General features: G+C 44.6%; 3 protein-coding genes, 1 long non-coding RNA gene and 2 pseudogenes across 6 annotated transcripts; 2 read left to right on the top strand and 4 right to left on the bottom strand.

Moving 5' to 3' along the window:
- Positions 1-25,722: 25,722 nt before the first annotated feature.
- Positions 25,723-26,332, top strand: LOC120673335 (annotated as a pseudogene).
- A 6,543-nt stretch (positions 26,333-32,875) lies between these two features.
- On the bottom strand, positions 32,876-33,385 carry LOC120674707 (annotated as a pseudogene).
- Positions 33,386-44,187: 10,802 nt separating this feature from the next.
- Positions 44,188-47,799, bottom strand: LOC120674706. Its single transcript, XM_039955849.1, has 3 exons — positions 47,268-47,799; positions 44,298-44,776; positions 44,188-44,208 (listed from the first exon to the last, which is right to left on the bottom strand). The coding sequence occupies exons 1-3, from the start codon at positions 47,797-47,799 to the stop codon at positions 44,188-44,190; spliced, it is 1,032 nt and encodes a 343-aa protein (XP_039811783.1).
- A 572-nt stretch (positions 47,800-48,371) lies between these two features.
- On the bottom strand, positions 48,372-49,967 carry LOC120673334. Of its 2 annotated transcripts, XR_005674617.1 has the most exons (3): positions 49,895-49,967; positions 49,666-49,805; positions 48,372-49,089 (listed from the first exon to the last, which is right to left on the bottom strand). It is a non-coding gene; the product is annotated as an uncharacterized LOC120673334 (long non-coding RNA). The 2 variants fall into 2 exon arrangements; XR_005674616.1 differs by lacking the exon at positions 49,895-49,967 and having other exon boundaries at positions 49,666-49,875.
- Positions 49,968-56,216: 6,249 nt separating this feature from the next.
- On the top strand, positions 56,217-60,307 carry LOC120673333. 2 transcript variants are annotated; one of them, XM_039954115.1, is made up of 4 exons: positions 56,248-56,459; positions 56,551-56,672; positions 59,740-59,787; positions 60,095-60,307. In XM_039954115.1, exons 1-3 carry the CDS (start codon positions 56,320-56,322, stop codon positions 59,757-59,759), a joined length of 282 nt encoding a protein of 93 aa, XP_039810049.1. In that variant the 5' UTR covers positions 56,248-56,319; the 3' UTR covers positions 59,760-59,787; positions 60,095-60,307. The 2 variants fall into 2 exon arrangements, with proteins under 2 accessions (XP_039810048.1, XP_039810049.1); XM_039954114.1 differs by lacking the exon at positions 59,740-59,787 and having other exon boundaries at positions 56,217-56,459.
- A 2,683-nt stretch (positions 60,308-62,990) lies between these two features.
- On the bottom strand, positions 62,991-65,080 carry LOC120675687 (ribosomal RNA small subunit methyltransferase-like). Its single transcript, XM_039956885.1, has 2 exons — positions 64,591-65,080; positions 62,991-63,991 (listed from the first exon to the last, which is right to left on the bottom strand). Exons 1-2 carry the CDS (start codon positions 64,915-64,917, stop codon positions 63,242-63,244), a joined length of 1,077 nt encoding a protein of 358 aa, XP_039812819.1. The 5' UTR covers positions 64,918-65,080; the 3' UTR covers positions 62,991-63,241.
- Positions 65,081-71,586: the final 6,506 nt, after the last annotated feature.

The following is a 71,586-nucleotide window of genomic DNA, read 5'->3' as shown; positions in this document are numbered from 1 at the left end:
TATGCCACCAAAGAAGACCAAGAATGTGTGGCGCAAAAGAACAAGACGTCATCGACCGCTACTACTTCTCTAGGTACGGACGAAATGACCTCAACCTGATCAGGTATGGAGAAAGGTCCTGCTTTTTTACCCTAAACTAAGAGCTAGCTTGGGGAGGTTCCCTCCCCTAAGTCAACTATATCCCTTTATTTGCTTTCAACAAAAAATTGATAAAAACTTTCAAAAACAAAATAAAAATTTACTGCTTTATTTCCCTTTTCCATGATGCGCGGTAAGAATGTTTTAACTCCCTTTTGATAAGTTGAAAGGATGAGTTTTGCTTTGCTCTATCATGTCTGCTGTGCCTAGTTTGAAAATAAGAGTTCTCTTGAGTTTATATTCGTTGGTTATACAAATATGTTGCCAATAAACCTGAAAGTTTCGTGGGTTGCATATGCTTGATCCGAGTCTAAGTTGTTGTGAATTTAGATATGGTAAATAAGGTTATGCAAGCTTGTTCTAGTGATGCTTGAAGTCTGGAGTTGTTTTCGAAAAAAAAAGAAAAAAAATTAAAAGGCAAGTTTCCCAGCGATATGCAATGTCCTACCAAAGCCATATGTCATATTCCTTGAAAAAACCCTTATACATATGCTGCTTGATATTCTGTTGAGTTTTGTCAAATTGGGTGACCCTAGCAAGATGCTCTTCATGCTTTCTCGATCATAAGCACGTACACGTCCCATCCATTTGTTATATTCCTACACTGGGAATTAGCACCACCATCCACTTCACATCTATAAATGCTCCATGTCTTGGTGATCTCTCTCGTAGTACATTCCTGAAATAAAATAAAGTCAGATTATGGTTGCCCTAAAAAGAAGAGAAAAGATGGCATGCCAAAGAAGCATGACCCAAAAAAAAGGAGAGAAAAAGAGGGTAACCATGTCTCAAAAAAAAAAGAAAAAGAGAGAGATAGGGATGATTCGAGAGAGAAAAACCATTACCTCAAGGAGTAAGCCATATTCATCCATCTATCCATCCATTCATACACTTGCACCTTTTGATCGAGATTGCATGACTTCTTTCTCTATGGACCCTCTCTTTGACTTTACAATAAATAGAATACAAGTGTGCTCTGTTCTTATCCTACCTTGAGCTCCAGAAAGGCTTGTAGTAGTAGGGAAGATCAAAGGCAAACACTGCCCTGGTAAGGAAATACAAGATGAGTACCTCGAGAGAGTTATCCAGGAGCTTTGCCATGTTTTCAAAAAATCTTTCAAAAAAAAGTGTCTCCATATGGATTGAGGATCTATGAACAAGTAAGTACTACTTTATGCATTATTCTAACTCTCAACAGCCCAAGACAAGGAGACAGCTAAAAAGCCCCATGAGGGAGTAAGATAATTGAGCAAAGGTATGCTAACCAACTTATTTAAGCTTATAGATGAATCTCTTTGCTTCAGACTATGACATGACAGGTAAGGTACGAGTCAAAGTGATTTTTTGATCAACAACCTAATTTGTCCTACTTTGCTCGGGACGAGCAAAGGATAGCTTGGGGGATCTTGTTGACGCTCACTAACGACCATTTCTAGGCGTCAACTTGATCAGAAAATCATGAGAGTTTGCATTTCTTACACGCATCCTTATCCAATAAAGTTCCTAAATCACACTTTAACTTGTAGAATATGCAAGTTGTGTTTTCAAGCTAATATGCAGGTTACAAGCACACTTTGGCCCGACACAAAAACACAGAAAATATCAGAGTACCGATTCAGGCTCAAATGGACCAAGTGAAGCCCAAGAACTGAAGCAAACCCAGTTGGGGCAGGCCGTGCCTTAACTTTAGGACAAGGGGAGACCAAGACAAGCCCACTCTAGGAAGTTAGGGGCGGTTGGCGGCCCGAGCAGGCCGACCAACCTACCTGGTCGGCCAGCCAGGCCCGTGGGCCCCACCGCCTCAACCAAGGCACGTGGCGCTTCCCGGTTGGCTCACAATGTCGGTTTGGGGTGCTGCGGCTGGTGGCTCCCTACTATAAATAGAAGGGGGTAGAGAATAGAACACACACACACACCACACACCTCTTCCTCTCTTGCATTCCTTGCATAGTCTTTAGGCTTAGTGGAGTTTAGGAGAAGTCTAGGAGTCATCGAGTCGCCGGAGTTCCTCGAGAGTCTGGTATGGGTTCATCTCTAGCTCTCTCTTGTAATATTCGGTCGTTTGTAATAGAATTAGACTATGGTTACCGATATCTGCTTGAAGTATATTCTGAGTTATTGAGTATCCTTCTTGTCATGGTTGCGTTATTATTCAATGCTTGCATTGCATGATCACCTGTGCTGGAGATGGTTAGTCTTTTGTTCCTAGAACTCTATCAACTACTCCAGTATTCATATGATTGCTCTAGTGCGATGTCTGTCCATCTGGAGGGTGGGGGCTCCGCGCGGGACACTAGAGTATCCCTTACTAGTGTAGACATGGTGTCTAGATCAGCTAAGAGTTGCTGGATGTCAACTATATCCACGGTTTGTAGAGGTAGCCGGCAGGTGGTGACAGCCCTGTCCGAGCCTTTTAGTAATCCTCCACGTTCGGTATGGGGGGTAGGAGGTACATAAAGTCGCCGGGGTGGAAAGGGTTCCTCCCGTTACTTCAATAGCGATCTCCCTGTTGTGTAGTTTAATCTTTGACGAGCTAACTAATGAGAAAGTGTAGATATAGCTAGCCTAGCACAGCTGACTCGAGCTCTGACTTTTACCTTGCTCCCGGCCTAAAGTAACCTTTATTCTTTTATCCAAGAGAGTAGTTTGTGTGTGTGTCACACTACCTCCTACCATGTTATTATCTTACCCCTGTTTATGCATGAGAATATCCAATCTAGATAGAGCTCACCAACTGATCTATATATTCTCTCACTCATCGCCTTTCCTGCGGAAATATAAATGACACCCCGATATACTCCCGGGTAAAATGCTATAGCGGTATTCCGTGCGCTTGCGGATCTATTCGTGGTTCATGAAATACTGCCGTCCCAAATTGGCATCTGCGGACGTCATCGCTAGGTGACATTGGTAGGCGCCAACACCCATGTTGGATTATCCTTCGACTAAGCAATACAGATAACCAAGGTATGCATACATCTTCCTACCCATAAACTCCACATATCAGCTGTAGAGATAGGAAGAACATGGTCAGACATCTCGACCATAGGTGAGAATCATACACTTTGAGTGATTCGAGAGTACCATTGGGAAACATGAACCTCTTTTGAAAATTCTTGCAAAAATCCGAGTTGGGAACCTGAACAGGTAGCAGGGAACATTCCGGTGAAGGTTGTTCAGTCCAACAACCGCTCAAGACCGAGGGATGAAAAACAAATACACCCCATCTTGCAAAACCTTACGTATGAGCCAACTTTTCATAAGTACAGACGGAAAGAGTAATATGTTGTGCACAAGGTACCTGCAAGAGGGTAAATATTGATGCAACTCCTGATCCACCGAGCCTCAGTTTGAGCTTTGCTGGAGGACGAGCAAAAGTTTAAGCTTTGGGGGGGGGGGGGGTTGACGTCCATAAATTCATATTCTATGCCATCAACTTCTTGGAAATAACATGAGCTTTACACTATATTCCATTCATATTATGTTTATTTCTAATGAGTTCCACAAGTTTTGGATGAGTTTTGATTGCAGGAACAAGTGTACCAAAAATGAGCATAAATGGGCAAAATCCTAGGCCGACCAGCCTGGCACCTTCAGAAGCACGGCCCCGGCTTCGATCCAGTGGCCATGAGACACACTCATAAGGCTCTGAGTCAAGGATTGAGCTCTGGTTCAATTGGATACACCGAAAGGCTTCAACATCCATCCAAAGATCCACAAGACAGCCCAAGATCAAATATATTTCGGCAAACCACTTCCCTGTAGAAGGCACAAGAGCAATGCAGAGTCTCGACAAAACTAGAGGCCGAGATGGGCCAGAGGGAGGCCGGCCGGCCCCACATGGAAGCCTCTCAAGCTGAGGTTTGGTGTGGAAGTTAAGCACAACGGTATTACCTGCTTTCAACCGATGCTACTTGCAGTAACCGCCAGAACCGACCTTGGGAGGGCTATAAATAGAGGTGCCATCCATCAATCAACACACACCATTGGAGCTCTTCTCTTCTACTTGTACTTTCTTGAGTAGGTTAGTAGCTTGGGAGTTAGAGTCGAGTTGAGCTTGCTCGGGACTCCGGAGTCGTCAGAAGTCTGGTATAGCTCTTGTATCTTTCTTTTAACTTTATTAATATAAGTTATCTTCTTTACTTTTTTGAGTCAGCTCTACTTTTTGTAGTCTTTCATTTACTCAAGTCTGAGGTTCATCTTGAGCAGGGAAGTTTTCCTTTAGCTTAGGCTAAGTTATCTCTCTTAGTGATCGGAAACTTCTCTTACGGGTTTTCTCGCCCGGACTAGAGTATCTCAAGTTAGTGCTCTAGGTTGAGAGGGATTTCTCTCGAAGGCCTCGAGAGAAATCCTAACATCGAGTGCAGATATGGTGTCTGACCTTAGTGTTAGCTAGAAAGTGTGTTCCACCCCACGGAACCGTTAGGTAGTCGGTAGGTGATGACAGCCCTATCCGTCCTTTGTAGTCCACCACATTCGGGTGTTTTCATAGCAGTAGTGCAGGTTGCCGTTGGACTCCCCTCTCATCCCTTTCTGAAGTCCTTCCTCTTCCAGCCGCCGAAGTAAGATCTGCTTTCCCGAGAACTAGTTAGGTGTTTAGTTTGATCTAGAGAGGCTAGCTCGATAGTTCAGAAGTGTATCAGGTGTCTTTTTTCGCTCATTGTTCTCCCAGTTGCTACCTCTCTAAGGGTTAGAATCTCTGTGTGTCACTCGGTCATTGCCTGGCCACTTATTTTATCTCACTACCTATCTGGCTTACCCCCCATCTAGTCAGTCGGTTGATCAAGCTAGTACGGTTATCATTCGGTTTACGATACTCTTTACCATATTGCTTCCCTGAGAAAAAATACAATACCCTGGAATACTCCAAGGTGAAGTGCTACAGCAGTGATTCTGTGCGCTTGCAGAATATCTATTCTAATCGGGCATAAGAAACGCCAACAGGCAGCGCGTCCCTCCATCTGTCGCGCCCCTGCTCCCAGCGGTCGGCGGCAGCCTCCCCGGATCCGACGGGGGCGAGACGAGGCTGGCTGCCTCCACATCGACGCCGACAGCAGGGCGAGGCCGGCGGATCCACTGGCGGCGGGTCAGGTGGCGGACACGACAGCGGTGAGATCCGGCGGCGGTGTTGGGATGCGGTGGCCTGCGCGAGGTGGCGGCCTCCGTTCGCATCAGATAGCGGTGCAGGGTGGCGGTGCTGGATCCGGTGGTGATGGGGCCAGATTTGGCGGTGGCGGGACACGGCTGCGGCGGGATCTGGTAGCGGCGGCTGATGGGCCCGGTGGGCTTTTCCCTTGTTTTTATTTTTTTTATTTGATTAACCAAGGCGGGCAGCACAACCGACTCGAAAAATAGGTCATGTACCGTGACCTTTGCTCCGAGACGGTTGGGGCTGCCCGCCTCAATTAATGGTTTTTTTGAACGAACAAGCACGAGATTGTGCTTATTTCATTGATAGAGAAGAGTGAATACAAAGCCGGCTAGCCGGCAATTACAGCACAAAGAGTTATTCTCTCAAAAGGAAGGACACAAAGCGGCTAGCCCTAGCTTGGGTCCAAGCAGTGGCTTCGTTTTTTAGTTTCGCGAACAGGGAAAGCGCGCTGGACTCCTGCTGCTGGAAAACTCTAGAGTTCCTCTCCATCCAAATCTCCCAAAGAATGAGCATGACCAGGGTGAGTACTGCCATACGCGGAGTGGCTGGCGTTGTCGTGATGTTGTTCCATCACTCCATGGTGGTGCTGCTCAGCCTCTAGTTGGAAGGTTGTAATCCCGGCTGTGCAGTCCAAATGGCGACTAGGTCCCAGATGCACCGTGTGTATCGGCACTCCGATGTTAGGTGAAGTGAAGTCTCGACTGTGGTTCTACAAAGTGGCAGGAGGGGTTGTGATCCCACCCACGACCGGCCAGTCTGTCCGAGGTCCAGACGCGGTCTTGCGTGATGAGCTAGGTGAAAAATTTGCATTTCGGTGGTGCCCAAGTCTTCCATATTGAGCCGATGCTTGGCGCTTTAATACATCCTCTCCACCTCGGTAAATGTTTATTGTTGCAGTGGAGAGGCTTACTATCTCAGGTGTGAACACGGAGCTCGTTGGGGGCGTCGTCCTGCAAGTGGCGCCTGCCCGCTGGACAGGGCCCTTGTCTCTGGGTCAAGACTGCCATGGTCGGGGGTTGCTCCTTGAGGGACTTCAGGATGCTCCGGTATCGCCTGGGTCCTTACGTCACCCCGGGGTCTTTTTGTCACCTTAGGGTCTTTCTCGTGCGCTGGTGGCCTGGCTGCTTGATGGGATTGTCAGACCTAGAGCAGCAGGATTGCTTAGAAACACAGAATGTTTTAGAATAAGAGAGAACACTTGGCATGTACCTTGTCCTATTGTAACTACCCGTACAAGAGTAGAACTAGTCGAATAGAGCGAAACTACCCGATAGGCATTGGGAAAGACTCCTTGTCTAGTATTCGGCTAGTAACCCTTTCCCCGACTATATAAGTGACTCCTTCAAAACATCAATCATCATAATGTTATCTAGGGCAATACAAACAACCAACAGGATATAGAGTATTACGCATCTCGCAGCCCGAACCTGTCCAAAGCTTTGTATTCTTTGCAACATCAGTTCCAGACCTCGGCGAAATCCTATCTACAAACCTACTACCTTGGGGTATCCCTAGGTAGGCTTGGCGGCTAAACATCGATAGGGGTGGTATTGGCAGGGGCCACCCTACCATCCAACGCCTGATGATGCGATGTGGGCTCGGAGGGGGCTCCTCCTAACCTTATCACAGAGTTGTCTGTAAGCACACCTCCCCCGTAATCATGTTGTTTTATAGGTGAGGGGCGCCGTCCTCGGGCCTCGCCCGACAGCAACAAGGTGAGCAAATTGAATGTGCCGTCAGACAAATCCTTCTTCACGAAGGGATTACCTCACTCGGGGAGCGCACATTGAATGTGCTGTTAGTCGAATCCTTCTCCATGAAAGGATTGCCTTTGCTCAGGGAGACGTGAGGCCTCCCCTTGTTTTCCCCTAGGAGGGGGCCTCGTGTTGGCATCGTAGTCTAGCCCATTGCTGATGTTTGAGCTAGGTGGGCCTCTTCGGTCCTTTTAGTCTTGATTTGTCCAGGGCTATGGGGACTCTGTTCCCGTGGCGATTGCATTGTCCTGGAAAAGGTCTCTTATATACTCGTCAAGCAAATTTGCAAGTTGAGTGTTATACGATGCTGATAGGACTGGTTCATTAGATGATAGACAATCAACCTCTAGGTATTGTACCTTTGTTGGGGGTAACTTGGTTTCTTGGTGCAGTAAAAAGCAAAGTGTTGTGGCATGTTCCACTTCTGAGGTAGAGTTTCGCTCAATGGCCTATGGTGTGTGTGTGTGTGAAGTGCTATGGCTGCATATATATCCTCCTTTCAGAGTTAAGGTTACTTAAATGTAAGCCCTTGATGTTGTATTGTGATGACAAAGCGGCTATAGATATAGCTAATAATCCAGTTCAACATGATCTAACCAAACACATAGAGATTAATCATCACTTCATTAAAGAAAAGCTAGACAAATGAGTGATTTGTCTACCATATATAGACTCTGCTAGCCAAATAGGTAGATGATGTTGTAATGAAAGGGGCAAATAGATGATGTTGAATCGAAAGGGTTGGCTGAGAAAACATTTTACGGCAAGATGGGTCTATATGATGTGTTTGCCCATCTTGAGAGGGTGGTGTGTTGTAAATATATATATAGTATAAGGACTCAAATGTAAATTATATAATAGAGTAAAAGATGAGAATAGAGAAGGGATCGAGAGAACGATCTAGAACTTTTCTCCAACCTCTTGAGTTTCATGGCTACTTTTCATCTCTACCCCTACTCCAAAAATAAAATATATAAATAGTTGGTTCCATGGTATGTTGAGACCATTGTATAGATTTTGATGATTTTTGTAAATATATAAATATTTCTATGTTTGTGTCACAGGAGATCAGACCTGGAGCATGCCACTGGGTGAGCACGTCTAGCTCTCAGGCTCGGGGGCTAAACATCAAAAATTACTCGATTTGGCTTCTATGGCTCGCATAGATAGCAAGCTCGGAGGCTGGACGCCGCAAAACTACTCGATGTTGTTTTATGTGAAGACCAAAAGGCTTATTAATTTATTTCTAATCAGTAATTTAGGGATTTTTATATCTTTATTTTTTAACCATTTGTTCCAGGATTATATTTCGAAAAAAAGAGTTCAGATATCAGATTCAATCTACACATCTATATCATCAGGATAAATTATCTGCCGCGACTTTGGATCATTAATTCCAAATCATAGGATTTTGATTTAAGGCTTGGAGGTTGCGGGACATATGTCAGCGATGACTTATTTTTCAATTTTTTTGGAAGATAAGGAGAAAAGACAGATTTAACCCTTAGCCTGATTCTTCGATTCAACCTATGGCTCGCGGGCTACTCCATATGGAGCGCGAGTTCATCACGCACCATATAAAAGGAAGATTTCGGGGCTTGAGCACCTCTCACCGTTGATGCAGCATAAAAGTACTCGGAAGACTACTGGAAGACTCGATGGGAAGCTCGGAAGTACTCGACAGAGCACTTGGAGCACTCGAAGCACTCGAAAGACGACTTCAGAAGTACTCGACGCCTACAATACTTGGCTACAAAGAGCTCAAGGACTTGTCAGACCCAGGGCAGCAGGACTATTCACAAGCATAGAATGTTCTAGAACAAGGGATAACACATGGCATGTATCTTGTCATATTATAACCATACATGAGTAGAACTAGACAAATAGAAGGAAACTACCCGATAGGCATTGGGAAGGACTCCTTGTCTTGTATTCGGCTAGGATTTCGATGTAACCATGTCCCCTAGACTATATAAGTGCGGGCAGGGACTCCCTCAAAACATCAATCATCATAGCGTCATCTAAAGCAATACAAACAACCAACAGGACATAGGGTACTATGCATCTCAAAGCCTAAACCTGTCTAAACCTCTGTATTCCTTGCACCAACGGTTCCAGACCTCGGTGGAAACCTATCTACAAACATACTACCTTGGGGTATCCAAAGGTAGGCTTGGCGGCTAAACACCGACAGGGGTGGTAGTGGCGGGGGCCATGTGACAGACCAGGTTTTATGGGCTAAAACTACCTAGTTAAAAATATAGCTTTTGTGTATGTTTAAAAATTTAAACCACGTTTATCCTAGCAAGGGTATTTTTGTAATTTTGGAAAAGTGCAAAGTTCTTTTTACAAAATAGTTTTTGCATAAGGCAAAATTTCAAATTTCATGAGGGGTTAAAATGCATATTTTGTTTTTCACTTTTTACCCTCATAAAAAGACATATTTATGTCTAGGGCTGCCCTTGCAATTTCAAAACCTAAGTTGTGTTCTTTTGCATTTAAAAGAATTGACGGATTTTAAAATAATTTCAAAACCTTTGACCTAGTGAAATTTTGCACAACATAAAAGTTGTAACTCTTGAAAAGTTACACAACTTTCATATTGAACACTTTTTCATTTGAGCCATAGATTAACGAGAAATTTTACTTTTCAGTTTAGCCCCTAAAATTCTGGAAATTGCAAAACCACCCCTGGGATCACCTTCTTGCTCTGTCCACCGAAAAATAGGAGCGCCGCCCCCTCGCTGCCGGTTTGCCGGCCGCCACCAGTTTTGCCCCCAGGAACGCCACGCCACCTCGGAGCGCCACCTTGGCCGCCTCCACGCGTCGCAAACTAGCCCCCGCCGCCATCGAATCACCTCTGCTGGCCTCCCGCATGCGCGCCACGCCGCCCGCTTGCACCATGACCGCCGGCCGCCCCCTAGATGACCAGCTCCGCCACAAGTAGCTCGTCCACAACTCGAAGGAGCTTATCCTCCTCCCTCTCTGCCTATAAATAGCCCCACTGTCCATCCCTTTTTCACACACCACCGCCGTCGACCCGCGATTGCCGCCGCCGAGGCTTGGCCTCGCCATGGAGGTCCCCTCTCCGGCCACCCTTCGCCCAGTCTGAGCCCGCAGTTAGCTTCCCCGAGCCCCCGTGCTGCTCAACGACCGCTTCCTCACCACCCAACGCCACCAAAGCTAGCTCGACGCCGCTCGACGCCGCTGCTAAGCCTCTGCTCCGCCGACACCCCTTCTCCAGCCTCGCTCCTCCCGTCTGGGTAAGCATACCTGTTCGCCTTAACCTCGTAGTGCTCCTGCCCCACCTAGCGAACCACGTTCACCGGCGCCGCCACCGAAACATGCCAGTGCTACCATGTCTGACCGCCGCAACGCCCCCTTCTCGCCACCGGTGCCTTTCCCCGCTGCCCCGACCCCATCCAAGGCCACCACAAGGTATCTTCCTAGCTCCCCTAGCCTCTCCACCCCTCCCTCGCTGCTAGCGACCCTCGCCCTCACCGGAATCCGGCCCAGACCGCCCTCCCCTGCTCCCTATCCGGTGAAGGACCCGATTGCTTTGATTGCAAAAGTTCTAGGGACCCCAGCACAAAAACCAGGGACCCATCTGCAATATTTAGTTTTGTTTTCAAATTGTTGCTGTGAACTTGTAAATTCTTCGAAAAATCGTAAAAAAATCCTAAAATAACAAATGAGGACTTTTTGGAATCCTTTTTAAAATCTCTACTCTTTGGAATCATAATATGACAAGTCTTAGTTAGAAATTTTTGCTGCAAAAATAGATTTATGTTTAATAGTATATTAAGACTAGTTGTTCTTACCTTTTTAATAACTAATGTTTGGAGCCATGTCATGCTATGAAATTGTTATGGTAGCATGTATATGTGATTCTAGTGTTAGTGTAAAAATTTCATGATCATTTCTCATGTTTAGCTATAGGTTTAATTTAATCTTAAGCTGTGTCAGAATAAAGGGGATTTATTTAATCCAATTTCTATTTTATACTCTAAAATTGCTTTTCTTATGAATTTTGAGCAAGGTAATTTATAAAGTTTGACTAGCTCTTTTATTCAAAACTTTTACTCCAAAAGTGTTTTCTCTCTTATGAGCTTAACCCATATGTTCTTTAAAACATGTCTAGTTCCTTATAGTTTGTTTTTCCTAAAACCATTAGTGAACCCTAATTTATACTTTTAAAATATTCTTTTGATTAAACGAAGAGTCATGCCATGTTTGCATTAAGGTCTAAGTATTTTGACTTCTTTTGAGTTCAAACTCTAGATTTGAATGAAACCATTTTATGTTGCTAAGAGTACCCAGCCAGGTTAAAGGGATATTTTATATCTTTTTTTCGGGTCAGCCTTGCTGAGTATTAGTATACTCAGTCTTGCTTGTGACTTATTTTCAGGTAACCTTGGGAATGCTTAGTGAGATTGACGTCATGTACGGGCTTCATCATGATGTCATATGTTGTCGCTGGTTGTCGTTTTCTTCTTTTAATTTCTGAGGTACCCTGTCTAAATTCTTAAATTTAGTTTGTAATAACTTTTACTATTAAAGTTGTATTATGGTTATCGTAATCTCTAAACTCACCTTCGCGTGAGGTATGTTGTTTCGATCCGAAATTCATTGGTTTTATCGGGATTTTACCCGACAAACTGTCAAATTACTCTGTTTTAAGTGCGTATTAACCATTTTAGCGGTATTAGTGATGGTTAACGCATTTGATCTGGATTAATTTTGGCGGTTATGCCACAGGCCACCCTACCATCCATCGCCTGATGATGCGATGTAACCTGGGAGGGGGCTCTTCCTGGCCTGATCACAGCGTTAAGCACGCCCCCCCCCCCCTAATCATGTTGTTTTACGAGTAAGGGGCACCGTCCTCGGGCCTCACCCATTGAATGTGCCGTCAGATGAATCCTTCTTCATGAAGGGATTGCCTTGGCTCGGGGAGCACATTGAATGTGCCGTTAGGTGAATCCTTCTCCATGAAGGGATTGCCTTGGCTCGGGGAGACGTGAGGCCTCCCCTTGTTTTGGGCCCCTAGGAGGGGCCTCGTGTTGGCATCTTAGCCAAGCCCATAGCTGATGTTTGAGCTAGGTGGGGCCCTTTGGTCCTTTTAGTCTTGATTTGTCCAGGGCTAGGGGGACCCGTTCCCGTGGCGCTGACACTGCCCTGGAAAAGGCCTCTTATATTCTCGTCAAGAAATTTGCAAGTTGAGTGTTATACTGATGCTGACAGGACTGGTTCATTAAATGATAGACGAGCAAAGTGTTGTGGCATGTTCCACTCCTGAGGTAGAGTTTCGCTAAATGGCCCATGGTGTGTGTGTGTGTGTGTGTGTGTGTGTGAAATGCTATGGCTGTACGTATATCCTTCTTTCAGAGTTAAGGTTACTTATAAGTAAGCCCTTGATGTTGTATTGTGATGACAAAGCGGCTATTGATATAGCTAATAATCCTGTTCAACATGATCTAACCAAACACATAGAGATTGATCATCACTTCATTAAAGAAAAGCTAGACAGAGGAGTAATTTGTCAACCATATATAAACTCTGCTAGCCAAATATATAGATGATGTTATAATGAAAGGGGCGAAATAGATGATGTTGTAACGAAAGGGTTGCCTAAGAAAATATTTTATGGCAAGATGGGTCTGTATGATGTGTTTGCCCCATCTTGAGAGGGTGGTGTGTTGTAAATATATATTTTTTTAGATAATGGATTAGTCATATCCCGGCCTCTATATAGCAAGATATATCCAGCCGTTATTACAAAGTGAAAACCACCAGATCCAAACAAGAAAGAAAAACAGTTTTAAAAGCAAAGTCTATTTCTAAACTGCCACCCGTGCCTCACGAAGATCTCTATAGCGGTTGATTCCAAGGCCCGACACGCTGCTACAATGGTGTCCCGATCCCCCTCCTTGTGAAGCATCGCCCACGTCCTTATCAAATGTGTGGCCCTGAAAAGTATCTGCAAACCAGTTTGCTTTTTAACATCATGAAATATAATATCATTTCTGCAAAGCCAGAAGGTCCAACATAAAACACTAACCCCTGTGTAAAGCATATTTTTATGTTTCCCTTTAGTTCTAAATAACCAAGACCCGAACATATGCATAATACTTCTAGGTCTATGAATACCAAAAGTTGTGTGAATTATTCTCCAAACTAACCTAGCTATATGACAATCAAAGAAAAGATGAGCAATGGTTTCTTCAGCTGAACAATAACAACATTACTTACTTCCATTCCAATTGCGTTTAGCCAAGTTATCTTTTGTTAGAATAACCCCTCGGTGCAACAGCCAAATGAACACCTTTACTTTAAGAGGGATTTTTAGTTTCCATAGGGGTTTATTTATCGGCAGACTTATTTCATCCATGAGAGCAGCATACATGGAATGGACCGAAAACTGTCCACTATCTGTAATCTGCACATTGGAAGTTAGATAAACAAGCTCCTGCCAGTTATCCAGATTCCGCCCAATCAAATTTCTTCGGAAAGATACGTTGAGAGGGACGGAACTTATGACTTGTTGCATGGTGTCATGTTTTCGGCGAACTAAGTTATAAAGTCTGGGAAAGCGCTCTCTAAAGGAGGTGTGCCCCAACCAGACATCATCCCAGAATCTTACTTGTTCGCCATTATGAACCTTGAAAGAAACCCAACGTAAAAAAATCATTTTTGACCTTCATTAGCCCTGACCAAAACTGGGAATCCCCAGATTTTTTCTCCACTTGAGTAATTGTTTTGATGGCGAGATACTTGTTTCGGAGCAGCTATTGCCAAATGCCCTCCTCATTAATAAGCTTGAAAAGCCATTTACTAAGAAGACATTTGTTTTGGGTTTCTAAATCCATAATTCCCAAGCCACCTTGCTCCTTAGGTGTACACATTATGCTCCACTTTGTTAGTCTATATTTTCTTTTGTGTCCATCCCCTTGCCAGAAAAATCTTGATCTAAAGTGATTTAACTTCTTTAGAACTTCTTTTGGAATCTCAAAGAAGGAAAGAATATAGACTGAAAGATTGCTAAGGACCGAGTTAATTAAAGTGAGCCTGCCTCCGCACGAAAGCAGCTTACTTTTCCACATGCTTAGCTTCCTTTCAAATCTATCCTCAATAACTTTCCAATCTTGTTACTGATTCGTTTATAATGCAGGGGGATTCCCAAATATGTGAAGGGGGCCTCTCCAATATTACATCCAAAGATGTTCATGTAATCTTGTTGCACCCCTTTCACTGCACCAAAGCAGAATAATTCACTTTTATGAAAATTAATCTTGAGTCCGGAAAGCTGCTCAAACATAGTCAACAACAGCTTCATATTTTTAGCCTGCTCAAAGTTATGCTCCATAAAAATAATTGTATCATTTGCATATTGTAGAATAGATATGCCACCATCCACTAGATGTGGGACAAGGCCTAAGATCTGTCCATCTTGTTTTGCCCTTTCAATCAAAATTGCCAACATAATAGAGTAAAAGATGAGAACAGAGAAGGGATCGAGAGAACGATCTTTAACTTTTCTCCATCCTCTTGTGTTTCATTGCTACTTTTCATCTCTAGCCCTACTCCAAAAATAAAATAAATAGTTCCTTCCATGGTAAGTTGAGACCATTGTATAGATTTTGATGATTCCTCTTTTCTAAGATTTTTGAATCTGCGCTAATGCGCATCTTTACTTTATACATACTATAATATAATGCAGTTTTTTTGCAATAAATATCTCTACCACTAATCGATTATGTCCGTTTTCGCTGATGTAGAGCTAGAAAGACCAAGGTAGCCAAATCAAGTTTATCCAGCACGATATGCCCGTCTCCGTTGATGGAGAATCGTCTCAAGCTTCAAGTAACACATGTGGTCGTTATATAATACTTCCGAAAATACAATGATTAATTAAAGTCCGTTTCTTAACATTCCATACAAACCGAGTAGACCTCGATTTCATACCGTTTTCGGAATACCTTCAGACGACTGTATTTTTCTCCGAGTTGAGTTGAAACTTTGCAAGTTGTTGTGCTTGTGCACCAATCTGGCCAACAAGGTTCCTATATTTTCCTGCCAAGACCTTCCTCTTATATGTGTCGTTAATTAATAAAGAAAAAACAAAAGCAAACACAATGTAGACGACTTGATCGATTACGAGCTAGCATATAGACATGAGCGTTTTCAAGAACTTGCTTTTGCGTCTCCGTCGCCATGGCTCGGCGCCCTCCCCGCGACCTGCTGGCTGGCACAGGAGAGGAAGGTCGTCGCTGCTTCCATCGTGCGCCGCGGCGTTCGACTACTGCTCGGCCAAACTTGACCAGAACGTGCGTACCCCGGTCATGGAAATTACTGCTGGCGCCCGCGACCGTGAGTACGTGTCCTTCCGCGATCTTCCTAGGCTCCCCCCGGACCACCCCTACACCATCCGTGTACGCCGGGTCGCCGCCGATATCGTCGCCGTGGCGTGGGACGACGAGGTCTTCGGGCAGCGGAAGCTCTCGAAGAGGACCGGGCGCGTGCCCGTCGACGCCTACGGCGACCTGAACATCAAGGTGAACGTGATCGACTCTGAATCAGTGAGAGCATGCGTCGATATCTCAAGCGAGATCTTCGTCTCCGCGGGGATCCTGGAATACCTCGGGGACGACGACGCCCACATCGCCGCGGTGCTCGGGCACGAGGTAATTCCCTATTTCTAATCAAGCACACAACAACCGAGTCGACGCGACGGACAATTATCCATGGATAGATGCAGTTTCGGAGTGTGAGATTTATCGAGTTGTGCCTGTTTGTTCGATCGTAGGTGGCGCACCTGGTAGCGGATCACCATCTGAGGGATTTCTTCAAAGGCTTAGGGGTCGGCCTCCTCGTCAACTTCGTCGAGGAGCTCCTGGACGTGCCGGGCGACAAGATCGAGCCGGAAGCGTGGAGGTCCCTCTTCATGCGGCCCTGCTATTTTGGGTACGGAACAGCCGCTACGCTTGGTTGCTTCATTCGCCTGCTGATCAACCTCTGCCGTCTTGCCTTCTGATCGGATTCTGTTGATTTCTGACCAAAATGCAGGTCGGAGTTGGAGGCGGATCGAAATTGGCCTCCTGCTGCAGAGCGCCGCTGGTTATGACCCACGAGTAGCCCCAGCAGTCTACCTGAAACTTGGATTGCTGCAGGATGGAGATTCTGATGAGCAAGATGATGACCTCGACTCAACCCATCCCTCATGTGAGAAAAGAGCGCAAGCTTTATCGCGACCGGAGATCATGGATGAAGCACTGGAGTTGTACAATATAGTCGGTGCTCGAGTTATGCAGCCAAGTCAGCTCCCGCCGCCGCCGCCAAGGTTACCACCACTTCTGGAGCTTTTACTGTGGTTACGATCCAGGTGGGCGGTTGTTCATGGCGTCGAATCTGAATACCCACAATCAAAGGCACCAATGCGAATGTCCTAAGGGCCAGTACCGTCACAATCAATGATACGTACAGCATCAGCACTAATGTTCTAACCAGGGATGCATTATGCAATTGGATACCCAATGATATTTTTTATCTAATTATTTATGATGACACGTCAGTCTAGTTTATTTCTGTAGGATTAATTATATGAAATATCATTCTAATTTATTTTATCAATTTATTGGGTTGATCCCATGACCTAAAACATTTATTATGAATCCATATTCAGCCTATTCACGTCGGTCTGTTATTTGCTCAATCGCTTGAAAGATATTTGATTATGAATGTGACAAAACCCAAGTTTCGGAGCTGCATTCTTCAGGGATCAAACCAGTGAAATATTCAAGAGCAATGATTTAAATATTCAAACCAAGAAATTGTCCAAAATGTTTACCAAAGGTCCTACTTCAATTTCAAGGTAATGTTGTCCAAAGTTGTCACAGAAAATCTCTTAGAAATTCATCTCAAATATGCCCAAACAGTATGATATTCAGGACTAATGAAGTTTCTCAAATCTCAACCAAAGCTAATATCAGCTCAATGGGGGCATCTTTGACTTGATGTTTGACCTCCAACGACTATAAACTTTATCCAATTCCTCTTCCATGCTTAAGTACATGATTAAAAATACAACTTTTTTTGCCCATAGTACAGTGTTTATTAGGCAAAATTTCAAAATTCAAGCATCTAACACATGGTCACTTAATAATATTTCTGTTGGTTTCGATTAAGGACATAAACCGCAAGCACAAGGATCATCGTACCTTTTCACTTGGACTATTCTTTCCAAGGTTTATCAATATGTGGAACAAGTAATCAAGAACTATTTTAACTATGCATTGAGCGCATAGATTCATTTTTTACATTTGAGAGAATTGATCTATTGCGAGTTTAAACACAAAAATATAGCAAATAGAAGCAAGAAGTAACCAATCTAGAACAAGCCTAGACTATGCACATGTTGTAGCTCAGAGCATGAATAACATCTAACCACTCAAAGCATCTTTATATCGTCATGTCCGGTCTAACTCTCAAATATTGACCATGCTAATAAGCAACAAATCTTGTCACGATCCTGCTATTTTGAGCAAGAGGTTCTAAGAGCATGAACAAAAGGCACATTTTATACTGCTAAGATAGATCAAGCATGAAAATCTAGTAACCACAACGACAAGAACATACTTATTACAATCTAGATCAATCATAGATTTGAATAATCATACTCATAATAGCAGAAATCATGAATGGAGGCATATTGATTTCTAAAGAATTGAACATGTGAATCATATTACTATGACAGATTGTTCATCACCACTGAGATCATACCATTGATCTATTGATCCTAGATCCAGAACACCAGCATGTTCGCTCATTTCTACGATCAATCGTATATGTATTCAGACTTGTAGGACTACTGTAGCTAGTAATAAAGTAATGTGCATACGATGAGGACGCAAAGTTAAGTGACTGTGTTGGTATCATACCAAAGTTCATACCAACCACATACCTTTGGATTTGAATTTCAACTGTCTCAAATTCCAATAACCTCAATCACTTCAATCACATGGTATAACACCTCCTCGAAACATGTTACAAGTCTAATTTATCAGTAACCTTGCACCCATATAAAAAAATTAATCAAAGCTTAATTATCACATGTCTAATAATTATTTATAACATTTAAAAACTAAATTAGTTTCTTACTACATCTATAAATAAAAAAGTAAATAATTATACCTTAATTATTACATATATAACAATTATTATAAAATTTTAAAACTAAATTAGTTGCTAGCTACATCTATACATACAAAAAAAATTAATGCTCAATTATCACATGTATAACAATTATTATAACACTTAGACACTTATTTAGTTGCTAGCTACAGTAAAATTGCTATCTTTTCTTCCCCTGGTTGAAAATTTGTACAGAATCAATTTGTAAGACGGATCGTGCCATGACCCGTTGCTACAAACCAATATCCAGAAAATGAAAAATCAGAATAAATTGAAATATCCCAGCCAACTAACCAGCACCACAAGCCCCTCTACTATAAAAATACAACTTTTTTGATGATAATGCACACTTGCATCAACCGGAGTTATAACCGCTTACATCAAGCAGCGCATACCCTCATTTCCACCACACTATACAATTCATTTGCATCAACTCTGAAATCGATTTATAGGAGTGGGTCGGGTGACGCCATCATCTATCCGTTGAAATCCGTTTCCGGGGGTGGGTGATGCTTCCACCCATCCCTGAAAATATTTTTTTATTTTATTTTAAAAATTCATTTAAATATTTTAAATATAGTAAAACAAATGTAAAAAGTGAAACTTCTACCCTATGGTTATTGAACTGTAGATATATAATAAATATGTATATTTCAATGTATATAAAAGTTAAGATTATGGAAACCTCAATATAAGACATGAGTTGTACGAGGTGCTATATAATTATTATAGCCATATGTATGGCACAACTATTAAATAATCTTATGATTCTAAAAGATCTTAAATGAATAATGTATAAACTATACAATTTTAGATCTTACCACTTCAACTTTGATATGGAGATACTCTACATCCGAGGTTGTTTGAAAAGAATTAAAACGTCTAGATTTTAAAATTATAGTAATTCTAATAATTTTTTGAACTATTAAATGATCTTAAGTAGAAAGTTATCAACTACAAATTTTTAGGCCTTGTCAACCTTTACAATCACTATAACACAACGTAATATAGCGTCAGACATATGGTGGTATAAATAGAAAATCATATGGGGCTGTGGTATAGTGAATTTTCATATAAGTTATGAATTTTTACATGAAACCATTTGTAGGAGCAAGCCATGCCATCACCCGTGCCTAAAAATATATTTTTAGGGACATGTGACGCCATCACGCGCTCTTAGAAATTGCCACCATTCAAGGACAGGTGGTGTTTCCACCTGCTCCTATAAATGCTATTTTCAGGGACGGGTGATGGCGTCACTCGCCCCTGAAAATGGTGGCCATTTCTAGTGGCAGGTGTTACGAGTCGTTTTTAGTAGTGTGATGCTCGGTGTAATGGATTTGTCTAGAAGCATGCAAGGTGCTATATCTTGTGCTATATATTGTGTTATTTCTTTGTTTTTGTATACAAAAGTGTGATGTACGATGGATTGGAGATGGTTTCTAGCAAAATCATGCCTAATCTTTTTGGAATGTCTGATTTTATTTCAGTTTTATCTGATATTTCATGTTTATCGGTGGGGTCTGAAAAAAATTCATTTCTGAATTGTAAAATTTCATTACTTGATGCGACGACGTATGCGACGGGGCACATCATGCTTGCAGTACTCCAAAACCAAAAGATATGTTAGCTGTCCAGCAAAGAAATTAAGTGCCGCAAGTCCAATTTGGCATGCTCATAACAGAAACAGATAAGCATCCTACCCATTGGGATTTACATCCTCGACAAGAGGACTTGATCTCAGGTCCACACCAAATGGCCGGTCCTCTGATTTATTATTCGAACACCGTTCCAGTACTAACAGAATCAAGTTGCCTCGACGCTATGCATGCATGTCCTGTTCGTGGAATTCTATGCCCCTCCATTACGTGCGAAGAAAAGATCACCGCCGGCACGCCAGCCCTTTGGTACGCGCCGTTGTATTTTTCCAAGCAAACCGGAGAAAATTCACCTGTTTGTCCACTATAAATACCCCTACACGCCCTCGCAAGTTTCCCACTGTTAGTATTGATCTCCACCAGTCGGCCCAACGGCAACTGGGCCCTTGACTCGCGTCCTGATCGGGGACGCCCAGCCCAATAGACGGCTGGTGGGCCCCCATCGCGCAGTGCCATATATAGAGAAGGTGGGGACTAAGGCACATGACACGAGGTTCGTCGCCGCCACAGTGTCCCACCATCCTAACCCTAGTCCGATCAAGAGGGAGGTGCTGAAGCGACGGGAAGCCGCCACCAGCGCCACCGTGAGCCTGTCGTCCCGGCGCCACACTGTCAACGCCCTCGACTTCGAACCCCTCCGACTCATCCACGACTCCGCCGCCGGCGTTCTGGACATCGCCGTCGGGTTCGTCTTCGACCATTGATGGTATGTTCTTCAAGAACCAGAGAATACTCCCACTGATCTACTCCTAGGTGATCTAAAGATTCTAACAATGGTATTAGTTGCCTACTCTAGTGAGTAGATCTAGATCGGGTAAAGAAAAAGAAAGAAATTTTGATCCCCCAGATTAGAGAAAGGAAGGCGAGGAAGGGGATTCTACCTAGAGCTCACCTCACCGCGGCCACCACCACTGCCGGTGTCGCCTTGACGCCGTGTGGCAAAGAAAAGCCGAGCCACCGGGCGAGGACATCACGCCACCACGCGTGCCTCACCCGCGGACTCGGGGCTCAGGGCACCGTCGCCCAGTCCGCTCGACGGCGGCGTGCTCAGCCAAGGGCGAGCACGTGCGCCGGCGAGGGGACCAGCGGCGGCGCCACCATCTCCCGCCACAGACGCCATGGGCGGACCTTAGTCCTTGCTCGGTGCGAGGCTAGGGAAGAAGGGGAAGGGGAAAGGAAGGCTCAGTTTGAGCGCGGCCATGGTGCGGCCGGACAGGCGTGCCGGCATGAGGGCCAACGGCGAGCCGCATCGGCCGCCGCCGCTCATTTTCGCAAGAAATAAAGAGGAGGGCGATGCGTTTTGGAGGGCGCCGGTGAGATTCTTCGCGGCGGGCGCCGCCACCACCTTCCTCCGGCCGCCGCCGGCGGTCAAGGCTCCTCCACCGCCGTTCGGTGGAGAGAAAGAAAAGGGTGGAAGAAAGAATGGCTGCTAGGGTTTGATGGGAGCCGTTCGGTGGCCGGTTTTGATCGAGCGAGAATCATGGATGGCCGTCGGATTCGATCCGACGGCCAGCGGCGTCCGAGCGCCTCCCAGGCCAGATTCGGCCCAAGTGGGGTTAGAGCGCGGGCCGGATTCCCGGCCCAGGCCCACGCTGTGGCCTGGGACGCGGGGACGCTGTGCGCCGAGCGGGCCTTGGGCCGTTTTCAAGACCAGGCTGAGAGCACAGTAAGGAAAAGAGCTCAGTTTTTTGTTTTTTCAGAAGTTTTTTTTATTGAATTTGATTAGAATTTGACCTCTATTCAATGTTGCACCAATGTGTATATTGTTTAGAGAGTAAAGTGAGTATGGTAAAGATAAATGAGTACAGTAGTACTTCTGAATATTTTTTTTTCTTTATGTTTCCGCTGCAAAGTAAAAGTTTCATCCTCCATTTAAATTGGAACCAACGGGAAAATTTAAATAGAGGAGTACAAAGATATTGGTTTAAAGTTAAATTATGGTATTGTTATTTTCTGACCAACGTTGATGATAACAATATTATGGTTTTTTTATGAGTTAAAAGTTTGAGATTGAATCTCTGACAAATTTTACATCGAAGTGATAAATTTTCAGAGAATAGAGAGACAAAGAATTGCTTCTGAAAGAAAGAAAAGTTTCCGCTGCAATAAAGAAAGAAAAGCTCAGATAAGTTTTTTCCCTGTGGGAAAAAGCTGCCTTAGAAGATTAAGGTGAAGAAAGCTTCTGCTGTTATAAGTCAAAGATTGTTTTTGGCATTATTTTGCCATTGTAAAGTGTCAAGTCGAGCATTGTTTTGCTCTTAAAAGAAAAGAAATTTAAAATTTATTATGATGTTGTCATTTTCTGACCAAAGTTGATGATGGCAATATTATAATTTTTTGTTCTAGTCATGTGTTCTATTTATGCCCAACGGTGATATAGAATTGAAAGTAAAGGAAAGTTGTATGTTTTAATTTTTGCCAACATTAAATTAAGACCTGCAATTCTTCTCAAGTAGAGAGAAATTAACAGACAAAACTTGATTCCGATCAACGCTACAGATAAAGTTTTGAGCTGCTCAGTTGCCTTATTGAGATTAAGAAAGAAAAGAGCCTGTGTCATTCTGACTTTTTGGGTGATATGGAAAAGAGATGCAACTGTTTCCGAAAAGTTTTTGGTTTCTCTCACTAAAGTTTTACTGATATTGTAATTCGTTAAATTTTCTAATTAAATTGGAACCATCGGGAAGATTTAATCAGAAAATAAAGTATATATGCATGTTTTAGTCATTGTGATCAAAGTTTCTTCGTCCTTCAACAACAGTAAAGATAATGGTTGAAATGAGTTTGATGCATATTCAGTTTGACCAACGTTGAATTAAACATGTATTACCAATACATTTAAAGTTTTATACCGCATGTCGGGAAAGTTTTTGGCACTTGTGTCACTTATACCCTACATGACAGGAAAAGTTGTGATGGCCCATATGCTACTTGAGTATCACATAAAAGTAAAGAAGTCTGGGAGAGTTTTTAAAGTTATCCTAGCAATTCTCATGCACTATTGTTGGACAGTGACTTGAAAAGAATCGAAGGATAAAAAGAAAGTTCTATGCGAACCAAAATTGCAAGCTTGACTTGCAAAAGTATGGCAAAATGAAGACCTTGATGAGTTCTTAAAAGTGCAACAAATCAAGAACTATGAGGAGCTCTTGAAAAGGAACGAGAAAATAGTACTCCCATTATTTTGTATGACTTGGTCATATGAATAAAGTTCTAGTAATGAAAGGCTCCTCGTTCACAAGTGTTAAAAATAGTTTCGAAATTATGGTAATAAAGTTTGTGCCATATTTCGAGGGGGGGAGATTAGAAAGACAAGAACGATTAAGATTTAGAGAGAATTTCCCCGCAAAGTTAAATGCGATGCATTTTTTAAAGCAAGAATGATCTATTAAAGAAGAATATGACCGAAAAGGGAGTACAACGGTCATAACATTGATACCCCAATTACAGAAACAAGTAAATTTCTGGAGTTTTCAGCTCCAAATAGGACGAAAAGATATTTAAGCCTCAAATCAACCGAAAAGAAAAGGTGGTGCTTGAAGCACCCTACGAGGCTTGTAAAGACTGAACCGAGGCTTGTAAAGACTGAACACAAACACAAGCTCGAAGATATTCCATCTTTACAACAGATGGGATAATCTGGGGGAGTAAGTATGCCAAGAACTAAGGCTTGAAGAGAAGTGAGACTGTATGTTCACTCCTATGATTCAAGCACTACAATTGTCTCATCATATGTTGAGGTGTTGATTGAATGACAGAAATTGAGGTGTCTCATTCATCGAGGTGGCAAGAAGCCATAAAAGATGTCATGAGACCTAGAAGTTTCAAATTTATTTTGGAATATAGAATAAGTTCCTAACAGAGCCAAGACAGTAGGCTATAATGGGTCTACAAGATTAAATGTGAGTTCAGAGGGAACATGGAAAGTCTACAAGATTTATGCAAAGACAAAGGATAAGTTCTAATGAGACATTTTGTACAATCTCATGAAAGAATTCTTTTAGAATCATAGTGACATTGGTGCATACGACTTTTAGAATTGCATCAGATGGATGTTGGTGAAATATCTTCCAATGAAGATTTGTACGAGAAAGTGTATATACATGACATAACCAAACGGTTTTGTTGTGGAAAGAAAAGAACATCCGAATACCATCTGATGAAATCAGAATAGTGGTATCTAAAGTTTTATGAGAACAAAGAAAGTTTTGGGTTTTAATTAAAGGTCAAGACGACAAATTGCAAATATGTAAAGTTTGAAGATGGGAAATTATTTTCCTACAAAGTTCAAAGAAGGTTATTATGACCTCTAGTTTTGATAAAATAATATCGGTGAAAAATCATTCGCTCTAGAAATGAAAATTCACTGGGATAAAAGTAAAGGGGGTATTAAGGATTATCGCAGAGAGCATACTTAGAAAAGAGTTCTGAAAGATATATAGTATGCATGCGAGTAAGCCTACGCCTGTCCTATTGTCAAGGGTAATAGTTTTGGAATTTTTAGGATTCTAGGAACCGTTATATGATCGATCAAAAGAAAAAGGTTCCATATGCTTCAGCTGTTGAAAGCAAAATTAGTGCTCAAAAGAATTTACCCTGACATAGCGCAAGTATCCGGGATATTTTGGCAGAAGTCCTGTCCAGCAATAGATCACTGGAATGGAGTTATAGAATGTTTTGCAATTTTGCAAAATATTATCAGCCTTATGCTAAGTAAGAAAGGAACATGTACTCTCAAAAGGTTGTGAGTAAATAGAATTAAGTTTTGGCGAGATGTTTAGTGAAGCCCACAGTAGTAGCTAACACTCGCGCTTGGAGTTTTATTGTGGAAAAGCTCCAAAAGCAAAATAGTTGTGATATCATGGGTCGTGTACCCAAAGTTTAGCATGATATGAGGCTACAGGACAGGCAAAATGGTTGAGTAAACCGTTACCCGAAATTGATAATGGTAGACAACAGCAGTATACCATTCGAATGTTTTCACTCCTATGGCAACATGTCAAGTGTGCTGTCAAACACTTTGATGGGGAGTTATATATGTTGCAAAAGAGAAAATCTAGAATCATATGAAATCATTGAGCATCAAAATATCGAGCAAGTGCTAGCGGATCCGCTTACCAAAGGCCTACCACCCAAGTCGACATGGGTTTTACGGAAGGCCTATGATTTCTGGATTACTAAAGGGCCCAAAGAAAGGTTAAGGTCTTGTTTCAATACAGAAAGGTACATTGTGGCTGTTAAGTCTGACGGTAACTAATAACCGTCATGATGAGGCACGCTCTACGTACTGATCTGCAATGAGATGAGGCCAATAGCAAAGCAACTAAAGAGAAAGTAAAAAGGGTTACGTCAAGTTGTAAAGTTTTAAAAGTGTAAGGTGAGATCAAGGGGGAGAATGTTAGTATTGATCTCCACCAGTTGGCCCAACAGCAACTGGGCCCTTGACTCACGTCCTGATCGGGGACGCCCAGCCCAATAGACGGCTGGTAGGCCCCCGTCGCGCAGTGCCATATATAGAGGAGGTAGGGACTACAGCACATGACACGAGGTTCGTCGCCGCCACAGTGTCCCACCGTCCAAACCCTAGTCCGATTGAGAGGGAGGTGCTGAAGCGACGGGAAGCCGCCACCAGCGCCACCGCGAGCCCGTCGCCCCGGCGCCACGCTGTCAACGCCCTCAACTTCGAACCCCTCCGGCTCGTCCACGACTCCGCCGCCGGCGTTCTGGACATCGCCGTCGGGTTCGTCTTCGACCATTGATGGTATGTTCTTCAAGAACCAGAGAATACTCCCACTGATCTACTCCTAGGCGATCTAAAGATTCTAACACCCACAACAAACAAGTTACTGCCGCAGATCTGCCATTTCTAGTTTACCCCTATACCTATGGAGCCATCCAAGCTAGTAGTTGTTTTGCTCGTGCTGGCCATGGCGGCCGTGCGGCCTTCCAGCGCTCTAAACTCGCCTCAAGACTACCTCACGCCCCACAACCAGGCCCGCGCCGCCGTCGGCGTCGGTGTAGTGACCTAGAGCATGAAGCTGCAGCAATTCGCAGAGAGGTACGCCGAGCAGAGGGCCGGCGACTGCCGGTTGCAGCACTCGGGCGGGCCGTATGGGGAGAACATCTTCTGGGCTCCGCCGGCGCCGACTGGAAGGCGGCGGACGCGGTGAGTTCGTGGGTGGACGAGAAGCAGTGGTACAACTACGCCGCCAACAGCTGCGCCGCCGGCAAGGTGTGCGGCCACTACACGCAGGTGGTGTGGCCTGCCACCACCAGCATCGGCTGCGCGCGCGTCGTCTGCAACAGCAACCGCAGGGTCTTCATTACCTGCAACTACGAGCCCCGAGGCAACATCGTCGGACAGAAGCCCTACTGATCGCTAAAAACTATCATCTGGCTCATGGATTACATAGTGTGGGCGTGCATGGGACTTTCTTCTATTATATGAATATATATAATAAGGCGAGTGTAAGAAAAATGGCCCCTTTAGGTCATTATTTTGTGATTTTGATGATTGAGTAACAACGCAATCAATGGGACTAATAGTTTTGTCAAGTGAAGATTAATAGATTCCAGGGATGAAGCAAAAAGGCCAAGCAAAGCAAAACACGAAGAAAGAACTCAAAAAAACATTGAATTGGACGAGTTCTGCAGAAGACAGTAGCACCGGATGAACCGGTGATGCAGCACCTGTCTAACCGGTTGGCATCGGACGCACCGGTGCCCTAGCACCATAGCAATTTGCAGAGCTGGTGCCATCAAGTCATGTGGCACCGGATGCACCGGTGATGCCAAGTTGAAGCACCAGTGCAAGCACCATGCTACGTACCAGAGAGCATGTCAAGCAGCCGAGGAGAAGTTTATTCAGCACCGGTTACACCGGTGGTCACCGGAGCAAGGCACCGGTGCAATTCCGTGTCAATTGCAAGTAAGAGAAGCTGCACCGGATGAACCGGTTAGAAGGCACCGGTCTATCCGGTGACATATTCGTTAGCTGTCAGAAGGCCAACGGATAGCACAGAGTCGTGAGTGACCGGATGCACTGGTGCCCCACCACCGGTCTATCCGGTGCTTTACGTAGGAAAGTCCCAACGGCTCCCAACGGCTCTATTCACTTGGTGGCCTATATATATGCCATCCCCCCGGTCATTTGAAGCTGCTGGAGTTCAAGAACATCACACTCACACCCAAGAACATCACCAAGCCATCCAAGAGCTTAGTGATAATATCTTTAGCCCTTAGCACATTCTTGAGAGTGTTAGTGCTAGGTTAGCTCTTAGTGAGTGAGAAAGCAAGGCCTTGAGCCTTTGTGCTGTGGTCCTTTGTTGAACCAAGAAGATACCTTGGAGCGCCAGCCCCTTGGAGCTTTGTAGCTCACCGGCAACGTCATCGACCCTCCGACTTGGTGTGGAGCGGCGACGACAACCTTGTGCGCGGGACGTGGAGACCCCCATCCTTTGTGGAGGAGCTCCTTAGTGGAACCCGGGATCAAGGTGACCATGGTTGAGTCCGTAGAAGAGACTTGATTGCCGAGAAGCGATACTCTTAGTGAGTGCTTCAACAACGTGAATGTAGGTGTGCCTTTGTAGCTAACCGAACCACGAGATAAACACCCGTGTCAAGAGTTTGTTTCCTCCTATTCTGCTCTTTAAGCTTCCGCATTTCATACTAGCAATTCTTGTTTGCCTTTACTTTCATAGAGTAGTATCTTGATAGAAAAGGTTATAGGTTGCTAAACTCTTTTGGGATAGGGGTTTCGCTCTACAACAACCATAGTTGCACATATACATAGCATGTTTTAGTTTAATATTGTGTAATTTAGTTAGAGCTATAGGTCTAAATTTTTAGTTGCCTAATTCACCCCCTCCCCCTCTTAGACTAGGGCACCCGATCCGGTCTTTCAATTGGTATCAGAGTCGGTACTCACAACTCTCACAAAGGAAGCCAATTCCATTGGCAATTTATATTTACCGGCTCACTTGATCGGTTAGACTTCACCGCCTAGTGAGTTACCTCTTAGGGGAAGGGATGGATTCATTAGGACCTCCTCCATGATTCGACGGCACGGGCTTCCAATGTTGGAAGGTTTTAATGGTAGCTCACCTCCAAGCAAAGTGCCTAAATATTTAGAGGATAACTAGTGAGGGAATGAAGGGCAATAGTCAACAAGAGAAACAACATGATGCAATAGCCAAATATGCTATTTTAAGCTCTCTCGGTGATAATGTGTTCAACCGTGTCTTTGCTTGTAAAAATGCTAAAGAACTTTGGAAAACTAGTGAGAACCATGAAGGCATAAAAGATGTTGCAAATGAAAAATATCATGTTCTCATTGATAAACTTAATAGCTTCAAGCAACATAATGATGAAAATGCCGAAACTATGTACTCACAGTTGAATATTCTTGTGAATGAGATTAACTCTTTAGATGTAAAGAAGATTGATGATTTGGAGATCATTCGCAAGATCCTTCATTCACTCAGAAGGCCGGAGTATGATTTGGTGATCACAATTTTTTATGAGAAAGAAATCAACACATTGACACCAAATCAAGTCCTCAACAAAGTGATCGCCCATGAGCTACGCCATGACATCAAGCCAAGAGCGCCATCTTCTTCACCAACTCATAGCGCACTTGCATGCAAGCAAGTCAAGAAGTTGAAGAAGATGGCCATTAAGGTAGCTCAAGTAAAGAAGAAGAGGAGGAATGCCAAAGCTCCTCAAATGATGAAAAAGAGCCAATGAACCCCAACCTCTACATGCAATTCAAAAAGATGAACAAATGCCTGTAAGAAATCAACTCAATGGGGTACATGGTCTTCCTCAAAGATGAGCCTCATCACCAACAAATGAAGGTTAAGAGGAGATTCAAGAAGAAGAAAGAAAAGAAGGAGAAGAAGCCCAAACATGAATCATTTGCCATATTTGGTGAATGGGTAAGCGGTGGTGAAGAATCAAATGCAAGTTCAAGTGATGAATCAAACAAGAAGTTCACTACCGGCACCAACATGGGGTCATCATCAAACACTTGCCTTATGGCCAAAGGTATGGAGAGCGATGCAAGTGATGATGACTCCAATTCTCCTTCATATGAATAGCTTCTTGAACTAGTTCATGAACACCAAAAAGTAATTAAGAAGCAACTAAATAAAATTGAAAATCTTAGTGTTCTCAATGATCTTAATGCTATTTTCGCTACAAATTATGAAAATTTGTTATTCAAATTCAAATTGCTTAGCGAAGAGCATGAAAAACTCAAGTTGAAAATTAAGAGCATTAATGAAACTAATAATGCTTCAACTTCTTGTTTTGATTCAATTGATAAATCTAATCCTTGTAATGAGAAATGCCTTGAGGATGTTGTTGTAGAAACATGTGATGATCTCATTGCTAAGGAGAATGATGAACTCAAGCAAGAAGTATAAAGACTCATGAAGAACTTGGCTAGGTTAAAAGGCAAAAGCATAGAGAGCAATGTCCAACCTTTCCAAGATAACCGTGAAGATATGGTGAAGAAGTTTGAGAAGGGATCCACCGTGACTTGCTCAAAGTGCCATCATAAAGGCCACAAGTCCAACAAGTGTTCTCAACCAAAGAAGAAGCTTTCAGATGAGAAGAACAAGAAGAAACTTATAATCAAGAGTTCTCTCATCTACACCAAGTCCAACCGGAGGAACAAGAGCCATAGCATCTCCTATGTGATAAAAAAAAAGACAAATGGCAAGGTGGTTGCTCACAAGGTTGGGAAGCAAGAAAGGATTTGGAATCACTCCATTTGGGTGCCCAAGGATGTCATCACCAATATGAAAGGGTCTCAAATGGTGTGGGTTCCAAAGGAGACTTGAAGCCCAAGAATCGGCTTCGGGGAATTTGGAGGCTTGGCTACCTAGAAGATGAAGGATTCAAGCTAAAAAAAGCCAAGCTCACATCTTGGACATTTATTGCCCAAATCTCCCAAAAGATAATGGTAGCTAGATTTCAATTCAAGCATCATGTAGCTTCATTGCTCTTGCTAGGTTGTTTGCATTGCATCACCTAGTGTTATATATGGTGGGTTGTTTGTGTTATGTTTCTAACCTATGAGCAACCTACATAGTTTGATAAGTGTGTAGAAAGCTACACAATGTTACCCTTCATGGTACATGGACTTCATGAGGTATGTGTTTTATTTATGTACCATGTGCACAAGCTATAGGGTAAACTTCCCATTGTTGTCAAAAACAATATGCATACTTTTGATTGGTGATTCAAACACTAAATGCATACATTTAGGAGGAGTTCATCCTATGGTTTGTGATTTTGAGACTAACATGTTTACAATCTTATCTTTTGTAGTCTCGTATATGAGCCATGATCTATTGAACAAAACTTCTATATCTAAGTTCATAGATTATGTGCTCATGCATGTGCTCACCTTGATGTACCAAGTGCTTTTGACCTCAAAGACTTTCAATCGGTATTCAACTTCAATTGGTATCATTTGAAACAAGTCACTTTCAATTTGGTACAAGCAAGGTAACTACATTTTCCCCCGAAGGTATATATGATCTTTAACCCTTTCAATTGGCATCTTTGTCAATTCTTTGTCTTTTTAGGGCTACCTCCGTGCATGATATGATCTAAGCTTTCTCTTTCAAATATCTAGTTGCGCACTTGATTTTCACATCATCATGTTGAGCACACACTTTGTGAGAAGCTTAGCTCATGTCATGCCTAGTTTCGTGATTTTGTGATCCACTTTAGTAATCACTCATTTGGTATCTTCATTGATATCATACGTTTGGATCATAAATCATAGGGCTAACTCTCTAGGCTACTAACTTTTCTCTTTGAGCTATTTTGGTTTGCCAAGCTTTTTTAGGTGATTTGATTCCAAAAGGGAAGAATTTTGGATCAAAGCAAGGTGAAATGAGTATCTTCCTAAGGGGGGGGCACTTTGATTCAAAAATGGGAGAAAAAGATAGAAGTAGCGAACATGGGCAAACATAGGGAGAAAGAGCCACTTTGATTCAAAAAGGGAGAAAAAGAAAAGGGGATGTTGGATTTAGGGGGAGGCCAAGCCGATATTGCATGATGATAAGCATTCAAGCAAGTGTAAGTGGTTCAAAAATATTTCAATTGGTATCAATTTTTCAATTCTTGTAAATTTTATGCTTGCTTTGATTGTGTTGTCATCAATCACCAAAAAATGGGAGATTGTAAGGAAAATAGCCCCTTTAGACCATTGTTTTGTAATTTTGGTGATTGAGTAATAACGCAATCAATAGAACTAATGGTTTTGTCAAGTGAACATTAATAGATCCCTGGGATGAAGCAAAAAGGCTAAGCAAAACAAAACACGAAGAAAGAACTCAAAGAAACGTTGAATTTGACAAGATCTGCAGAAGACAATAGCACCGGATGAACCGGTGATGCAGTACCTGTCTAACCGGTTGGCATCGGACGCACCGGTGCCCTAGCACCGGAGCAATTTGCAGAGCTGGTGCCATCAAGTCATGTGGCGCCGGATGCACCGGTGATGCCAAGTTGAAGCACTAGTGCAAGCACCATGCTACGTACCAGAGAGCATGTCAAGCAGCTGAGGAGAAGTTTATTTAGCACGGGTTACACCGGTGGTCACCGGAGCAAGGCACCGGTGCAACTCCGTGTCAGTTGCAAGGAAGAGAAGCTGCACCGGATGAACCGGTTAGAAGGCACCGGTCTATCCGGCGACATACACGTCAGCTGTCAGAAGGCCAACGGATAGCGCAGAGCCGTGAATGACAGGATGCACAGGTGCCCCACCACTGGTCTATCCGGTGCTTTACGCAGAAAAGCCCCAACGGCTCCCAACGGCTCTATTCACTTGGTGGCTTATATATATGCCATCCCCCGGTCATTTGAAGCTGCTGGAGTTCAAGAGCATCACACCCACACCCAAGAACATCTCCAAGCCATCCAAGAGCTTAGTGATCATATCTTTAGCCCTTAGCACATTCTTGAGAGCGTTAGTGCTAGGTTAGCTCTTAATGAGTGAGAAAGCAAGGCCTTGAGCCTTTGTGCTGTGGTTCTTTGTTGAACCAAGAAGATACCTTGGAGCGCCGGCCCCTTGGAGCTTTGTAGCTCGCCAGCAACGTCATCGACACTCCGACTTGGTGTGGAACGGCGACGACAACCTTGCGCGGGGGACGTGGAGACCCCCATCCTTTATGGAAAAGCTCCTTAGTGGAACCCGGGATCAAGGTGATCGTGTTTGAGTCCGCGGAAGAGACTTGATTGCCGAGAAACGATACTTTTATTGAGCGCTTCAACAACGTGGATGTAGGTGTGCCTTTGTGGCTAACCGAACCATGGAATAAGCACCCGCGTCAAGAGTTTGCTTCCTCCTATCCCGCTCTTTAAGCTTCCACATTTCATACTAGCAATTCTTGTTTGCATTTACTTTCACAAAGTAGTATCTTGATAGAAAAGCCTATAGGTTGCTAAACTCTTTTGGGATAGTGGTTTCATAATAGAACAATTATAGTTGCACATATAGACAGCATATTTTATTTTAATATTGTGCAATTTAGTTGGAGCTATATGTCTAAGTTTTTAGTTGCCTAATTCATCCGCTCCCCCTCTTAGGCTAGAGCACCCGATCCGGTCTTTCAGCGAGCACTGAGTAAATAAAGGGTCTTTTTACGTGTATATTATTATGAAAGTTTGTGTTTACGTACATACCACTAAAAAGTTTGAAGACACCTATGTACCATCAGCCGAACTTTGTTTTACCTCTGTATCATTTTACCGAACTTTGTTTTACCTCTGTATCATTTTAGATGGAACAGATGTTAACGGTGGCTAACAGAGGTGTAAAAAAAACCATTCTACCCTTGTGCTGAACAGAGAGTAATAAGTAGTTCATCCTGTGCGCAGCGCATGCATGTGTGCATGCGTCTCCTGTGCATGACCGTGAGCAAGGAAAACAATAGCGTCTGAGGGGAAAAAATAGGCCATATAAATTAGAAAAAAAACATGTCGTCGAGCGTGCATATGACGTCGAACAGCAGCTTGGGGCGGTCGCGGCACTGCATGGTGACCACGGAGTACCTGAGCTCGGCCCAGCTGTCGACGGAGACGGCCATCGTGAGGAACACGCGGTCCCGGTCCCAGATCGCGGCCATGAGCTGGTGGAGGCGGCGGTCGGCGTGTGCGACGCCGGCGGCAGGCACCTCCGCGGCGTCCCCACGGATCGGGCCGAGGCGGTCGAGGATGCGTGCCACGCGGCCGGCGTCCGCGTCCTCGACGGTGCGTCCACGCTCGGGCCTCCACGACGCTGCAGTCCATGTCGGCGAGCACGGCGAAGACCTCGGAGAGAGCCTCGTGTGGTCGGCGCCCGTGAGCTCTAGCGCCTTCAGTCCCTCGAGCGCCGCCGGCCGGGCGGGCCCACTCCACGTCCCCAGTGAATGCAAAACCGCGCCACGCGCACCGTCAGGAACCCGAGAAGGCCGCTCCTTCCGCCGCCGCCGCATGTAGGTGATGACGCTGTCGTCGGTGAGCAAAATACGGAACATAAATAAAATACTGCTGCGTTGCAGCGCGGCGGCCTTACCGTGGCCGCCCCCTGGTGCCGCGGGCCCTGGCAGCACACGCGCCGGCACCGTGCCCCACGTAGGGGTGGTAAAGGGCCCAACATTTTGAACTAGAAAATCTAAGGATCGGGCCCTAAAAGGACCGGGCTCTAAACATATGTATTTTTGAACTAAAAATTTTAAGGGTTTTATTGGACTGTGAAGAGACCATTAGGGCCATGGCCCATTACCACCCCTAGCCCCACGACACATTTTGGCCTGGCGCCGCGCCCCCCGGCCACGCCCTGGCCCCGCCTCGGACGCGCGCCCGCTGCGCGCTGGGATGCGGCGGCTGCAGGAGCGGGCACTATAGATCTGAGGGGGAGTGCACGGGGAAGAACAGGGAAGGCTAATAGAATCAGGGGTATAGTGGACAATTCCATATGTGGGTCCTGCTTGTCAGAGTTGCAATTTTGTTAAGTTCTAACGGATGGTGGACGGAATGGTATATAGGTAAAAGAAAGTTCGGACGATGGTACACAGGTATCACCAAATTTTTTAGTGGTACGTACGTCACCAACAATTTTTTTATTGGTATACACGTAAAAGACTCGTACATAAAGGGTCAGTAGGCCGTGTGTTGTCGGTCGAAACCCACAGGCGAGCAGCGACAGGCAACACGAAGAGCCGGGAGGTTGCCGGGGCGCTGGCAGGCACTGCTCCCTCGTCGACGACCCGCAATTCCAGCACACGCCGCGGCTTGTGAAGACGCAGGGCATGCCACCTGACCTATACCCGATCAGGAAGGTTCGAACGTGCTTGCAGCGATCTGCCTACATACACAAACACGTGGAAACATAAGTCCGAGCCGTGGTCGACTCCCCGGGACGACTCTTGTATCGGCTTTAAAGAGCCGATCGAGTCCCGGTGTCAGATTGGATCTGTATCTATCCGGATATGATAAATAGAGCAAATAGCTGTAAAGCTGCTTCAATTAAATCTAATTAATCTAATCCACGATGGTGAAAGCTTCACTGCTAGATCGGAACATCCTACACGTGACTGGGCCTAATGAACGTAACAGATAACTAAACCATAACCTAAAACAGAGGCCTAAGAACTAGCAAAAGCCGATTCCCGAAACAATCCATATCAAGGCTAAGATAAAGCATCTACTACACCACCGGATCATCCAACCCGTTTGCAAGGCCTAACCTAGCAGATATTACGCCAACTCCTATGAGATAAGAGCAAACCATAACAGATTAGATCTACTAGACATAAAAGAAACAGGGTGTTATCTCTGTGCAACTAATTCTATGCGACAAGAACTAGCATAAGATTGAAACGTGACTGCACAGAGACAACATGATATTCGTAGATGATAAGCAACAAAGCACAACAGATCTACTAAAAGCCATGCTACGAACATCAAGATAACTAGCATTACTCGCAATCAAAAACGCTTCAGTACGAGTAATACCAAGGTAAAAGCAAGAACAATACTGCCCTGATCGCAAGAAGCTATCAGGGCAGCATGGCGCTTACTTGGATGAAACCCTAGGATTAGGGGTGGCGATGCGCCGAGATTGTTGTTTGCGAGACGTGATGACGTTCTTCTTTCATGAATAACATAGGGTACATATTTATAGTCCGGAGACTTGGGAAACAATCTAAACTAATCTTGTCCCGATCGGACTGTATCTCTAACCTCGAACTAAATCTAAGGATACATGGCCTATGTGGCCCAAATGCTCACGCAGGAGCCGATTTACAAGTCTTCTTCAATCTTCTGTTTTAAGCCCATCTTGCTTTTGGCCCTGTTAATTTATGGCGATAACACATGCCCCCCTGGTTTTGGCAATGATAGTTCCAAAACCACTCCGTCGCTTCATCTTCCCGTTAATTCTCATTAAACACACTGCAACCACCAAGGAAGACGCAACGTCTCTGCAACTGCCTCCTCGTAGAATGTGAAACTGCCGATCCGTCTTCCATCTTTTCACTATTTAATCTCACCCCGAATCGGCTCTTCTTCACAGCAAACTCCTTCTTCCACCCAAAGCCAAGTAGAGCAGAAAACCCCACTCCTCTGCCAGCCATGGCGATCTCTTCTTCCTCTGGCTCCAACTCCTTCGGAGATTCCTATTCTTCCTCATCTCCTTCTTCTTCCTCTTCTTCCCTCTCCGCCTCCTCCATCGACTCTATCCCAGAGAGTCGGGAGCTGACACCGGAGTGGGACCCGATAGCAGCGTATGAAGCAATGGCTCCTCTGCACTGGGATGCAGAGGAGTTCGACTTCGGGATTGCCTCCGAGGAGGACGAGCCCGAAACTGAAGAAGAGGAAGACCTCCAGTTCCTGTTCCAAGAGGAACTGGAGAGCAGCGAAGACGACGTCTTCTCTTGGGAGGGAGCCGACTCCTCCGAAGAGATCGACTCCTTCTCCAGCGACGACACGGCGGCAGGAGGAAACCCCCACCAATTCCTCAAAGCCCCCACGGAGGGGAGCGAAGAAGGAAGCAGCGGCGGCGGCGGACGAAGCAGCAGTAGTGCCGAGGACGACGGCAACAGCGGCAGCGACGACGACGATGACGACGGCGGAGACGCATCGGTGCGAAGCCCCAAGCACCGTAGGCACTCAGATACCTACGATTGGTAGATGTAGGTAGCATCGTAGGGGTAGGATCACAAAGCTGAAGGATTAATTCCTTTGTAGCAATTGGCTTTCCTTGTAATGACCTTTCCATTAATGAAATCGATTTCCTTAAATTATGTGTGTCTGATGTTTTCTTTCCAAAAAAGCCGATGGCGACGCATCAGGATTCTATAAATATCCAAGAGCCGACGAAATTCAAACTAGAAGCAACCTGCACAAGAGAGTATCACTTCCACCTTGAACCGAACTCGAAACAAGCTCTCAAATCCAAACGTAATTCGAAAACCCAGCTCTACAAATTCGAGCAAGAACTCCTCAAGCATCCAAAATTCGAATCAGAGCCCACAGCAACCAAACCCCAAGCCAACGGATCTGAACCATGGCAGACTCTGCAGCCCAGACAACAAATCCTACCATTGATGACGCGGCAATCTGCGGCCTGAAGGTAATATTCAGCCTGATTCTTTTAATATTCCTCAGCTTATTAAGCTTCTGAAACTTTAAATTCTGAAACCTGACAAAGTATGCATACTTCTGAATTTCTGAACTTCAGGCGTCAGACATCCTTTTGACGCATCCTTCAAACCCAAAATCCTTTTGTCTTGGCCCACGAACTCATGAAAACCCCATAGATTTGATCTCTTGTGAAGCAAATAGGATCCCTTTCGTGAGTCAAAACATTGATTCGAATCTCTGGGCCGACTGCCTAAGAGCCTGGCCCAACCCTCCTGAGAGCTGGATTACATGGTATAGTAGAGTAGCAAAGGCTTATATGCCCTTGTGGCGGGATTTGAACATAGCCGATGCACTTAGCTTATCATTATCACCCCTTGACAAAGATGAAAACCTTCTGAAAACCATCAGCTATTTCTGATCCGATGCTCTGAATTGTTTCCTCTTTGGTCATGGACCCATGACTCCCACTCTACTAGATGTCACCATGATCACTGGCCTAGACATTGGATCTCCTAATCCAGCTGCCCACAAAATGGCAGAAGTCCCCTTCAAGCTTTCTTCCAAGGTTAACTGCACAAACTAGGGTACTTACATGAATCAGCACATGAGAACAAAAGATCCAGTGACTGAGAAGGAACACACAGCCTTCTTAAATCTTTGGCTAGAACACTTCATCTTCTGTGGCCCTTCTTTAGCTCCAACTAAGAACTATTTTTCCTTAGCCTATCACCTGGCCCATGGCAATCACATCGGCCTAGACAAACTTTTCCTTGGAGAAACCTATAGATATCTCCATTTGATGACATCTAACTTGCTTAACCAAAAGAAACTGAGAACTGGAGGCCCTTGGTGGTTTATTCAGTTGTGGGCACAACTGTACTTTCAGCACCAGAGTCCGAACTTCCAAGGCCTAACCAAGAACTCTTTTCCTGATGAGAGTGGCAAACCAATTAGATGTACTAGCTATGGCCAAGCTTTATTTAGTCTCCCTGGCAGTAAACTGAATTCAACAGATGCAGCAAACTGGTTCAGAGTCTTCTACAAAGGACTGGATAATCCACTCTATCTCCCATTCACTGAATCTGAATCTTTTGAAAACCCAACTGCCTTCAGATTAGACAACTTTGCCGATGACGACAGCACTCGGCATCTATATTCCCTGATGATTCGACCTGGTTTCCTCCCTGGTTGCCAGGTTATGAAACCTACCAACCAGTCATAGCAGCTCGGCAATTCGGCTTAGGACAAGTCCCTCCCCACTTCCATATTCACCACTTGGTGGAGAGTAGAGTCGATCTGCCTGATGGTCTCACCAGCTCAAGATGCTACAGCATGTTCGATGATCTCCACATTCCAATACCAGCCGATCTGTCCTTTGATCTTTCATCAATCGATTTTAGCACATGGTGGAGAATGTGGAAAACCCATGTCTTCAGAAAAGCTCTAGGTCCTCGACTGCAGCAAATTGATCCTGAACATGTAATCCCCGAGGAAGAGGTACTGAATTTATACATTCATCCTTTCTAATTCCTCCATTCCTTTACTTGACTAATCCTGCTCACCCTGTTAGCAGCAACAGGATGGTCCAGAACCTATGACCAGCAACGGGGAGCCATTCCACTTTCTTCCAACTGCCCCTGACGTACTCTTCTGCAAGGGATCACCACCAATGAAGAAAGTGATAATGACCATTCAGCCAGACTTACTTTCAGAAAACTGACATAGCTCAAAAGTGCAAAGCCCTCAACCAAAAGAAAGCAATTCTGGATGCTAAAGCTGATATCTCCGAGAACACAAGACGACTCAACCTCTTGGAAAAGGAACTGATGGAACTTGAAGAAAAGGTCCGCACTACCCAAAGACTAATCCAAGAGGAGAAAGCTTCGATCGCAAACTCCAAGCAGGAAGCCCAAGAAATGACTGAACAAATACAAGCGGAGTTTGCAGAGATAAGCACCTTGAGTCGGCAGATAATATCAGGCAACGACAAGGACGACGAAGCAATCATAGCACGAGCAGATGCTGTACGTGCAGAAGCCATCCATGTGATAGAAGAATTCCTGAACTAGTAGAACTATTCAGAAAACATTTGATGTTGCCTGTTAAAACCTGAAACTTTGTACTCATTTAAAAACACCTTAAGTCGATGGTCACACATCGGCTATCTCGCTTCTCATATATTATCTCTTTCTTTCTCTTCTTTTTTTTACTGACCAACTCAACGTGTTGGCCTCTCATGATTTTTTTTACTGGCCAACTCAATGTGTTGGCCTATACCTTTTTTTTACTGGCCAACTCAACGTGTTGGCCTATCTCAGTACAGTCAGATGGATCTCATCGGCTCTTGTTACTCGTTTTCCCACATGCTCGGGAAATACTTCTTGAGGTGTTGACCATTGACAGCAACAGGAAACTTGACACCGTCCAGCTCCTCAAGCATGTATGCATTCCCAGGCAAAACCTGATCAACCTTGTACGGCCCGTGCCAAGTTGGAGACCATTTACCAAACTTCTTATCTTTAGTTCCCAATGGCAATACTGCAATGTATATTCTGACAAATTCTCCATTGATACAGGTATGATTCCAAAGCTCGCTCATAAATACACAATGTATATTTTGACAATCATCCTTCAGCTTGTCGACCATGCGCTATCGGGCCAACCGGACATTACAATCCCGAACTCTTCATTACAGCTCCTCGTCCCTGCTGGCTCCAAAATAGAGGAAATATGCCTGAAGCAAGTAAGCATTCTTCCCCTTGGCCGATTTCATCACCCCTTTGCATTCATCGGCCATCCTAATCACATCTCCCTGTTAGGCACAAGAATCTCTGGACAATAGCCTGTTTTCTTTTCAAATCGGAGCCACTTCCTAGGAAGAAGGAGAAGAAGCAACATCAGCCGATCCAGTTGTATTGTCGGATGAAATCAAGGCCAAACTCCAAGAATCTGTCCAATTCCTAAATCAAGACATCGGCCACCTAATCAAGAATGCACAGCCGATCCGCACTATTTTAGAAGAACTGGAGGGCAAGCTTCCAGAATCAATTGAAGAAGCATTAACTCCTGCAGCCTTCATCGAGAGTCATCGTGCACAATTCAACAAGGTCCAGAAATGACTTGTCGATCGTCTTCAGCAGGAAAAAGTCATTAAACAAAGGGACAACTTCAAAGCTTTAGCAGAATTGGCCGTTGGTGAAATCAAGTCCCTGAATGACACCCAGGCTAGCATCTTGAGGAACAAAGATAAATTGGAAGCTGAACGTGATCGTCTTCTGCAAGAGCTTAATCGGGTAAACTAAGCAATAGATATTGCAGATCACGATCTTTCTCAGATTCCACCGGCTATCACCAAACTCCAAGAAGATAAGCAAAAATACGCTCGTCAAGCATATCAACTCCATAAGAGTCTGCAGCCGATCTCTAGCTCTTCGGCGAATGATAATCAAGTGATTGCAAACATTGATCAAATTCACCTGCGTGCGATAAAAGTAATCCGGGAAGCTTTAGGATTACTGTCGAGGCACTCTTTGTATTGTAATCTCCAGGAATTGCAAACACATGATCCAATTCTAGAAACTCTGTCTTTGTGATTTTATTGCTCTAAGGGCAACTCATATCGTGTCGGCCATATTGCAACCGATGCATCCAACTTGCAAATCAGCTTTTACATATTTTTTGCACTAAAGGCAATACTTCCTAGTATTGGCTATAACTTACAAAATCCGACCGATACTACAATCGGCCACACCCTTCATCGATCAAGACTCATCCGAAGAATCTCCCGACTTTACCGATGTGACTTCATAATCAGCCATCTGAAAGAAATCCTTCTCCCATGCTTGACCAGAAAGACAGTTCATTCAATCATAACTCACTATATGGGCCTCAGCCGATGCCACACAGAATGACGAATCGGCCGATACTACTTCAACAGTATCGTCAACCCACTGAATCAAACATTGATACATAGTAGATGGAATGCAATAGTTGGCATGTATCCAATTCCGACCCAGTAGCAAACTGTATGAACCTTTGCCATTAATAACGAAGAAAGTAGTAGGAAGGGTCTTACTGCCAATTGTGAGATCGATGCATAATGCCCCCAAAGCAGGAGACACAACCCCTTCGAAACCTTTGAGCATCATATCAGTCTTCGTCAGATCATCTTGATTCTTCACAAGCTTGCGTAGCATAACATAAGGCATTATATTCACAGCTGCACCTCCATCAACCAACATCTTTGTAACAGGCTTGCCATCGACAAATCCTTTTAAGAACAGTGCCTTAAGATGTTGCCTCTTGCCGTCTTCTGGCTTCTCAAACGTTGCAGGCAACGGTTCCAAGTTCAACTGTGCCATGGCTTCCTCTAATTCCGGTACATGATCTTCACCGCATGGCGCCATAAACTCCTTTGGCATTATGAAAACCATGTTAATTGGTGCAGCCGATGATTCAGAATCTTGATCACCATCGGCTCTATGCTTAGCACCCCCAAACTTGTGATTTGACTCCTTTCCTGTTCAGGGTCTGTTCTTGCTCTTCCTCTATACGCTGCCGCCTTTCACGACCACGCTGAAAATTGTTCAACAGCATTTGAGACGTGACACGCCTACGTGGTGCCGATGAACGTCCAACATCCTCCATCGGACCCTTTCCTTTGACCTCATCGGCCACTATCTGTGCTTTAGGATCAACAGCTCCAGATTTCTTGGCCGATGATGATGTCAGAATCTTGGATTGCGAAGAACCTTTGTCCCTGGCCACGTCGACCATGTTCGTAGCGAAAGGTTGTCCGTCAATCTTCATCGTCTTCTAGGAAACCTCAAATTTCAATCTCCCTTTTTCAAAAGCCATTTGAATCTGCTGTCGGAAGACCTTGCATTCAATTGTATCATGCGACATGACGTTGTCAAAGATTTTGTCTTCTGATGGAATCTTGTGATATGGCTTCAACTTGATCAACCCTTCCGACAATAACAAGTCAAAGATTTTGTCGGCTTTGGTAATGTCAAACCCATATGACTCAGGCTCTTTCTTCCCAAACGGACACGTCACCGGCTTCTTGTTGTTCTGTATCCACTCAGCCGATGCGACCGTTTCTTGCTCCTCTACAGATTCATCATTAGTAGAATACTCCACATAATTTATCTTTTTTTGAAAAGGCTTCTTGGACTCGTAGGATCGAGTTTCTCCTGTCATCCGACTCGCGATCTGACTAATGCTTTCAAACTCTTCGATGCATATTTATCTTTAATGTGCGGCAAGAGCCCATTAAATGCCACTTATGCCAACTGCTGATCGGACAAAACCAGACTGTAGCAACGGTTCTTGACATCTCTGAACCTCTGAATGAAAGCAGCGACCGATTCATCGTTTCTTTGCCTTAAACTAGTCAAATCGGTCAACTTCAATTCAGTAATCCCAGAGTAGAAAAATTGATGAAATTGTCTCTCCAGATCGGCCCAATGTAATATGGAATTTGCTGGCAAAGTAGTGAACCAAGCAAAGGCCGATCCAGACAAAGACAAGGAGAACAAACAGACTCTGAGTGCATCATAGTTGCCCGCTTCTCCCAACTGTAGAAGGAACCTGTTAACGTGTTCCATCGTAGAAACTTCTCCCTTCCCTGAGAACTTTGTGAAGTCAGGCATCTTGTACTTGTGGGGGAGAGGAATCTGATTGTAAGCCGAAGGATAGAGAGCCTTGTACATAACAGATTGTTGCTTCGGCCTTAAGCCAAACTGCTCCCTCATCACTTCAGCTATCTTCGTGCTCCAATCAACTTGTGTTTCAACATTTAGCGTCTGTTGGGGAGAAGCCACGCTCACTGTGTTGGTCATCATTGCAAGTTGCTGAGCTACATGATTCATCGGCTGTTGAGCCGATTGCATCTGTTGTGCTTGCTGGGACATTTGATTGGGTATCTGCTGAGTCATCGTCGGCTGTGTAGCTGATGGGTTAGCCGATTGTTGACCAGTAATATCCATGTATGGAACATTGACATACCGCAACTGTCCAGTAGCCTGATCATGAAAAACCCAGTTGACTCCTTTCTGAGGAGACTGCGATAGAAGGATTTCAGTAGGAGACTGGGGTTGGAGCAAAATCGCGAGACGCTGCTGTGGGGTCATCGGCGGTGGTGCCGATGCATTAGGTTGCGCAGCCATCTATGTACTCCATGTGCCTTGCGCATTCAGCTGCATTGCCGATGCGTCCTGCTGTGCACTCATCGGCTGGGTAGCCGATGGATCAGGTTGAGAGGTCATCGGCTGAGAAACCGATGTTTTAAACTGTATCTTGGGTGGCGTAGAAAAAAAATCTGGATGCGTGCCAAACCCAGTAGCTAGATTCCATCCCTTAGGAAAAACGAACGCAGACCCATCTTGTACAGATGTAGCAATAGGTGGTGTAGTCGAGTAGATAGGATCTGTTGTAACTGCTGACGCCGTAGTAGCAACCTGTGGTGGGGTTTAACTGTTGCTTGTCCCTGCCTGGCTATTTGGAGCCGACAGAGCTGCTGCCATAGACACCTCCAAGGGAGTATATTGCATCTGATCTGGTTGTATGTAGCAAGGACCCATGCAACCTGGAAACGTGCCTTCAGCAAAAGTCTTGACCACCGCATTGTGAACTGTATTGCCCATGACTGTTGCACTCTTGATGAAAGCTTGTGCTACAGCTTGTCCAACTGCATCCATCATCTTGTTCTCATGTTGAGCCTCTGTCAATGGCTGGAAAGTTAGAAGATCAAACTTCTTGATCACTTCGCCAGATCTATTGATGCTGTACGACTTGAGACATTCACATTTGAATTTCTCCACCAGCTCTTCATATTCCTTCTTTTGTTCTTCTTTGAGCTTATCTTCAGGAACATGAATCTGGTACTCTTCACTGACTGCAGATTTATCAGTAATGTCCACCATGTTGAAGCTTTCGGTCTCACCGGGCGTGCCAAAAGATGTGTTGACGCAAAAATCAACACACTGGAATCCGAGGGCAAGTGTTCGCCAATCACGGAAAAGTCAACCAAGCGTGCCAGTCAATTTGACTTGAAATTGACAAGGAAGAAAACAGAATCAAATTCGAGAGCGTATCGGCTGGGATTCCGAATGTCTCTCAGATAAGCGTAACGGCAAGCTCTGCCAATACAGAAAGCGACAAAAGGATATTAAATGCAAGCGCGTAGTAAAGGAGCGCGTCGGCAGGATCAGCCGATTTCACGTGTATAACAAGATCTAAGCTGCGAATGTACAACTTAGATGATGTAAGCTAGAAACAAATCTAAACCGGCTCTTGAGATAACAAAAGTATTACTGCAAAACCTAAAGCCGATCTAGTATGTTTCTAGCGGATAGATCTGATCCACCCTGTACATTCCTCTGGTTCATCGGACGGACTCCCAACGGCCGATTCCAACCATGTACATCTTTTGGTTTCTTTCAAATCGGCCACCTTCCCTTCATAAAAACCACCTTCCTTGACACGTGTCAAAAATGGTGTCAACACAGTGCTCATCCTCAAAGTAGTTCCCAATGCCTTTTGCAAGCTATCCCACAACTTAGAAACAAATTTGGCATCCCTGTTTGAAACAATGGTGCGAGGTACACCATGCAATCGCACTATCTCCCGCATGTAGATAGGTGCCAAATCACCGGCTGTACTTGTGGACCTAATCGGAATAAAATGAACCACCTTACTCAATCGATCAACGACAACCCATATAGTGTCTCGTCCCCTCGGAGAGCATGGCAAACCAACCACAAAATCCATAGAAATATCATCCCAAGGCCACATAAGAACCTCTAAGGACTGCAACTTTCCCGCGGGACTCTTATGCTCAGCCTTCACCCGCTGGCAAATACCACATGAAGCCACATACTTGGCCACATCGATCTTCATCCTCTTCCACCAATAAGTTTTCTTCAAATCCTGATACATTTTATTCTCACCAGGGTGGACAGTGTATCGAGTACGATGCGCCTCTTTGAGTATATCCTCTTTGACTTGAGACTTTTGTGGCACACAAAGACGACCACGAAATCGAACAGCCCCAGAAGCATCTAAGGTGAAATCCCCAACCTTCCCTTCATGAATACGCTTCCTAACATCTAGCAATAATCGGTCCTGTTGTTGCGCCTCCAACACACGCTCTGGTATAGCTGACGATAGAATCAACCGCGTCTCTGCTTCCGTCACTCCAGCATAGCAGTACAAGATATCCATCTGCTCAAAATCAGCTATTAAAGCATTCAAGGAAGGAGAAGTCTTATGACTCAAGGCATCAGCCACCACATTTGCTTTGCCTGGCATGTACTGAATATTCAGATCATAATCTTTGATCAACTCCAACTACCTTCTTTGCCTCAAATTTGGATCCTTCTGAGTAAAAATGTACTTCAAACTCTTATGATCAGTGAAAATGTCACATGACTCCCCATATAAATAGTGCCTCCAAATCTTAAGTGCAAAAACAACTGCAGCAAGCTCTAAATCATGAGTGGGGTAGTTCTGCTCATGTGTCTTCAATTGTCTTGATGCATAGGCAATTACCTTTCCATCTTGCATAAGAACACAACCAAGTCCTATACGGGAAGCATCTGAATAAACAGTGAAACATTTACCGGGCTCAGGGAGGGTAAGAATAGGAGCAGTCACCAATTTCTCTTTCAACATTTGAAAGCAATGCTCACACTCTTGAGTCCATACGAACTTGACGTTTTTCTGAGTCAGCTTTGTCGTAGGCTTAGCAATGATAGAGAAATCCTTTACAATGCGCCGGTAATAACCTGCCATGCCCAAGAAACTCCTGACTTCCTTGACATTCATTGGCCTTTCCCATTCCACTATAGTAGAAATCTTGCCTGGGTCAACAGAGATGCCATGCTTATTAATCACATGTCCTAGAAAACCAACTTCTGAAAGCCAAAACTCACACTTCTTGAACTTAGCATAGAATTTATGACTCCTTAGAGTCTCAAGAACTCTCCTCAAATGGTCCTCATGCTCTGCTTCAGTTTTGGAGAAGATAAGTATATCATCAATAAACACCACAACAAACTCCTCCAATCCCTGAAGCATATTATTCATCGTCTCCATGAAGTATGGGGCGCATTAGTGAGTCCAAAAGACATAACTCTGAACTCATAATGGCCATACATGGTGGAGAAGGCTGTCTTCTCATTATCCTCCTCTCGAACAGGAATTTGATTATACCCAGACTGAAGATCGATCTTGGAAAATACTCTAGCCCCTTTCAATCGCTCAAACAATACCTCAATATGGGGTAGTGGGTATTTGTTCTTGATTGTCACAGCATTTAAGCCACGATAGTCGATACACATACACCAACTACCATCCTTCTTAGTAAGTAGCACATGGGCCCTCCACGGTGACATGCTTTGCCGAATTAATTTCTTCGACAATAAATCATTCAATTGCTTCCTCAACTCTTCTTGAAAAGGGCGGGACAAACGGTATGGGGCAATAGATACAGGACGATTACCAGGTATAAGGTCAATACGAAACTCCACTTCACGCTTGGGTGGCATTCCTGGTAGCTCATCCGGGAAGACATCAGGATAGTCTCGCACTACATGAATTTTCTCAATAATCAATGGCTTGATAGGTGTTTCAACTAGACTCCAAAGAAAGCCTGTCTTTATGGGGCAACGGCCAGGAAAGAGGCACGCCATCACCAGTACAGAAAGACTGGGTGGATTAGCTTGAAAAGTTATGGTCTGTCCTGATGGCACCTCGAGTGTAATAGTTTTCCAGAAACAAGAGATAACAACTCTATAGCAATGTAGCCAATCCATGCCAAGAATAACATCAAAAAACGGTAAGGGGATCACCATTAAATTAGCCACAAAGTCATCTCCACCTATATAAATAGTGCAACCCGGGCATACCACTAAACTAGATATCAAGCCCCCAGGAGAGCTAACATGAATTGACTCGGAAATCTGCTGGCTAGCAATATTGGCCCTTCTTGCAAAGTCAAGTGAAACAAACGAAAAGGTAGCACCCGAGTCAAATAAGACATGAACATCATGAGAATCAACAATAAGGGTACCTGAAACCACATCTGGGCATCCAAGAGTAGAGGCTGTAGGCATAGTGTAAACTCCAGTAGGTGCAGTTGAACTAGAACCTCCCGCTGCATACTGAGGAAGCTGAGCTGTAGGAGCAAGCGGAGCAGGTAACTGTAAAGGAGCACGTGGTGTAGGAAGCTGAGGTGGGGGCCAATAGTAACCCGGTGGAGGATAGTAGTACTGAGAGCACGAAGAATATAGCTGGGGGGACCGGCCATCATCTGAACTGTGCCACGAGGAGCACCAACTGTAGGAGCCGAACCCCTAGAACTGGCAACTGAAGTGGATCCAGTAGAAGAAGAACCTGAACGTTGCCACTTGATGATGCAATTTGAGTTTCTCTTGCAAACCATGCTAATGTGCCCCTCTTTGCCGCAAGTGTTGCATGTACCCGAAAAACTACACTCTGAAGCACGATGCGACTTCCCACACTTGAAACAAATTAAACCTTGTCCTGGAATAGGATGCATGAATGAGGAGTTCCCACCGTGTTGCCCCGAAAAAGACTGAGCCCCTGATTGCTTGGACTTGGAAGGCTGCTGAGATGGTTGGTTTCCCTTAGACTTCTTGAAAAAGGGTTGCTGCGAGGGCTCTCCTCCCTCCTGATGAACCCTCTTATGTTCACCCCCTGTGTTACTTGAATTTCCATTACGCCTTTGCTGGAGCATCGTAAGCTGAAACTGAATCTCCATACCCCTAGCCTCCTCAACTGCTGTGATAGAAGTGGTTGGAGGATTTCTACCCATCACCTCCCTGTACCGAGCATTAAGTCCTGTGAAGAACTTCCGAGCCTTCTCACGCTCATCACTTGCCACACTAGGGACAAAGCGAATAGTGTTGCTGAAATCCCTCTCATACTCATCCACTGTCTTGTCCCCCTGCTGAATGTGGTTCAATGCATCATTCATCTTGTCCCTGAAGGAGTCTGAATAATACTTAACCCTGAACTGCGCCAAGAAAACCTCCCAAGTGATAGCACCTCGAGCAGGAGTCCATGCATCACATACTCCTACCCACCAAACATCAACCTGACCCGTCAACTGGTGAGGAATAAACAAGACTATCTCCTCAGCAGTCATCCTACATGCAGCCATGACCTTCTCCATCTTGCGCAGCCAATCAGCAGCATCAGTAGGCGTTCCTGAGCCATCAAAGGTATCCAAGCGCATAGACGTCCACCTAGTAAACATCATTGCCTGGACCGGGGCACTTGCACCACCACCAACAGGAGCTCCAACAGCAACAGAGTGTTCCTCCCCCCCCCTTCAACCTATTCATTGCCCTGATTCACTTGTTCATTGTTCGCCTGCTGGTTAGCATCGCCTCTACCATGACCACGGCCTCTACCACAACCTCTCCCACGCGCAGCGTTGCGTGCACTCCTTCGCGGCGGCATAGTTCTAATAATTTGGAAAAAAAACAATGAGAGTACAATTAACAACGCGTTAACATAGCTGGAATAAGCACATAAAGGAAAATAGACAGCGGAAGACAAAATGCAGAAAATGCCCATGCAACCCATCCTATTGTGCATAAGTGTGTCAAATTTTAATTGTAGGCCTAAACAAATTCTTAGCTTTAAACAGTCTAATGACGAAATATAACCTGGCTCTGGGTACCAACTGTTACGCCCCAAGTATTGACTTACCCGGAGGTTACTACTAAGGACATTAAATTGCACAAAGTATAAATATTTTAGTAAATTTCGGCAGAGTCTCCTCTATAAATTCTAACATTCGCGGGCTCACAAGTCATATAATAGCAAGATGGTATAAATAAATATTATCAAGAACTCCACATCGACTAACATGACCAAATGAATTTAAGCGACATCCAAACGACCACACGACAGTTCTCGATATCAAAAGAAATATTGAGTCAAGGTATTTATTTTTAATGGATAGCAAGGTGTGTGCATTTTTATAGTGATTTGGCTACTCCCTTTCCAAGCATGCTTGATCAGCGGATACCTAAAAACCAAATAAACACAAGAGTGAGTAGGGATACTCAGCAAGCACAATTTGGAACCAGAACAACGACTACAAGTACATGAACAACTGAAATCCAGAAATCATGGAACAACAATGAAACAGTAGTTTCCATCTGAAACGGACATCACCTGAAACTTCCTTAGTATTTACCGGCAAAGCTGAATAAGTGGGGCCGGCACTTATTCACAGGAACCTGAACAAAAACCAATTGCACAACCGGGGTATATTCAAACCTCCAGCACTTGAATAATAGGAAAGGCAACACACAGAACTTGAACATTTGATAAAACCAGAAATTATGACATGAAGTTTAAATGACTTGACATGAGATAGAGACATGGCATAAACATTGCCCAAGGGCAGCAAGAAAGTCACAAAATATTCACACATCAAGAGGTTCGTCATTGCACTTGCCTTAACCTTGTCGAGAATCCGGCGCCATACGCTTGCCACTAGAATTTATCAAACCTGTGGAATAAACCACCCTTAAGAACTAGTTACCGAAAGCCTATATACTCGAAGAAATCCCGAACTAAAGCCTAAACTATTAACTCTCGCAATTTCTGAAAATTTGACTATTTCTCTGAGTTACTCGCTGTTTGGCCCATAACTTTTGATTCACTTAACCAAATGCCATAAATAAATACATTTTGAACATCTACAGAAAATTTCCTACAACTTTCGTTACAGCGCCCAGGGAAAATTCGGCCTCTAAATAAGTCGAAATTATATAAACAGATATCTGCACAGATTTTAACGTAGTCGGACAGCAGTACTAATTTGAGGATTACTCCTAACTCGCTGATCGGAATTGAGCGAAACCAGCGCCATCGGAAAACTTTTGTTGTTAGAGCCGGATCAAAATCCCCGCCAATTAATTCTAGAAACTTAGGAAAGAAATCAATCTAATTGATATGTCATAACTACAATCGATCTGACAGTTAACTAAGTCTCTCCCAAAAACCCTCGCATCCACGTTGTGACCAGAGGTCATCTTCTCCCTTTAATCTCACAAATTTCCAATGGCTTTAGGAAAAGTCTAACATTGTTTTTTTTTCTCCTTCTTCTACCCTGATTGGTTGCCTGCTCCCCTCTTGGCAGGCGTAGGCAGCAACAAGAGTTCACGAGCTACAAGGGCTGTTGGCAGCAGCACGTCCCCCAACCCAATGTCTCCTCTGTGTTTTCTGCCCAATATCCACGCACCACATCACTTAGCATCAAGCATGAAGGCAATCTCCCCCGGAAGAACATGAGAAGGAGCAGTGGAGGATACCTGGGAGGAGCAGCGTGTTGCCTAGATGCGGCACGAGAGGTGGCTGGTGGCTGGATCCAATCGGTGGAAGAAGAAAATAGGGGAGGGGCGGCACAGAATAGGAGTCGGGAGGAGGAGCACCACCGAATAGGAGTCGGCAAAACTGCTGACGGAAACAGAAAACCTAAGCCACATCCAACGGTCTCGATTGATCAACTCGCCATTAAATCACCCGTTATCCAAACTTGGCATGTGAGTAGTAAAATGGATTCGCTTCGACGTGCTCTACGCAACCATGGTCTCTGATCATCCATCCGACCAATGATTAACGAAGTCAAATTTTGGTCAACTCTTTAATTGTCCTCAAACTGAAGTAAAAAATAACTAAATAATCAGAATATTACACATAGATTGATAAACTATCAAGATAGTATAGCAACCATAAACAAACTCTATATTATAAATAGAGTACTGACAGAAAGAATACAAAGCCATACCGAGAGTTGAGGATCGCTCAATGACTCCGAGGACAACTTGATTCGCTAAAGTAAAACTAGCCTAGCTCCACTATCCTACACTAAGAGCAAGAGAGAGAGCCTTGAGAGAGAGGGTTTGAAAATGGTGTGTGTTGAGGGGGGAGGCCCTATTTATACTAGTGAAGGTCGGTTTCCCGCCATCTGCACATATGGAAGGTGATCAGGTGCCTTGCCCGCGACTCCTCCTCGAAATGCACTTGGACGGGAGGCCGGCCAGGTGCGGCCGACCTGTGGGCTCGACCGGCCCCACCTTGCCTCCTCTCGTCCTCATCCTTCTCTGGTAGGCTGATTTGTGGGCTCACAACCTTATCCTATCATGCATATTTCGTGGCGCCCCCGTTTGCTCTGCCAGGTGGGCCCTTCTTGTAAGTGAGTGACGCCGATTGCGATCTTCTGTGTAATTGCGTGGCGTCTTTGTCGTGTTTTCCTCTTATTTCGCTCTTGCTCATCTGAAATCTTACAAACTCAAAATAACTGTGGAACTAGGTTAATAAAATATAAATGTGAGTAAGGTGTATAGTTTTTCCTTTATTATTGAGTCTAGTTGACGGTCAGAAATTGCACTTAACGACCGTCAACAATGATCAAATTAAGGAAGCTCAAAAGAAGAATAAGGGTACGACTCGAATTCGGGAATTAATGCAGGAGGGCAAAGCTCGATGCTTCTCTACGTATAATCAAAGAGTTCTATTCTTTGGGAAGCATATTGTGGTGACTAAGGATCATAACCTCAGTTGAATTATCCTTGAGGAAGCCCATAGTTCTCAATTCTCCATTCATCCGGGTAGTACCAAAAGGTATCAAGATCTCAAGCAAAGCTTTTGATGGACTCGCATGAAGCGAGAAATCGCTCGATATGTCGCCGAGTGCGATGTTTGCCAAAGAGTTAAAGCTTAGCATCTCAAGTCGGCCGGTACTCTTCAACCTTTGCCTATTCCATTATGGAAGTGGAAAGAAATTGGAATGGATTTTATCACCGGGTTACCAAGATCTTCTCAAGGATATGATTCTATATGGGTAATCATGGATCGTTTAACAAAATCGGCTCATTTTCTTCCTGTGAAAACTATTGATAGTTGTACCTTACTCGCATTGTATGTCTTCATGGTGTTCCTAAGAAAATTATCTCTGATCGCGGTTCTCAATTTGTCGCTCACTTTTGGAGAAGTCTTCATGAAGCTATGGGAACCGATCTCACCTATAGTACCGCTTATCATCCTCAAACCGACGGTCAAGCCGAGAGAGTCAATCAAATCTTAGAAGATATGCTACGAGCCTACTCTCTCATATATGAGAAGAAATGGGTTACTTTCTTGCCATTTGCAGAGGTTTCCTACAACAATAGTTATCAAGTAAGTATCAAAATGTCTCCTTTTGAAGCCCTCTATGGAAGATGGTGTAGGACTCCGAACAATTGGTCTGAATCTGGGGAAAGGCCTTTCTTTGGCCCGGATTTGGTAAAAGATGCTGAAGACCAAGTCAAGATCATTCGTGAGAATCTTCGCATTGCTCAATCTCACCAAAAGACTTATGCCGATCATCGCTGCCGCGAACTCCACCTCAAGGTTAGCGATTATGTTTATCTCAAGGTTTCTCTGCCGCGACTTAGAGCGCACTGAGCTGGCCGGCGGGGTGGAGCAGCGGCACATGAAGCCGGCCGTCGTGGAGGTGAATTTGACGGTGACTTTAGCCGGGGCGTCTGCTCCGCTCCGTCATGCCGCGCCTTTACCTCCGCCTCACCGAGCTCGAGGATGCCGAGCTCGAGGCGCACCAGTGAGGGAGGGGGAGGGTGGAGGGAGGAGGAGGAGGGTGGGACGCCGGGATCCAGCTGCTGCCGCCATGGTCCCGCGCGGCGAGGGAGGAAGAGGCAGGAGGGCCGTCGGGATCCTAACGCCGCCACCATGGTCCCGTGCGGTGAGGGAGGAGGGTCGCCGGATCCGGCCGCCGTGCCATGGTCATTTGCGGCGAGGGAGGAAGGTTAAAAAAGAGAAAAGAAACTGATCCATGGGTCCCACAGGCTGGTATTTGGTAGGCTGTTCGGCTGGGCTGGAAAGCCAGCTCAAGGGGCTGCCGCCAGGGTCTTCTCCCTCGTAAATCACAGTAGCAACAATAAAAAAACAGTTCCAGCCGTCACTTAAGCCCAACCAAATCTTCTCATCTGAACAAGACCATAGAGGATTACATATATAGTATGATAGGTGCGAGGGAAATGGTATAGAATAGATAATTTTGATGACTAGAATAGAATATTCTTTTTAGAGGATGAAAATATAGGACGACGAGTGCGGACAGTCTTATCCTTCATTTAAGGAGACGGCTAAGCATGATACTCAACGACACCATCTATCACCCAAGTAAGCATCATTCGCCACCCAAGCTGGCTGCCAATCCATACAGGACATACTTTCAGATATGCAAGACCAGTTCATCTTCGCTTTGTTCTGCTGGTAACCAGCAAGAATGCTTTTCTCTCACACCAATTCAGTACCAGCCACCAGCCACAGCCAACCGAACAGAGCAATGTCTACAGATACGTCACTACTGTATTTTCCGTAATAGCCAAAAGGTTTTCAATTAGAAGCAAGAAAATATGTAATTGTGCTTTCATTACGCAATTAGTATTGGAACCTCAATAATGTACATCCGATTTTCATTCATAAACATTATACATGGGATCTGATTATCTGAATAAAAAGGTTTAGGTGGTGTTTGGGATCTGATTATCTGAATAAAAAGGTTTAGATGGTGTTTGGTTGCTAAAAATCCCTAGACCAATTTTAGTTCCTGGACTAAAAACTTTAGGTGAAATAGTAGATCTCATGTAGGCTTTAATTCCAAAAAACTCCACAAAGAGGGACTTTTGATTCTTTAGCCTCAACTAGCACTTTAGTTTCAAAAAATCCCTCCTTTTTGGTTCTTTAGGGACTAAAATACCAAAGACTTTTGCATAAGTCCCATGAACAAACACCCCCTTAGTATAACTTCCGGGGTTACGCAAAAGAGAAGGCAGCATAATATAATAGAAGATGCCACTAGCTGCAGCAAGCTCCTAGGTACATTAAAAAGTTTCCCAGGCTAGCACCAACCTTTTTTTTGGAACGAACTGCCACAAGATTGTGTGCCATTTCTATTAGCAAATATTAGTAAAGGAGAAGTTTACAAGTAAACGCTCTCAGCGGAGCGAATACAGGTCAGAAAAGAAAATAGCCATACACAATATCGCCCAACTTTTTAGTGAAATATAATAAACAGAAGCACCTTCCACAGTTTCGAAACGTCAATGTGTAACGCACAAGTGTCAACACAGATGACAATCACAGGAAATAGGCCATTAACCACATCATATGTCAGGTTCGAGGTCTGTGGAATCTGGATGCTTAGTGCTAAAAGTTGAAGTAGAAGTAGAAGTGTGGCGATCATGATCGAAGGACAACTTAGTTCTACAATAAAACTTGTCCCCACAATGAAGCTGAAAGTGCCTGCAGCAGTAAGATTGCTCCTGTACTAAAAAAAGGACTTGGCTATTAGACCAGTCAACAAAATGAAGCTGCTGATACTGTGGCAATAAATTAAGAGTTCCATCAATTCCTCCATCAATAGTAGTGCTGCAATGGTACATAAAACCAGTGGAAATTTGAGCAGCTTCTGGCAGTAATGAGGGTCAGATGAAAAGGCAATCCAGGCCTTGTATACACATTTGAAGCGGCAAAAAGCCTTGAACAGTAATTGAGAGAGGACTTCCACAGCAAAATCATCAGTTAGCTTAGTGGCCATCTGCTTACGTTGATTACTGGAAACCAGTAAAGAATCTCTTCTTAGCATCCATCGGTTTTCATTGCTCCATCGGTTTTCATTGCCTGGAAACACAGAATTAAACTATGATGAAATTCAAATACATCACATTATTACAGTAGGAAGAATGCAGCTTCAGTCCAACTTTGTTTTCTATACTATCCTTGGGTATCAAATCATTTCCAGGTTCTGCAGAATAGAAAATCATATGGAATTCTTAATTACGATAATAAACTCAGTAGAAATGAGGTGACTTATTAATCAAATTAGCTGAGTTACACAAACATGAAATAAATAATTGTTTATAGATAATGGATTGATGTGACTTGATATTTATACTGAAGCAACCAACATTTTTTTTCTCGAAAGACGCAGGAGAACTGCGCTTCATTATATTAAGAAGAAGAGAGGGAAAAATTCCCCCAAAAAAATACAAGAGAAACACACTCAGCTCAACCAGACACACACCACCATACGCAACTTAGCACCCACTCACTCACACACACCCACTAAACCTCAGGATTCCAAAGAAACAAACTCGCCCGTGACAGGAAAGGACGACCTAAAAACTTTCTTTCTAATCTACGGATGTAGGGGCTATTAAGAATGAAATTCCTTGAGCCCCTGACATCGACCACAGCTTCCTCTCCTCGCTGGCCAGGGTAAGAGCCCGTGCCACATCAGGAGAGGCTCCATCAAAAACACATCTGTTTCGCTGAGTCCATATTGTCCAGGCCCCAAGAATTGTAAGAGAGTTGAACCCTTGTAACAGCAAACCACTTATATCATTACTGGCCCTTTTCCCACCAATGAAGCAACCAACATTATGTACTAACGCATTTCAGTATTTCATATCACCCCACCCCTGAATCTATTGCAACCACATTCGTCTCATTTTGTTTAGAGAACCAAGAATTTCAACAACATTGTTTTCTTTTAACCTGAGACTTTCTTTGGATGCACTGTTTCACTTTTTACTCTTACAATTACTGGGATCTTGTTTTCTAAACAAACTCTTCTCTTCTTAATTCAATGACACACAGTTCTCCTACGTGTTTGATTGAGTTGAATCTGTTCTTGAAAATTTTGCATGAATATAGTAGATTCATATTGAATTTTGCCCCACCTGTCTGTGATTTGTTTTTAATAACTTTTAGAAACTTTACATATAAGTGAATTTGCATTTTTTTTAAAAAAGCTAACACATTTGCACCTGAGTTGCACCCTATAGCGCAGACATCTTTATCAGCTCAGCCATGCTCCTACAATGCTTCCTAAATCTTCTAAGGACACATGGCACCAACAAGGTTGAATGGCTCCTTTTTGCAGTGGGCATGTGGAATGAATAAGCCCCAATTTTTCATTTAATATGTTAGGTGCCAAATTGTTCTATACTAAAACATTGCCTTCAAGTTTGAGAAATTTGGGGATTTGAAACAAATAGAAAGCTTTTATTTTTTATTTAAATTTATTTCTACTGGTGACTATCTATCACCAATCCTCTTTTAACCAAGCTTCTGATTAGTCAGTCAAAATTCTCTGCAGCTACAGAGCTTGCTAATTCTGTTTCTTGGTTGTGCTCAATGCATTAAAAAAGCAACAAAGATTTAAGCAATATCCTTAAGATCTGTAGTAGTTTTTACGCTATACACTATCCTCAAGATTTAAGCAAAAAAAATTATATTTATTTACATATAGGTCCATGCCGCCCCTCTGCCGGGCGGTAGGCCCCCTGCTGCCCCCTGCCGGGCGGTAGGGGTATAGAACTGTAAAATCTGAAACCAAAAATATATTTCTGTAAAAAAAAATTTGAAAAAAATAAAAATAAAAAAGACGCCTCGTTTGTGGCCCGTCCCTTCTTCAGGCCCTGAATCACCTTGTGGACTTGTTGTATTGTAATCCTGGGACGCAATAAGGCCCAACATTCCTCCGTCCCTTCTTCAGGCGCGGTCCAATAAAGCCCAACAAGACCACCGCACTCAGCGCTTAAACCCAAAAAACCCTAGCTGCTTTACCCGAAATAATTAATTTTATTATTCACGGAACAAACCAAATCAACAGAACGCCCCAGAACTACTCGACGCGAGCTCCGCACGAAGACAGGAGTGGCGGGACGAAATGGCATCCCTGGCCCGCGCCGCCGCCGCCGTGAGGTCGGCGGCCCTCTCCGCGCCCCTCACAGGCCGCGTCCTCGGCGCGCCGTTGCCTTCCCTGGCGTCGCCTTCTGCTGCTGCCCGGTCCGCCCGGATCCTCCGCAGGTAGCCACACTGACCCCGCTGGCGACCTACGGATGGGGATTCGGTGTTTGCGCGAGCGCGTGCTCACGTAGGGGCCGCTGATTCGGTGCAGGTCGGCGGCCGCGGCGTCGGCGGGGCTGGAGACGCTCATGCCGCTGCACAGCGCGGTGGCGGCGGCGCGGCTTAGGTCCTGCATCGCCGTCGACTCCTCCTGCTGGAGCTCGCTCTCGCAAGGTAAACCCTGTTCTAGCTGTTACCATTGTGTAGGGGATAATACCATGCTGTCGAGTTTCCTTGGATCTGTTGTTGATTGCTGCATGCTCTACAACAATTTTGTGTGATATGTGCTGCAACAATTTCGTGCGATTGTGCATTTTGTGGTATCGGTTCGGTTGAAGGGGGAAAATGGTCCAAGCCTCATTAGACAGCTAGGTTAACACAACTATGTATTCTATACCTATTTCTAAAGCGAGTAAAGTGTCCACCTCAAATTTTGGTTTGGCCCGTCTTGTATCATTGAAAGGTGGGACCATTTTCCCGATGCGTTGGTCCTCTATGGCTTCTCTAGCTCTGTGCCGCTCTGAATCTGAGTGTGATTCAACCATCAATCGAGGGTCTAATCCGGGACTCCACCCAGCCCTTGACATCATTGCAACCGGATTCCGGACTCCACCCTGAGCCCCTATCCATCCATCTCCGTTCAGCCACGACAGCGTTTGTTACATGGTTGCTCCCCAACTCCGATAGCGCACCGCACATGCCACTGGATTGCGACGCTAGATAGATCATCTAATTTAACGCGGGATTTCATAAATTTTCTGGCTCCGACAAGGAAATGCATTCATGAGAAGGTCATTCAGTTTGAGCTCTGAACGCCGCGCCGCAACTTTTATGCCCTAAAAAAATACTATCTTAAACACTTCAGTTCTGATTGTTTTTTTAGCTTCATCACTTTGTTTGGTTGTCCGTCCTATGATGATAGTGGCATTGGCGCCACGTGCCCATGCGCCAGTGGAGCTGCCGCCCGTCCATGCAGGCTGCGGCACGGTCCTGGCGTCCTGCAGAACTCGTCGATGGCCTGGGTTGCGAGGCGCTGGGCACTAATGTGAGTGCTTGCCCTTAGTCTCTTACGCGGGTATGATTTTCACAACAATATGTGAGCAAATTGGCAGCTGCCTAGGCTAAGTAATGAGCCCATATCTGCTAGCAACAAAAAAATGTTACAGCAAAAATGTAAGAACACTATATGAGTATAGAAAAATAATAGAATTATTATTTCTATTGTAAGCTATGTTGTAATATAATATAGTATATAACATGTCACACTTTTATAGAATCATGTTTAACATTACAGTGTAATATATGAACGTCCGCCCGTAGCAATGCACAGCCATTTTTGCTAGTCTTATAAAAAACACAACTATGCATCCTTGAGAAATGGTGTAACACTTTTCCGGCATGGCTACGTCATCATTTTTCGAACCTATTTCAAAGTAGACCAAGTATTTCATGAGAGCTCATTACACAGTACACATCAGGTACCTTGTTTGTTATGCTTATACACCACATAAACCAAGATACGGAAGGAGTCTGCTGAATGAATAGGATTATTAAGGAGTGCATCTTAGAGCCTTCCAGCTTTGCTTTGCACTTATGAAGTTAAATGCCCAAGGCTCATGACAGATGAATATATGTCATGTCCTGATGAAAACTGCTTTTAACCTTTGTTTATTATACTGAAATATATGTTGATGTTCCTTCGTCTTTGTGGTTTATTAACAATTACTTTTGAGTTTTGAGTAATTATGGCCATGGAACTCAAATGTTCTTCTACAAAGCTAGTTTTTCATATATGTCCGATTTTCCATTATGTTAGCAGTAGGCTACTGCCTTCTTGTCCTGTCAGATGTTTTGGATGCGTATGGTTATGAAAGGAGATGTTTTTGCCAGTCCAATATCAGAGTCTCCACTAATTATTTCTTATTTTTTGTTTGAGGTCAAGTTTCTGGTAGCTACCGCCTTAGTATGCATGTTGATTATTTGATTTATTGGCTCTTAGTGCGATATGGCACATGTAAATTTGGAACTTATGAACTTCCATAGTTTAGATTGTGGATCCTTTTATTTCTTGCAATGTTAACAAGATTTGAACAACAAGGATCTTTATGTGTGATGAATAACGAATTTGTTCAACATGCCTTTCGAAGCTGTACTGGTGTGAAGAACTCAACAGTTTTTTAAAGGCGTCGCCTAGGCATCTAGGCGTACCCAGCTAGCCTTAGGTCGCCTTTAAAACAATGAATCTCAATATGCTCCAGTTAAATACCAAAACTAGCTCCAACTTGTATTGTTTCTTTTTATATTAGTTTGATGCCGGTCTAGCTTGTTACCATAATTTATACTGTATGGTTTGTTGACGGTCTTTTTAGTTCAAGTAAAAAGTTTGGTTGACTGTTGGGTGCAGTGGCGCCATGGCAGCATCCTAGTGGAAACTAGAAAGAATACAATCTCCCCTAGGAGGATCGTCATTGCAATGGTGTTGATTGATCTCCTGCTCCCGCTAGTGGCTCACTTTATGTATAAACTTCAATATGATCTGGTTTTATCTATATAGACTTGCAATTTACATGTGCACAATAAGATTGTGGGTCTGTAGACTCCTCTGGATAAAAGTGATGCAAATATCGTCCTGGTTAGGTAGCATGTGGTGTCCTGAGGAGTCTCTGTTTTAGTTTTTGCTGCCTGAGATCTATTTTTCTTTACCCTTTTGTCCTCTTTAATTCATTCCTGCATTTTACGATAGGCAGCCTTTTATGCAGGCAAGCATAGTACTTTTAAAACATTGCCCCCATAAATAATGGGAGGGGAGGCAGTGTCCTTTTTTGTTTCTCGGTAATCTGTATGACATGCTGCTGCTTTCTGAGGTGGTATTAGTATTATTCTTTGCCTCTTTAATGCATTTGTGTTTTACAATACAGTTTTGTCTTTATATTGCTTTTACCTTAGGAATGAATTTGGCATTCTTATGATTCTTGAAATTGTTGAGAGCTATGTTATTATGGAAAACTTGTTTACAAACTTAATCTTCATCTGATGTTTTCCGCGACATTTATTACTGTCACATGGTTGTGCAGGCTGGCCAGCTGTGAAATACTGAGTCTATCAGTTTTAGATACCAAATCTTACTAATATGAGATATTTCATGCTTGTTGATTAGATCAAGCTAATGAAGAAAAAAAATTCTCTATTCTTTTTATAGAAAAAAGATGGGGTTTCTATATTTTAACTGTGGTTGTTATAGGTTTAAACAAGCGCATCTGATCATCGCTAGGAGCTGAGCTGCAGAGAAGTGAGGACACTGAATTAAAACAAAGTGCATCTTTTGCAGATCTTTCTAGACATGTAACATGTACTTTGATTGTTGCTCTATGCGTGTACTCATGTCAACAAAATGGAGCATGGAAAATGTTTCCTTGTACCTTGCTTGGCTCTTATTTTTTGTCTGTCATGATCCAAGCAAAAAACCTGTACTGTCAATCAAAATACTTCAGTTTTTCTTTAGGTGTGCAAAATTACACCATTTGAAATAATGGCAGCATATATGGTATTACATTTTGTACTCGTGACCTGACTTGCTCTTGTATTTGGTGATATAGGATATGCTTTGCCTTTGTGACAGAAGCTGCACCTGAAGCAACCAATGAATATTAGGAATTACAAACAAGGCCTGTAATAATGTGATGCTTGTAAACTAATTTCGCCTTTGAAGTTCATTGAATTTTGTAACATGAATCATACAAGATGTGGAACTAGCATCTGTTGGTGTTATATTATTCAATGGCCCACAAATTATCTGCGGCTCATTTAAAGCATTCATTTCATTATTTGCATTGGCTGTTTAAATGTTATTTGCATTTCTAAATCACATGTTTTTCTAGGTAAACTCGTATATGGATAACTAGATATAACTTCAATTGACCACATGAGCCTTCTAATGGCATGTGCATAGAATGGGTACAGGTTTTCTGTCAACCAATATTACTCTTTGATTAAAAAAACAATTTTAAAGAGCAGAAGATGAAGCCTTAGCAATGGTAGGAACCAACACCACAACGGGAGCCTTTTTAAATCTGTCACCGGTGAACTGGTGATGGTTGTTGAGTTTAGTTTTACACATCTGCTTTGATTATTAATTACACAACTAATTGTGTAATTATTGTAGTACAATTGTGTCTCGCTCCGCCACTCTAGGTTCTGCTAATACTCATGGCTCAAACTTCAAGTTATAATGCATGGGTTAAATGTTTTGTAACCTAGTTTTTGTAGATCCCTTTAGTTTTGCTTGTATCTGAAACTATTTTTTTTTGTCTTTTAATTAAGAAAAAAACCCACATTACTCCTGTCAAGTATAACCTAAGTCTGGATAATCCCCAAACAATTTCTTAGTTTAATTTAATCCTAAACTATGTCATTTGATTCAATTTACCCCTTAATATGATCTTTCTTTTTTGTTTCTCCACATATTTACAGTGTGGTAGTGGATACCATAACATATATTAAAAATATATTGCTAATCATTATTGTTATACAAATTCGTATCTCAAGGACTAATTTATTATGAAATATCCTAGCCTATCATAATAATGATGGAAAATTCCTGATGTATTTTTAATATATATTATTATGTTAGATATCAACCTGAAAAATTGTAGCTTAAGGCACCACTTATGAGTGGAGAAAAAAAAAGATAAATCTTATTAAGGGGTCGATTGGACCCATTGATATAGTTGTGGGAGTAAAATGAGCTAAAAATAGTTTAGGGAGTTATTTAGACATTTATTGTACTTTAAAGGAGTAATTTGGATTTTCCCTTGCGCGGTTGGGAAAAAAAACCCTCATTCCTAAACATTTCCATGCCAAAGGCCTGCTATCGTAGTGGTAGCATCGCTGGAGGCACTCCCCAGAGGTCCTGGGTTCGATCCCCCTCGGGGGCGAATTTCAGCTCTGGGGTTAAAAAAACTCCCTCGCTTGTCCCACGTCCAAAGCACTGTGGAGCCCAGCCTAACTCACAAGGCAACGGGCCCCCGTGTACGGGTGGGGCAGGGGTTCGGGGGTTTTCTTGGCCTACTGTGAGAAGGTCATTCTACCTCTCAAACAATGCCGTGGGGGCGGTCTCACCCCCCGCAGATCAAGTTTTTTTTAAACATTTCCATCTTGAGATATTTGAAAGATGACTTCAATCTACATCTTTCTATAAAAAATTGTATTAATCTTCCTCATGATGGTTTCCTAAAAAAAAAAACTTCCTCATGATGGATTGATCTGAAACTATCTGATAGATTTTACAAAACAGTCACGAAAATAACCATAACTGGAGTTCAAATGAAGACGGTTCCACAGAAGCTTATATCGTATGCAGAGTCATATACAGTTGAATTAAGTCCATAATGAAGATTAGAAATCAAATCTGACCATCCTGCAGAGCTCCACATCATATGTGATGTGTGAACCGGAAAACATTGATACTACTGCTGGTGATGACTCGCAGATATTGCCGCCATGCTGCAGGGCCATAGCCAACTAAATGAGAATGTATGACAATGAAAACATATAATGTAACCAATTAAGAACTTACAGCCCAATCTGCCGGAAGGAAATGACGCCATCTTGGGTCTTAGGTAGCATTATTCAGATAAACTTGGTCATCCAGTTGGCATCCAGTGTTCATCCTAGACATCAAACGGTTCAGAGGGTTCGTGGAGCAGCTGTATAGAGCCACCACGACGGAGAACGTAGACTTGGCATCAGGTGGCGGCAGATGTGGGATGGATCAATGCAATGTGTAATTCTGCTTTTAATTTCGTTGCTTATTTTTCACCTCATACACAAGGCTAACTAGTGCGTATTCAAGGAAAAAGACTTAAATAGTTGTTGAAGTGTTGAGAATCGTAGTACGGGAACGAAAGCAGCGAAGACGTGAATTCAGACTTATCATGCGAATCACCTATGCTTGCTATGTTTTCTCAACCAACTTCTCCTATATAACTGCGCTTTTACATGCCGGGGATGGAGCAACAAAGAACAATTTCTATATAACAGGTCCACCTTGGAAGCTTTGTTATCCTTTTGGTTACATGATTTTATCTTTTTGCATCACACTGGACATGGAGAGCAAGACTATCCAAGGTGGAGACTTGGAGGACAACTAAGATGCTTCAGGTACGGCTGGATATTTTCGAAAACTAGGAAATGGGATTGACAGCCCCCCCCCCCCCCCCCCCCCCCACCCCAAAAAAAAAAGGAAATGGATTGCAATCTTAGTTAGCTTCTGGAGAATTGAGAACTGAGCCTTCAGCTCTTCAGCTGATTCGCCACCAAGGTTCTCAGAATTCCTTCATCTCTTCAGTGAGAATACAAAGGAATCAAAATGATGCATGCCAATGGGTAGTGGTTCCTGAAATAAAAAGCTGCAAACAACTGATCCAAAGCACATGAGAATTTTTTTAAAAAAACTAATGAATCATGACAACACATCTTAGTACCAATCAGCCGAGGGAAAATAATCTTGCTGGCTGTCATTTAGCAATTCCATAGATAAGTCAGAATAAAGCACAGGCAACCGGCAGAATTTCTTTCCTCACAATTCTTATAACTATCTTGAAGACTACCGAATTAGGATAAACCGAGACAAAATTTCAAGACCACAAGCTTTGAGATCTTAAATGACTTGTACAACTTACATAACAGAAAAAACAGACAGAACTTCAAAAGATACATAGATAGCTGGACCATTAGAGAATCCCTCATGAGAAATGTATACCAGCCTTGTTGAAAAGAGACAGCAAGTATAAGAAATCGACCTGGCTCAGCTTAGAACCTCTCTTTTCTGCAAAATCACCCTGCTGCAATATACCCATAATCTTTTCTTTAAAGCTTGCAGCACCATCTCCTGCCATGTCCGCATCATCCATTTCCATTTCATCTTCCTTCTCATCTCCAATCTCCATGCTCAGATCTTCAACCATATTAGCTAGCAATGCAACATCATCAGCAGACATCTTCTCCTCACCCATTTCTGCATCTTGAGCAAGCTGCAGAGACTGCATAGTCTTGTAGTTCTTCTCTAGCAACTCAAGAACACGCTTCTGTTTAAAGAGGGAGCCCAAAGTTTTGTTCTTCCGGTTGAAACAAATCCTCACAAGTCCATCCCACTCCTTGAAACTGACCGGAGGAAGGGGCTTCCTGGGCTCGATGCGCACTACTGATGAGTCAACCTTGGGTGGAGGCCTAAAGTTGTTCCTCCCAACCTTTAAAAGATGTGACACTCGTGACAAAAGCTGGACATTAACAGAGAGACGACAGTAGAGACTGTCTCCAGGCTGTGCTACAAGCCTCATGGCAAATTCACGCTGAAACATGATCACAGCACACCTAAAGATTGGACGGTGCGACAGAAGCTTGAACGTGAGGGGTGAAGAAATCTGGTATGGGATATTTGCCACACATATATCAAAGTAAGGGAGATCACATTTGAGGACGTCTCCTTGGATAACCTGCAGCATGAGCCAATAACAGTGTCAGGGATTATTGTTTCACAATAAAAACGACGGTATGTGGGAAATGGAAACAGATGAAAAATACATTGAGTAGACTGTGTATAACCCCAACTAGTTATCATTGTTCAATTTACCATCCCAATGGAGTTTGGCCCAACTTTGGTCTTCACAACACTAGGATTATGTTATCTCCTATGCTCATCATTTATGAAATTATGTCTGCAGTCCAAGATTACCACCCACATATTGACCATGTAAATCACATCAAAGCAAGTAATATTGAGCTCCAATTGATAAGATACAATTGTTTATAAATTTACTAGCATAGACGCACGTGCGTGGCACGCACGTGATTTAAAAAAACTAATTAGCTTTTAATTTGAAATGCACATGTACCATGATAGATGTTACTGCTATCTCGTAGCTTAGGTCGATACGAAGCTATTGCAATAAGAACGGAGGTAAAACAATTAAGCGGTTGAGGTTTAAAGATATAGGAATAGGGGTTTAAATGTTTTTAAGTCTATACTTAAAACAAGTAGACACAGGAGTAATTGAACAACCACGGGAGCTATGAGCTGGAAAAAGAATGACACCTTCAGTCGCGAGGAGAGCGGGTGCCCCTGGAACCGGCGGTTGAGCTCGAGCACCATGCGCGGGTCCAGCTCGACGGCGACGACTGCCTTCACTCCTGCCTCGAGGAGGCGCTTCGTAAGATTACCCGTCCCGGGCCCGATCTCGAGGACTGTGTCAGTGGGCTTGAGGCCTGCCTTGGCAACGATGGAGTCCACCAGAGCCGGATTCCGCAGGATGTGCTGCCCCTTGGACTTCTCGAACGGGATGCCGCCCTGCAGCCGCGCACCGCCGCCACCTCCGGCGGCCCCCGCGCCGTGGCGCTTCTTCTGTATCTTGCCTCCCGCCATTGCGGAGGGTTTCTGGCTTGCACGCGGCCGCCAGAGAAGGGGGAGGTGGTGGTGGGGACTGGGGAGGTCAGAGGTGTGGTGGTTGGGCGGTGGTGAGCAGGGACTGTGAGAGGGCAAGAAACGGGGCGGAGAGGCGGCTAGGGTTCTGCCGTTCTGGGGTTAGGATTGGGCTGGTGATGAACTATCCCCAAACTACGAAGGCCCATTGACTCAGATGGCCAGGTTTCTTTCTCTTATCTATCTCCATCACTATCTTTACACAGAGGAGGCCCATGGTCCCAGGCTCAACGACGACAGGCACAAATGTGCCAGATCAAAAATCTATTTTGTATTAGTGTGTTTATTTTATTTGGGCTAGCAAGATAGTGATTGTTGTGGAATACAACCTTTTGCACGGTTCAAATTCCCTCTCTATTTACACTGAACGAGCATCACAACATGTCCTTTGTAGTGGCATTTTCTTTTGATGTATGATGTTTTGAATGCTTACCTTGTTGTTCTTGGTTGCTGCAAACTATATGCTTATGATATATATAGTCCTATCTGGTTTAAGACTTGTGGTGCTCTTTCTCATACTAAAACCAATTCTCTTAGCATACTCATTTTACATCTGATATGCATCATACTCTAATTTTGAAAGACATTCCAACTTGAGGTACAATTGCAGATCGACCATGGTTACTATCCAGCTACGACATAATGACACAATAATTAAAACACGAAACTACAATATTGAAATATAGTTCAAAGTTTATTTTGCAAAACTACGTGATCGTTGGCGGATCCTGAGGTCTCATTGTTTCGAGCACCTCTGATGCTTGCACGGTTGAATTTGTTGGCATCTCCATCACCATTGAGACTGTGGAAGCGGACCAACTCAATGCCGGGAGCAGATGATGACATCGATGGCGAAACAGAGCTAACTCCAATCTCAGCAGCTGCAGCTGACTGGAGAGTGTCCGGTTCGGCCATCGCTATTGACGGAAGAACAGCGTGGCCAATGTGCCCAGCACCTGAATACGAATATCCGGCGGCGGCAGAACTCTCCATCTATGACAAAACTAGGGCATCTGATACTCGATGGCGGCGACTAAATTTTGTAGTTTGGTTACAGACCTATGTTCAATCTGTGTAGGAGTCGGTCGGCTCCGTCACAGCACTAGCTCCATCCAATCGGGGGCTTGGCTTTCCTGCTGCGGCTCCATCGCACGAGAGCAGCCGGCTCCGAAAGGGCGCGCTGCTCCCGTGACCACAGATGTCGCGATTGCTTCGAAAGTTCGAAGGCCACGCGGCACAATCCTTGGCGGTGTCGCACGAGCAGGGCTGTGCGGCACCGCCGCACGAAATTTGCTGCCGCCGGCTGCCTGACCGCCGCACCTCCGAGGCTCCGACTTGGAGGTGGCATACGCCATGGCCCATGGGCGTCCGCGCATGGTCCCGACGGGCAATGCTATAGTGTAACGCGCTACTGTTTTTGTCTTGACATCCTGGTTGTTTCCGGTGCGAACTTACTCTTAAGTCTTTTGTCAAGATCCGCTTGCCTCCGTAACCGTTTTACTAGCCCCGGCACAATTTTCCGAACCCGATACCCGAATCCAAAATACCCGAACCCAAACTCCCCCAACCTGAAATATCCGAACTCTATTTCGGGTAGGACTTCAAGAAACCCGAATTTATTTCGGGTAATTCGGGTATACACCTCTGATACCCTAATTACCCGAAATAAACAAGCAACCCATTTAAACCCATCAAGATTCACAGCTCAATAGCCCACAACTAACCCTACCTTTCCCTGACCCCCCGAGCCCGTGATCCCCTTTCAGCGTCCCCTACCCCCGACCCCCTATCCTCTCGGCAAGGTGCTCGCGCGGCCGCGTCGCTGGCCTCCACCACGTCACGCTCCTCGCCGGCTGCTTCGCACACCCCGCCGGCGTCGCCCTCTTGCCCGCCGCAGCCAGGCACACCGGCCGCCGGCCGCGTCGAGCCCCTCACCCGCCACCACCGGCGCGCCCTCCACCAGCCACGTCGATTGCAGCCGCCTAGTGCCCACCAGCGCCAGCCCATCCCATACCCTAGGTACGACCTCCATGCTTGACCGTGCCTAGCAATCTTAAAATCGGGTAATAGGGATTACCCGATACCCGAACCCGAATTTTCGGGTACCCAAAATTTCGAGTAATCCTTATTTCGGGTGAATTTCGGGTAGCAATTTTCATTACCCGAAATTTCAATTACCCAAATTACCCGGCCCGAATTACCCGACCCGAATTACATGTATTACCCGAATGCCCATGCAGTGTTTTAAAAAATATTTTTAAACATCGTTTAATCTTGATTAAATGCTGAACGGTGGCTAAGCGTTGCGTTTAATCATAGTGTCGTTTAATCACAACACACGTTTAATCATGTTCAATCTATATTTAATCAAAAAAACTCTAAACCATAGGCAAGCGTTCGCCTAGCGTCTAGCATTTTTTAAAACCCTGTGCCCATGCCTACTTTTTTTTTTTTGCGAACAGATTGGGATTATATTGCACAATGTACAGTACAAACCCAACTTACAAAGAAGCCCCTGAGCTTACAAGATAATACAACGCGCACCATCACAGGACCTCCTCGCATCCGTTTCACCGGCATCCTCCACCGCCCGCCGCACCGCCTGAAGACGACCGGACGAGAAGTAGAAGACCGGATCGAAGATCCACTTGCCATTTCCAACCCCCAGCTCCAAACCTTGGAAATAGCCACAAAAGCAAGCGCCGGCGTACCGCCTCGACGACGCATTAAAACCGCTGAACGAGCATCGGCACTGCAAGACCGGTCTTGACAAGGGAAGAAAAACTCCGGCGCCATAATCCACGAGGACATCATAGACAGCAGCCCAGAACCGAGATCTGCAATCATCTCCCCTAAGGCTCTCCGCACCGGGTCCTCCAAATGGTCCGCGACGCCATCCTGCAGGATAAAAATACAGGAAAACCAGCTGCAGCGGGTACTGTAAGTCCATCAGCCACCGTCCCGCACAGCCCCCGGTCCGGCATTTCCAGCGCGGTACGAACGAGACGGTAAGCTGTCGTGCGTGGGCCCCCTTGTCCTTCCCGCAGCCGTCTCCAACCGCCGCCAGTCCGGGTGAAGCAGCGCCGCCGGCCCTGCTCCTCTCCCACTCCACCACGGGCGGAGAAGCGCCGCCGCCCTGGGAGGAGGACGGGCCGGCGGAGCTTGGCTGCTGACGCCATGGGAGGGGGAAGGAGGAGGCCAAGGAGGAGCAGATTCGGCCGCGCGCTCACCCTCTCACCGTGGCTCCGCCTTGGCTCGGCCGCCGCGACCCGGAGCTGCCGCTGGCCCGGGGCCGGCGAGGGAAGAGGCGGGGTGGCGCGCTGGGAGGCGCAGTCGGGGGGGGGGGGAGAGAGAGAGAGAGAGAGGGGGGGGAGGCCGCCTGGATCCGTCGCGCCGCTGCCCCGTGCCGGCTTGCCCCCGCGCCGCCGCTATAGCTCACCCCGCGGGCCCCGCTCACGCGTGATCCGCCGCAGCCGCCGAGTTGGAGCTCCGCTGGGTCGGCGCGCAGGACCTCCGCCGCCGCGAACGCGCACGGCGCGCTCCCGGCCGCCGCGCGTGGGCCGCCCCGAGCCGCCGCGAACGCGCGTCGCGCGCTCGCCGCTGCCGTGCGCGTGGGCCTCGCCGAGCCGTTGCGGACCCGCGCCGCGCGCTCGCCGAACCGAGTCGCTCTGCCGTAGCCGAGCGCCGCCATGGCCCGTCCTCCGCTGGGAGGGAAGAGGCGCCGTCTAGGAGGGTCGGAGGGGCGCGCCGGCGAGGAAGGTCTGAGGAGGGCCGGAGGGGCGTGCCGCAGGCCGAGGAGGCGAGGCCGGCAGAGTTGCTGCAGGTCGGGGAGGACGACGAGCTCGCGGGGCTGTAGCGAAAATGGCCTCTCATGCCATATTTCAATATAATATTTTGGCGATTGATGACACACACAACACTTGGACTAATATGATTGTTAAGATGACCATTCTAAGGCTTTTAGGTTCAAGAGATGACAAAGAGAAGATATGCGAAGCTAGGCCTGAAGGGCTGCCCCTACGGGGGTTCCGCTGGTCTTAGGGCAGCGCCCTGAAACCTAAAAGAAATCAAGTCACCGGTTGAACCGACGCCAAGCAAATTACATACGTCGGTGCATTGACTTGGAGCACGTCTAGAGTGTTTTGCATCACCGGTTGAACCGACGTTAGGAAAGTTGAATACGTCGGTGCAATGGACCCAGAAGCTGAGGCAAGGTCTATACACCGGTTGAACCGACGTTGAAGAAAAAGTGGACGTCGGTGCAACTGTCCAGAGAGTTGGTTTTTCGGGAACTCTAGGCAGTTACATTCACCGGTTAAACCAACGCTGAAGATACATTCACCGGTTGATTGCCCGTACACGTAACGGCTAGTTTCTGAGGCGGGCAGTTTAGTATCTGAGGTTGAACCGGCGATGGCTTTTGGGGTACGTCGGATTAACCGGCGTTAAGCACTTTTCTGGCAGCTTTTCTCCAACGGCTATATTTGCTTGTGCTGCCTATATATACCCCCAAGGCCGGGTCATTTGAGGGTGTTGGATTTGCTGAACATTCTACTACACTTGAAGAACACCTCCAACCACCATAGAGCTTCATTGTACATCATATAGCCGTTGAGGCGGGAGGGAGGCGGAGGGAGCGAGGCGAGGCAGAGAGAGAGCGCCGGGGAGGGGGCGCGGGGGTGGGGTTAAAAATATTCTGACATGTGGGCCCAAGGCTGGGGTTGTTGGAATAGAGGATAGATATAGGGTATGAACATGTGCGGAAAAACTGGATATAGAGAAGGAAATTTTGATGACAATGACAGAATATTTCTTTTAGAGGATGAAAATAGAGTATGACGAGTGCAGACAGCCTAAGAAAGACGATCCAGAAGAGAAAGGGTCCCATCCGAACACAAATCGAATTACCCAGACTAACCTCACTTGGAGATGCCTATGTTTTACTGTGGAATTCTACTTTCATCGTTTTGGTCATAAATATTGATGTGCGAACTTTTAGACATGAATCAATTGGTATTCAAATTTTGTTAGCATATTCTGATTTTAGTTTGGCAAAAATTAGCATCCAACCAATCTGACTTGTAACAACTGTGAGCGACTGGGGATGTGTTTAGATCCGTAAAAAGAGTGTAAAAAGGAATGCGAAAAGTCACATCACACAATGTAGCATATTGTAGCACTTTTCGTTTGTTTGTGGTAATTGTTGTCCTACCATGACCTAACTAGGCTCAAAAGATTCATCTCGTCGTGTACATCAAAACTATGTAATTAGTTTTTTTATTTACCTACATTTAATGCTCCATGAATGTATTATTTGATATATTTAATGTTTGGATGTGATGTTGATATGATGGAAAGTTTGGAATTGAGGGGGGAAGTTTGTGGAACTGAACACAGCCTGGGCATCCATGCATGAACGTGACAGGGTGACAAAAAATGTCTGCAAGTGAAACGGAGAGGGAGGGGCGAAGGGCAGCTTAGCAAGCAGCCTGTCGCCGCTTGCGACGAGTCAACAAGGGGCTAGTTGGTGAAAAAATTTAGATTTATCTACAGTAGTATATTTCGTTGTTATTTAATAATTAATATCTAATTATAGATTAATTAACATCATTAGATTCATTTTATAGAAATTAGTTAGACTATGTAATTAATTATTTTTTATAACTATATTTAACGTTTTGTGTATGTGTTCTAATATTCGATGGGATAGTTACTGTGAAAAAAAATTTAAACTAATCGCAGCCCAAAAAGGTCCGCGGCTCGGTCGTACCATCGTACCTCATTGTACGTCTGCCATCGCACCGTCTTGATTACGGTGCATCAGCTCCTTCCGGTGAACCAATGACTTGCTTGTCATGTCCTAGAAAATTATTAAATGGTCAATAAAGAAAGTTTGGTGGTACTTGTGGTACAGTACCTCGCTCGACCCGACCATCCTATCCCTACAGCCTGCTGATCGCAGAACTCGTCCACTAGAAAATAAACGGTCCATCCGCGGTGCACTGGAATGTCACCGGCGCACTCATGCTCCGCCGCTAGGGAGTGCGCGGACAGCCGGTAACATCCGGTATTTTTACGGAATATTATATAGTTTAAAAATGTGAAATTTCAAAAAAAAATTGTGTGCATGTGTAATTAGGTAGAAATAATATAAGATTGATCTCTCCTCCACCTTAAATTCCTAGTAAATTAAAACCAAAACAAATATAAGGATATAAATGTTAGTGTGCTATATTTGGAGTTGAAGTTTATTCGCATCTACCTTGTTTAAATTTGGCTTTGAATATTTTTGTTTGAATTTGGGTGGCATTTGATTTGAATTGAGCCATTCATATCAAATGCAATTACTAACTAAAACCCCTAACCTGCCTTGCGCTGAAACCCTGCTAACAAATCCACCTAACCAATCCAGCCCGCTAACCACTCTCCTGCCCCAGCCCGTTACCCCGGCCTGCCCCGCTCACCTCCCGCCGGCCCAACCTGCGCTCGCAGCCTGCTCGCCGCCCCGCTTAGCTGGCCTGCTCCGATCGCCTTCGCTCGGCCCGCCTCGCACGAGTGCGCAGAAGCGCCCGCGCGGCCCAAACCAGCCTCACGCCGCTCGCTGCCTCCCCT

This window comes from Panicum virgatum, chromosome 5N, assembly GCF_016808335.1.
Source record: "Panicum virgatum strain AP13 chromosome 5N, P.virgatum_v5, whole genome shotgun sequence".
Lineage (NCBI taxonomy): Eukaryota > Viridiplantae > Streptophyta > Magnoliopsida > Poales > Poaceae > Panicum > Panicum virgatum.
The sequence above is the reverse complement of the archived record's forward strand: the minus strand, read 5'-3'. Positions and strand labels throughout refer to the sequence as shown.

Coding starts and splice junctions, on each gene's coding strand:
- LOC120674706 (XM_039955849.1), bottom strand. CDS start 47,799: ATGCGCTTGGATACCTTTGATGGCTCAGGAACGCCTACTGATGCTGCT. Junction 44,777..47,267: donor AAGGCGTAATGGAAATTCAA/GTAACACAGGGG, acceptor ATGCTTTAATAG/CTGATTTTGAGCAGATGGAT. Junction 44,209..44,297: donor ATATTTCTATGGATTTTGTG/GTTGGTTTGCCA, acceptor TATTCCGATTAG/GTCCACAAGTACAGCCGGTG.
- LOC120673333 (XM_039954114.1), top strand. CDS start 56,320: ATGGCATCCCTGGCCCGCGCCGCCGCCGCCGTGAGGTCGGCGGCCCTC. Junction 56,460..56,550: donor TCCGCCCGGATCCTCCGCAG/GTAGCCACACTG, acceptor GATTCGGTGCAG/GTCGGCGGCCGCGGCGTCGG. Junction 56,673..60,094: donor CTGGAGCTCGCTCTCGCAAG/GTAAACCCTGTT, acceptor TTGGTGATATAG/GATATGCTTTGCCTTTGTGA.
- LOC120675687 (XM_039956885.1), bottom strand. CDS start 64,917: ATGGCGGGAGGCAAGATACAGAAGAAGCGCCACGGCGCGGGGGCCGCC. Junction 63,992..64,590: donor CGCTCTCCTCGCGACTGAAG/GTGTCATTCTTT, acceptor CTCATGCTGCAG/GTTATCCAAGGAGACGTCCT.